This window comes from Primulina eburnea, chromosome 5, assembly GCF_022965805.1.
Source record: "Primulina eburnea isolate SZY01 chromosome 5, ASM2296580v1, whole genome shotgun sequence".
Lineage (NCBI taxonomy): Eukaryota > Viridiplantae > Streptophyta > Magnoliopsida > Lamiales > Gesneriaceae > Primulina > Primulina eburnea.
In genome coordinates this window covers 39,935,503-39,996,450 of record NC_133105.1, presented here as the reverse complement: position 1 = coordinate 39,996,450, position 60,948 = coordinate 39,935,503, and the positions used below count along the sequence as shown (strand labels likewise).

General features: G+C 39.6%; 1 protein-coding gene across 1 annotated transcript; it reads right to left on the bottom strand.

Annotated features, from left to right (window-relative positions):
- Positions 1 to 278: 278 nt before the first annotated feature.
- Positions 279 to 30,888, bottom strand: LOC140831524 (uncharacterized). Its single transcript, XM_073195275.1, has 8 exons — positions 30,253 to 30,888; positions 24,946 to 25,006; positions 4,351 to 4,611; positions 3,938 to 4,233; positions 3,536 to 3,631; positions 2,410 to 2,503; positions 815 to 945; positions 279 to 287 (listed from the first exon to the last, which is right to left on the bottom strand). The coding sequence occupies exons 1-8, from the start codon at positions 30,886 to 30,888 to the stop codon at positions 279 to 281; spliced, it is 1,584 nt and encodes a 527-aa protein (XP_073051376.1).
- Positions 30,889 to 60,948: the final 30,060 nt, after the last annotated feature.

Below are 60,948 nucleotides of genomic sequence, written 5' to 3'. Positions count from 1 at the left end.
GTGTGTAGGTCCGTGTGCAGGTCCGTCCAGACTCGGTCAGCTCCCCCAATGCTTGAATGTACATTCCGTTGGCCTCCAAGCGTACTCCCATGCATCACGACCCCTTCAGGCTTGCTCATGACTCCTAATAGTGCCTCCTTGAATCTCTTTAGTCGACCCCTCGTAATTGGTCCCTCCGGCAACTGCAAAGGATCCCATGCTTTCCTTGGGACGTCCATGTTCGCATCACACTAGGAACGGGCAGTGGTGTATACAAGCCATGTGGTTGTGTTCTAGACTTAGCTTGTCTACAAGTAATGCATTTTTCACAAACACGTTCAACATCATGTTTCATATGTGGCCAATAAAAATGCTCATGCAAACAACTCAAAGTTTTAGCCACACCAAAATGCCCCATTAAACCTCCACCATGTGCCTCCCTCACAAGTAATTCACGAATTGATGACTTAGGGATGCACAATCTATCTTCTCTAAATAAAAACCCATCATGCAAATAAAATTTATCATGTGAACCATGCAAACATGTTTCAAATATCTCCTTAAAATCCTCATCCAACAAATACAACTCTTTCATATGTTCAAATCCCAAGATTTTCGAATCCAAGGTAGAGATTAATACGTACCTCCGTGATAGTGCGTCAGCCACTACATTATCCTTTCCTTGTTTGTATTTGATTATGTAGGGAAATGTACCTATGAATGCCACCCACTTAGCATGCCGCTTGTTCAACTTCTGTTGCCCCTTAAGGTGCTTAAGAGACTCATGATCCGTGTGAATCACAAACTCTTTAGGCCTCAAGTAGTGTTGCCACACCTCCAAGGTCCTCACAAGCGCGTAAAACTCCTTGTCATACGTTGGATAGTTCAGTGCTGCTCCATTGAGCTTCTCACTAAAGTATGCTACCGGCCGTCCTCCTTGCATTAAAACACCACCAATACCTACACCTGAAGCATCACATTCAATTTCAAAAGTATTAGAAAAATCAGGCAAAACAAGTAAAGGCGCATTTATTAATTTTTGTTTAATAATATTAAAAGACTTCTCTTGCTCATCGCCCCAATGCAATGGAACGTGCTTCTTAATCACCGCCGTCATCGTTAATTAAGCGTTAGTTAAGCCAAAAGGCATGACCATCCACTCATATAACCCGTACTTGGTTTTAAAAGCCGTTTTCCACTCATCACCTTCCCTCATTTTAATTTGGTGATAACCACTTTTCAAGTCAATCTTGCTAAAAATACAAGCACCATGCAATTCATCTAACATATCACCTAGTCTAGGTATGGGATGTGATACGAATCCCCGTACGAATGAAAGGCAAGCACGAATATAGAAATCGCACCCTCAATTCAATAACAAACAAGGATCTATTATGTTGTCCCGATCTGATAAGAATCCAAGTATGAATGAATAGCAAACACGATTATCGAAATCGTACCCTCAATTCAATAACAAACAAGGATCTATTATGTTGTCCCGATCTTTTGAAACAAGTAAAGATTTGTGATATTCACCTCTAAGTGATTAACACTTAGCAACAAATATCAACGATGATAACAATTGAATCAAGAACGAAACTTCAAAGAACTTGTTTTGACAATCCGTGCGAGAAACAATCGACAAACGCCACAAAGATGCAATCTTTGATAAGTTTGATTTGATTTTTTCTTCTTGTGAAGAACAAAGCTAAAAGCTTTGGGAATTGAGATAAACTCAAGTTTTTCTTATATCATTCAATAATATTTTCGTTCATAATGTTTACAATGATTAATAGACAAAACAAAACAAGAAAGGTGTGTGAAAAGGCTTAAATAAGATAACTAGAAAATTTGACACGGAAGTGCGCCAAAGGACCGCGGGTGCGCTGCAGACTGGACCGCGGGTGCGGTACAGTCTCTCGGGAAAAAAAATAAATTTTAAAAAAAAAAAAATTTTTTTTTTTTTAGCAAGACCTCGGGTGCGGCCCTGTTTTGAGCGCGGGTGCGCTAGACCTTCGGCAATTTCACTTGAATTACATTCCAAAGACCTCCAATATTATTCCCATGAATCCCAACCTCCTCTAATTTAGACATCCAACTTGTAGGACTTCCTTGATAGCTCATCATGAGTCCTTGAAGTGCATCTTTAAACTTCTTGCTTCTTCCCCTTGTTATAGTTCCTTCAGGCATTCTTTGTCGAACTCCACCACTTGCTTGAATATGCTTGATTCATCATCTTTTATCACAATCAAGCTTGAAAGTCCGAAGCAACAACACATCTTAAATCTTCCCCAAACATTTGCACACGGTGCCTAACCAGAATCATATCATACTCCCCTTCTTCAAAAAGATTTGTCCTCAAATCTTGTCTACCTGCACATAAGCGAAGCAAGTTAGTAATAACAAGAAGTATATTATCAACATGCTTACCTTTAAGCTCAAGATTGTAGACGTTTTCAGGTGCTCGCTCCATCAGCACTCGAAATCCCAAATTCACGGTCGCCTTCCCTATGTATTCATCAACCTCACCAAACATCAAATAACATATGACACCAAATAATAAAATATCACTAAGGATCACAAATATCAGATTCCTCCCCTTCTTAGACCTAGTTAGCAACATAACGAATTCCATACACTTGTTCGACCATATTTTACTAGGAATAAGATGTAATTGATACAACACATAAGAATCAAACTTAGATGCCCTTTCCCCATATCCAATGCACCCTTTACTACACCACTTAACATACTTCTTCATATGCAACCAACACATATAACCATGCATTTTATCAAAGATAAAGACACCACTATATGCATCACAAGTACGTAACTCATGCAATGAATTTAGAATAAAAAATTTATCCTCCTTAAAATTGTATTCATTATGATCATAAAAATCCTTACGTGCAATGCATGTTTCACAATTCCACTCAATATACCTTCTCATATGCAACCATAGTAAAAATTCATGCATCATATCTATGGCTCTAGTTACTTCATGGCTACAAATTAAACACCTGTCATGTGCCTCAATATCAATCAACAACTCATGCAATGGATGTAGGATGAAAAATTTATTTTCTTTAAACAGGTATTCATCATGAACAAAGTAATCATGTTCATCCTTGCACATCTCAAAACCAACAAACAAGCATAAATCATGCAAATAAAACACACTAAATATACGATCCATGTCATCTTCACAACCATCACAAATCAAATATAAATCATGAAAATAGGACACGTCGCATGTACTATCAATGCAATATATTATCTCATCACAAAAATCTATGTCTAATGTATATAAACCCTTGTAGTAAACAAACCCCATCAACTTTGTAAATCGTAAGACATCAAAATTCGTAGTAGGTACATGCAATTCATTCATGGTCTCAAATTCAAAACAATCAAGGAATAAGGATAAATTTACATACGGCCCCTTAACCACCAACTTTGCAACTCGCTCTACACATTCTTGAAAACAAATCAACACAAAATTAAAGTAAGGAAGCAAATCATACCTCCCAATTGTTGCGTTGGCAACTAACCTTACCTCACCTTGATTAATTCTAACATCATATTGATCAACACGTGGCCTTCCTCCACCATCAGTTCTTGCTTGCCTCCTCATCATGACATCTCCATAACCCTGCAAAGACAAAGTAGCAATGCTCGGGATTGAACCGGCTATATCCTCACAATGACAATAAACCACTTTGTACAAAGGTACTTTAAGGGGTTTATTCAAAAATACATAATTCTCAACCTCACTCTTTTTACTCTTTTGGGCCTTAAAATTATATTTCTTTTCTTTTTCTTTTTCTTTGGCCTCTTTTTCTTTTATCTCTTTTTTATTTTCTATGGCCATCTCACTCTTTTGTTCTCTCTTTCTTTCGGCCATTTTAATTTCTTTTTCACTCAATTCAAGGAATTTCAATTGATTCTCAAGAACAACATTTGGATTCAATTGAACACATGAAATATTTTGTTCCTCGACAAATTTATGCAAAACAATTTCTCCTTGCCTATTCTCATTGTCCATAGTGCACAAAATAGACATTTCTCCTCCACCTAATAATTCACTTTCCACTGTACACAATTTAACATCATTCGACTCATCAACTAGTGGAATACTATCATCAACAACTATCTCAACCAAAACCTCAAATTCAGGTTCTTCTACAACATCATCCTCCATTCGGGATTCAAACTCACCCACAACATCACCCTCCATTTGAGAATTAAGCTCAACTGGCGATTTTATTATGGTCACCTCATCACGTGGACAATGACTGATATCATGCCCGACCTCAAAACACCAACAACATATAACATCACAAGTACTAGAAATTGAGTTTTTAAATGTACCTTGATATTCATATTTGCTAGATTCACATCTCCGGCCACCTCCTCTATCCTCCTCACATCGCCTATCATCATCATGATGTAAATGCCATGTTCTACTTCTTTCAACTCCACTACCTCGACTACGCTCATCAACATGCCTATCATGCATCGCCTCTTCTTCACAACCCATATATTTTTTTCGTAGAGGCTTAAACTCCTTCTCCCACATTTTATCCAACCCTCTCAACATTATTTGAAATTGACGATCGTCAACCATTATACCTGCAAGAAAACGTTAGTATAAAACAATAAAAGATAAGTTTCCTCACCACGAATCCTCACTGATCACTCCAATGAAAATTCACTCGTCTATTTTTTTTTCTCACTTCAAAATACTCACCGGTCACTCCAAAGAAATAACACTCGCACTCAAATTTTTTTTTTTCACTCGAATTTGATAGTTCTCTCAAAGGTGTGCTCAATCTTTATAATTTTTTTTTTTATCAAACTAACAAGATTCAACTTGTGAACACTTGCAACTGTCTCACTTGGATTGCACAAAAACAAGAACGATTGTATAACACAGAACAAAATTTTTTCGAGAATTCTGGATTATCAAATAACAAAGGATGATAGAAATAACACAGATCTGGAAATATAACAAAGGATAACACAAATCTGAGAACATAACGAAATTTATATTTTTCTTTTCTTATATAGAAAGATTTGACAATAGAAACGAAAGGATAACACAGATCTGAGAACAAAACGGATTTTAAACAGATCTGAAATAGAAATAAAAGGATAACACAGATCTGATAACAGAACGGATTTTTTTTTAATTTTTAGACAGATCTGAAAATAACAACAACAACAATAACTTACTTGAATTCTGTGGAGACCCGGACGCTAATCATCTTCTTAATCATCGTTGGGATTTAATTATCAGTTCTGATAAACAGGGTCTAAAAAATTTTTCTTTTTAGAATGTAAATGCGGAAGGTAATGAAATCTAAATAATATACATCTCTGTATAACAACTACAATTCAGTAGAAAAGTACAATAATGTACACTCCACGTCTAAAGTTTAGTTACTAAGTTCCAGTAATAAAACAAGTCTACAGTAAGTCCGGAATCACCACGCTAACTCGTCTTTTCTTATCGTCTTCTTGACCCTGATTCAGCCCCACCTGTTGTCATGCACACATACAAAACAAGACAACAGCAGGATAACTCCGGTGAGAATAAATCCCAGTATAAAAGATGGTAACATGCATATAAATAATCAAATCATGAAATATTCTATCATGAAGGAAATTAAAGCAATAGATTTCATTGTCTATGAAATTAAATCAAAATAAGCATGCAACTCAAATCAGCTAAACATGCTATTCAAATCAAATCATATAAGCATGCTATCATAACTGAAAGCAATAAACATGGGTTTCATAGTCTATGAAACCACCTCTATAAACACATGCAGTTCTAGTCAAATCATGTCTAGACTCGACTCAACTATAACTCTAGGGATCCCGTTGTGAATAAGACGTCAATGGCTGTCACCTACCCTCCACTCGGGGTGACTGTACGTCTTATTCCTAGACTTCGGTCTGAGCTGTATCAACGACTTCAATAGGAGTCAGGGCTGCTCCTAAGCTGAGATACACCGAACATCTAGATATTTGACAATGGCTGTCAACGACTCTCCTATCTTAAATGCAATTAATATCAATCTGTAAACAAAGCATGCTCATATCCGCATATAAACAAAGCATATTCATATCAGAATATAACAATAATCTAGTATGTGGTTTTATTGGGAAACTCAGATAGGATCTTATTTGAGTTATATCTTCCCAAATATCACATGAATTATACCTTTGTCGTCCCGGTCTGACGAAGACGATGATCTGTATTCAACTCTGTCCATATCAAATCTGAAATGACAATATCGAATACTCTGTATCAGTGAATAACTCAATATACAATTTGTTCTGATCAATACTCAATTCAGTATACAATCTGATCAATATCTGAACAAGATACAATCTGAGTCATATCAATAATATCACAATCTAATCGAAATCATATCTGAATCTGATCAATCTAACTCAACTGATGTTTCGACGGCATAACAATATAATCTGAATAACCCCGTCAATCTGAACATCACATATATAATACCAGAACTCATAATCTCAATATCGGTATGTTCACAATCAATGATACACAATTCTGATATCAAATATCAATCAATATCTTTCACAATTCATAACAATTGCATACCCAGTCTATTCTGAAATCTGACTTCGATTATACAATATATATGGTAGTAGAAACACCATATCTGAATCATATTCAGTTCTGACAATATCATAATTTCAAATCAAGTCTAATCGTAACCAAACTTACGTCCTTGTGTAGCTCGTGCCAAGAGAAACACGATACTGCGTTCGGATTCGAATTCTGATAGACGGATCTTCCAAAATCGCAAATCAAAAAGGCGTAAGGAAAATTCTCTCAAAGCCTCGACCCTTTTCTGAAATTCTGAAGGATTTATGTGTCATTCCTCTATATATATACTGCATGCAAATCGTAAAACGTGGCTTATTTTGAAATGGGATCGGTTACGGTGACCGGAAAGGCAACGGAAGCACAAAAATTTTCGATTTTAGCATATAAATTTCGGCCACCTTGAGTTTGTGTAGGAAATACAATAAAACACTAAAATGACATTCATAGTGTGTTTAGAAATAGTTACCTATCAACCTCTTAAGGTTGATGATGGCTCCAACTTAGTTGATATACAACTAAGCTCTTGATGGCAAGACAATCTACAAGCTTCACCTTGTTCTTGAATCTTTCCTTCAAAATTAGGCCCACCACTTGCAAACTAGAACCCCTCTTATTTTGCACTAGAAAAATAAAAGGATTTTTCAAGGAGAAGTATTTTTCTTCCTCAACACTTGAAGAGAAAAATTGAGAGAAAACTTGGTAGAATATGAGTGTAAGTTTCGGCCATATACATTCAAAAATGGGAGGAGGGAAGACTAGTCTTGGTTGTGGGAAAAATAGTTGTGAATTCCAATGCCATGCCTTGGACTTTGCACAAGTTGTCTCCCCAACCTTTCATCTCCCATGCATGCATATCTAATTTGATTTTTAACAAATAAAAATCCATGGACTAAATTTAATTATCTCAAACATATTTGAGACTAATTAAATATTACTTGAATTTACTCAAGTCCACTAGTTAAATAATTTATTTAAATTGAGCTCTACAAGACTCAATTTGATTTAATCAATTCAACACTTGAATTAATTTAATTATTTGGACTCTACTAGGTCCACTAGTGTTTAATTAATTCAACACTTGAATTAATTTAATTTAGTCCATAATAATGTTTATGAAAATCACAATTTTCAAATACATTATTTATTTGGCCAACTTTTAATTTAAGAACACATTCATAAATTAAAATTACATTTCTCTCATAGAAGTCATACTTCTATTTTTCCTTACGCTTATAAACTCATTTATAAGCCGTTCAACACATTGAACTATTTTACTTCTCAACGGGATCTAGAAAGCTAGTACTTGTGTGGCCCTCAATGGTTCATTGAACAACTAGCCGTGGGTTCACATCTCCATGTGATTCGGACTAAACATGTCCTTATATGAGCATACCCCAATTGCTCCATTCTTACTTATCAACTCCTTGATAACAAGAACGTCAGAACTTAAGTCTGATAGTACCCAACCAATCATGTTAAACGCCTAGCAGCATCGCTTACATGATTCCCTAGGTATCAAATGATAGTGCCTGCAAGAACCATTCAATTATAGGTTAGCGTACAGTACGGTCCCTTCAACTCATATATCCCGACCGATTCGACAACCATTGGTTTATCGAGAGTTGTCAATGAATCGATACTATGTGTCATGTTGTAGTTGCATCGATGGTGTAATCTATGAAACCCCTTTCATAATTACCACCATACTCTGATCAGAGATTTCAATCTACATACACATGAGAACACATAGGATATCCATACCCGAAGGTAAGCGGTGAATCCCCGACTACAATGCATCGACTCCTATACGTTTCGACAGAACACCCAACCTTGCCACCTGATGACCCCATGAGAGTCGGTAAACAAGCCAAAGTGTAATTCTAGCACATAGAGTCTCAATGTTGTCCCGGGTCATAAGGACTAATGGTGTACAACCATAAACTAGGACTATTCCACTCGATAAGTGAGAACCACTTGGAAAGTCCTTTTATGGAGGGTTGTTCAGTGCACTCTACAAGGAGCACCTATCTGCATGTTCGGACATCACAATGTCCCCTACCAATGAAACATGGTACTCACATCGCAGATACTAGTCTCTAACTCGAGCGGCCTATATCCTTCTTAGTGGCGGCTGAATCGACTAGGAACCGTTTAGAATATACAGTATTCCAAATATGAGTTTCATGATACTCATCATATGAGCATCTCATATTCTTTCTACTATTTGTATATTCAAGGACTTTATCTATGCAACTAGCATGGGTATACAGATAAAGATGCGCCAATATAATAAATTCAAATATTATTAAAATAAAGATTGTTTATACATAGAGTTTCATCGTGAACTCTCGGCCAACACTTGGCTCGACGTGCACCTACTCTAACAATCTCCCACTTGGACTAGAGCCAACTACCCATATACTTCAGACCCATTGATTCGCGATGCTTCTCGAATGATGGTCCTGGTAAAGGCTTAGTTAGTGGATCAGCAACATTATCTGCGGAGTCGACTTTGTCAATCATGACATCTCCTCTTTCCACGATCTCTCTGAGGATGTGGTACTTTCTCAATACGAGTTTGGACTTCTGATGAGACCTCGGCTCCATTGCTTGAGCAATCGCTCCCGTGTTGTCACAAAACACCGGGATAGGAGCAACTCCATTAGGAATGACGCCCAACTCTTGGACGAAATTCCTTATCCAAACTGCCTCCTTTGCTGCAGCTGATGCAGCAATGTATTTTGCCTCAGTGGTGGAATCCGCTGTACTCTCTTGCTTGGAACTCTTCCAAGAGACAGCAGCACCATTGAGCATGAATATGAATCCAGAGGTTGACTTTGAGTCATCAATATCGCTTTGGAAGCTAGAGTCGGTATAAGCCTTCCAATTTTAGTTCTCCACCCCCATAGACCAAGAACAATTTATTGGTCCTCCTCAAGTACTGGAGTATGTCTTTCACAGCTTTCCAATGTGGACGACCAGGGTTCGATTGATATCTACTCACTACACTTAGTGCGAAGGCCACGTCAGGACGTGTAGATATCATCCCATACATGATGCTACCAATTGCAGATGCATATGGAATGCGTGTCATCGCCACTATCTCTTCATCAGTCTTGGGAGACAGGGACTTGGATAGGGACACGCCATGACACATTGGTAGATGTCCTCTCTTGGACTCATCCATCCAGAACCGCTTAAGGATGGTATCAATGTATGTGGACTGGGTGAGACCAAGCAATCTTTTTGATCTATCTCTATAGATCTGTACTCCTAATACAAAAGATGCTTCACCCAAGTCTTGCATCGAGAACTTGCTTGCTAACCATATCTTAGTTGATTGCAACATTCCTACATCATTCCCAATGAGTAGAATGTCATCAACATACAGCACCTTGGAATGTCACAGCACTCCCACTGACCTTCTTGTACACACAGGGTTCCTCAGGATTCTTAGTAAAATCAAAATCTTTGATTGTACTATCGAATCTAAGGTTCCAACTCCTGAATGCCTGTTTTAGACCATAAATAGATCTCTGAAGTTTGCATACCATATGCTTCACTTCCGACAGATGTAAACCCTTCGGGTTGAGACATGTAAATCTCTTCCTTAATATCCCCATTAAGAAAGGCTGTCTTAACATCCATCTGCCATATCTCATAGTCATACCATGCAGCTATGGCTAGCAAAATCCTTATGGACTTGAACATTGCAACTGGAGAAAAGGTTTCCTCGAAGTCAACTCCTTGTCGTTGAGTATATCCTTTTGCCACCAATCGCGCCTTGAAGGTCAATACCTTCCCATCCGCCCCAAGTTTCCTCTTGTAAATCCATTTACACCCTATGGGAACAGTTCCCTCAGGTGGATCCACAAGATTCCACACTTGGTTCGAATGCAAGGAATTCATCTCAGATTCCATTGCTTCAAGACACTTGGATGAATCGGCATCAGATAACGCTTCTTTGAAGGTCCTTGGATCACATCCAAGGTTAGGCTCATCATGGCCCTCTTCAAGAAGCAGACCATACCTTATAGGTGGTCTCGAGACTCTCTCGGATCTTCTAGGAGCTTGTATCTCCTCTCTGGGCTCTTCGGGTGTGGGTTCTCAATTGTGGGTGTCTCTCGAACTTCTTCGATTTCTATCATCTCTCCTTTTCTATCCAATAGAAATTCCTTTTCCAAAAAGGTTGCATTCCTAGAAACAAACACTTTTGTTTCTTGGGGATGATAGAAGTAGTATCCAACCGAATTCTTTGGATATCCCACAAAGTAACATAAAATGGATCGACTATCCAATTTATCTCCCACTACCTGCTTCACATAAGCAGGGCACCCCCATATTCTAAGATAAGAATATTTGGGTGGCTTACCCATCCATATCTCATATGGAGTCTTGTCAACTGCTTTTTAATGGACATTGTTCAACAACAGTGCCGCTGTCTTAAGCGCATATCCCCAAAATGATGGCGGCAACTCCGTGAACCCCATCATAGACCGAACCATGTCCATCAAAGTCCGGTTACGATGCTCCGAAACACCATTCAACTGTGGTGTAGCAGGCGGAGTCCACTGTGAGAGAATCCCATTCTCCCTAAGATACTCTTGGAACTCGGCACTCAAGTACTCACCACCTCGATCCGATCGAAGTGCCTTGATGCTTCGTCCCAATTGCTTCTCTACTTCACTTCTGAATTCTTTGAACCTTTCAAAGGCTTCAGACTTGTATTTCATCAAATACACATACCCATACCTCGAAAAGTTATCGGTAAAGGTGATGAAGTAGGCATGTCCATGCTTAGTAGTGATGCTAAGCGGACCGAACACATCGGTATGGATCAAATCCAATAACCCTTTGGCTCGCTCCACATGGCCCTTAAAGGGAATCTTGGTCATCTTACCTTTCAGACAGGATTCACAAGTCGTGAGAGCATTAATATCGGACATATCAAACATGCCAACTCCCACTAGCTTGTTCATCCTTCTTAAGGAAATATGTCCTAATCCTGCATGCCATAATTGTGCCGAATTAAGAGTATCTTGTTTGCGCTTATTTGTTGTTGTTATTGCTTGGACATTGTTAATTGGAATATCTTTTAATTTTAAGGTGTAGAGATTGTTTTCAAGTTCTCCGGTACCAACTTAAACATTCATTCTTGTAAATATTGCAAACACCTTTGCTAAATAGACAAGAAAATCCATCAATATCAAGCATAGAAATGGAAATAAAGTTTTTCACCAAGTCTGGTACAAACAAAACATCTCTTAAAACAAGCTTAAAATCATTGTTCAAATGCAAGTAAACATCTCCTACAGCCTTGGCAGCAACTCTTGCCCCATTGCCCATCCTCAAGAAGGTCTCACCTTCCCTGAGCTTCCTACTTCTTCCCATCACCTGCAAATCATTACAGAGATGTGAGCCACAGCCGGTATCCAATACCCAAGAAGTAGAGTTAATGGAGATATTTACTTCAATGTAGAACATACCTTTGCAAGAACCATTCTTGGCAAGATATTCCCTGCAGTTACGCCTCCAATGTCCAGGCTTCTTGCAGTGATGACAGATGTCAACAGTCTTCTCAGCCTTCACTGGTGTGGCTGCCACTACGGGACTCGGAGTCTGCCTCTTCGAGGGCACGCTCTTCTTGGGGCGCTGGAAAGAACGTTTCTTTCCCTTCCTAGGTGGACCGGTCTTCGTACCAGATGAAGAGCCCACATAAAGAACCGACTTACTCTTTCTTGATGGTGGACTCAAAAGTCACAAGCATGTTCACCAACTCCTCAAGGGTCGGCTCCATCTTGTTCATATTGAAATTCACCACAAAAGGATCAAATGAGTTAGGCAGCGATAACAGCAACACGTCGGTGGTCAACTCTGAAGGCAACATCAAATCCATGCCAACAAGCTTGTCCACGAGTCCAATCAACTTTAGGCCATGCTCATGGAGCGAGGCCCCATCTCGCATGCGCAAAGTGATTAGCTCCTTGACGGTAGCATGCCTTAGAGGCCGAGTCTGCTCACCAAAGAGCTCCTTGAGGTGCAAATGAATGTCAGCAGCACTTTTTGCACCCTCAAAACGCCTCTGCAGCTCATCATTCATAGAAGCCTGAATATAACACTTGGCCTTCAAGTCATGGTCACACCAATCCTTGTAGGTCTGCAATTCCTCAGGAGTCCAGTCAGTCGGAGCCTTATCAGGGGGCGACTCAGTCAGTGTATATGCAATCTTTTCCGAGTTCAAGACGATCTTTAGATTTCTCAGCCAAGTGATATAGTTAGGTCCGGTTAGAACGTGTTTTTCGAGTATGGCAGAAAGTGGATTGCGAATTGAAGACATTGTCAAATTTTGTACTGAAAAGTAAAACAGATAAATGTTAATGACTATTTTAAAAATATTTAATAAGATATAAAGTATGGACTTTTACTTTATATATATTTACTCCCACTGTTTTGACATCTTTCACTACCCTCTAGTGAAAACAGGAAACTCCTTTCCTCAGTAGGTACGTAAGGCCCAATTAGCGAATTATGATCCCGAATAATATCAGCCAATCACAATTCCTAAAAGGTAGTTTCCAATTGCATCACAATGCAACCCTTAACGTAAACGTTTGTCTCACGTTTGATTAGGACCCAATATTGACGTCGTTCATCTTTACGTGTCAAGCCTTACCCATCGATGTTGAACCTTAATGGACGGTCGCCATGAGTTCCCTCAATTATCTGAGCTGAAGTCATGGGAGTTCCACGTAGTTCACATCACCATGTCAAATGGATGTCACAGCTTTCCGGTACTAAGGGCCCCCCACAATAATATGAGCCGAGCCCCGAGTACGGGTAGCGATTCGTCATGCACCCATTTGTCGATGGAAGACATGGAAATTATAAACAAATTTATAATTCCCCTTTTCAGGCTTGATATTAATTTTGAATCTTATTCAAAATGAGGGTTTTTAATTTTGAAAGGTCTCATCATTAATTTTATTTAAAAGCTCGCCATGTTTGATCGTATGTTTGCCGGATTCATGCAACTTTGTTATTATCATAATAATAACGCACATACTCATTATTTATAACATATCATGCATATATTATAAACACTAAACAAACAAGGATGATCAATCGCCCCAATACTAACGGACCGTGTGAGCTAAACACCGGCCTAGGTCCAATCATAGGGAAATGCATGGGATGCAAATGCAACTATTACATTAGCTTCCAATATTTACATGTCTTCGATCTTCATAATCATCATGGCCACCATCTTCCAATCTTGATCATCCACTATACTAATATTTACAAATAAATATCCATGGCAAATAGGGATACATCTCATGGGGGTGGGAACGGGCCATAAACCAAGCCCACTTTATGAATTGATAATTATTACAATCATTCAACACAAAATATCCTAGCATACACCTAGCAAATTGGGCTTGGGCTTTTGATCATCCTTCATGCATAATATCACATATCATACACCATCAATTAATTATCACAATAATTAATTGATCCAATATTATATATCTTGATCCAATCACTAACCGCCACGATTATAAACTAAATTAACAAAGTATACAAACACCTTTGTCTGCTTTCAAATTAATTTATTTATAACCGAATTTTTGTAAAATACCATTTACTATAAATATTTAAAGTCCAACTTAAAATATTTATTTCATGAGAAAATATTTGCAACTTTTGTAATTTAAACTTAAGGGCCCTAAAAATTATTTTTCACCAAAAACGTTTTGGCCCATTTAAAATTCACAAATATGTTAGCCATCCAACGGCCCAACAACTCAAGGCCCATGACACTTTGATAATCCAAAACACTTTTGGAAAACCCTAGTCGTCATTGCCGTCGCCGGAGCTCCGTCGCCGGATTCCGGAAACAATTTTTTTTTTAATTAAATCATAGGGGTTTCGGGCAGCCCCTATGGCTGCCCTTGCTGCCCGTTTCGGGCAGCCCCTCGAGCAGCCCGAGGTGCTCGAAATGGGCAGCAACTTGCTGCCCAAAAATGAAAAATTTTCTGCCTTGTTTTTGTTGCAAAAATATTTCTCAAGCGGTTCGAAATCAATCTCAATATAATATCTTGTATTTGCTACACAAAATCGTAACCATTGCTCTGATACCACTTGAAAGGGGATCGGTTACGGTGATCGGAAAGGCAACGGAAGCACAAAAATTTTCGATTTTGGCATATAAATTTCGGCCACCTTGAGTTTGTGTAGGAAATACAATAAAACACTAAAATGACATTCATAGGTGTGTTTAGAAATAGTTACCTATCAACCTCTTAAGGTTGATGATGGCTCCAACGTAGTTGATATACAACTAAGCTCTTGATGGCAAGACAATCTACAAGCTTCACCTTGTTCTTGAATCTTTCCTTCAAAATTAGGCCCACCACTTGCAAACTAGAACCCCTCTTATTTTGCACTAGAAAAATAAAAGGATTTTTCAAGGAGATGTATTTTTCTTCCTCAACACTTGAAGAGAAAAATTGAGGGAAAACTTGGTAGAATATGAGTGTAAGTTTCGGCCATATACATTCAAAAATGGGAGGAGGGAAGACTAGTATTGGTTGTGGGAAAAGTAGTTGTGAATTCCAATGCCATTGCCTTGGACTTTGCACAAGTTGTCTCCCCAACCTTTCATCTCCCATGCATGCATATCTAATTTGATTTTTAACAAATAAAAATCCATGGACTAAATTTAATTATCTCAAACATATTTGAGACTAATTAAATATTACTTGAATTTACTCAAGTCCACTAGTTAAATAATTTATTTAAATTGAGCTCTACAAGACTCAATTTGATTTAATCAATTCAACACTTGAATTAATTTAATTATTTGGACTCTACTAGGTCCACTAGTGTTTAATTAATTCAACACTTGAATTAATTTAATTTAGTCCATAATATGTTTATAAAAATCACAATTTTCAAATACATTATTTATTTGGCCAACTTTTAATTTAAGAACACATTCATAAATTAAAATTACATTTCTCTCATAGAAGTCATACTTCTAATTTTCCTTACGCTTATAAACTCATTTATAAGCCGTTCAACACATTGAACTATTTTACTTCTCAACAGGATCTAGAAATCTAGTACTTGTGTGGCCCTCAATGGTTAATTGATACAACTAGCCGTGGGTTCACATCTCCATGTGATTCGGACTAAACATGTCCTTATATGAGCATACCCCAATTGCTCCATTCTTACTTATCAACTCCTTGATAACAAGAACGTTAGAACTTAAGTCTGATAGTACCCAACCAATCATGTTAAACGCCTAGCAGCATCGCTTACATGATTCCCTAGGTATCAAATGATAGTGCCTGCAAGAACCATTCAATTATGGTTAGCGTACAGTACGGTCCCTTCAACTCATATATCCCGACCGATTCGACAACCATTGGTTTATCGAGAGTTGTCAATGAATCGATACTATGTGTCATGTTGTAGTTGCATCGATGGTGTAATCTATGAAACCCCTTTCATAATTACCACCATACTCTGATCAGAGATTTCAATCTACATACACATGAGAACACATAGGATATCCATACCCGAAGGTAAGCGGTGAATCCCCGACTACAATGCATCGACTCCTATACGTTTCGACAGAACACCCAACCTTGCCACCTGATGACCCCATGAGAGTCGGTACACAAGCCAAAGTGTAATTCTAGCACATAGAGTCTCAATGTTGTCCCGCGTCATAAGGACTAATGGTGTACAACCATAAACTAGGACTATTCCACTCGATAAGTGAGAACCACTTGGAAAGTCCTTTTATGGAGGGTTGTTCAGTGCACTCTACAAGGAGCACCTATCTGCATGTTCGGACATCACAATTTCCCCTACCAATGAAACATGGTACTCACATCGCAGATACTAGTCTCTAACTCGAGCGGCCTATATCCTTCTTAGTGGCGGCTGAATCGACTAGGAACCGTTTTAGAATATACTGTATTCCAAATATGAGTTTCATGATACTCATCATATGAGCATCTCATATTATTTCTACTATTTGTATATTCAAGGACTTTATCTATGCAACTAGCATGGGTATACAGATAAAGATGCGCCAATATAATATATTCAAATATTATTAAAATAAAGATTGTTTATACATAGAGTTTCATCGTGAACTCTCGGCCAACACTTGGCTCGACGTGCACCTACTCTAACATATTTTTCAAGCAACACGCATGACTGCGGGTGCGGTCGTGTCATGCACCGCGGGTGCGCTCATGCTTCGGCATGTTTATCATTTTCTGAATTCAGCGACCGCGGGTGCGGTCTGTTCTTACCGGGTACGGTCACACCACCGTGGGTGCGCTCCTGTTAGCACCGCGGGTGCGGTGATGCTACGGAATTTCTTGCCAACTTACTGTCCATGCACCGCGGGTGCGGTGATATCTGGCATCGCGGGTGCGGTCTTGCATTTTCCAGAATTTCTCATTTTTCCATCCTTGCAACACTTTATAATCTTGTCTTATCAATTCTATAATTCTTGGGGCATTACATTTCTCCCCCTCTTAGATCTGAGTTCGTCCTCGAACTCATAAGTAATCGGTTCAGATATACTAGAAGAAATGTATCATAAAATTTAAGTCAAAACTCATCTCAATGAATCCATTCTGAAATCTCAATCTTATATTCTCGATTCGATCTCTCCAAATAGCTTTGAGAAAATCAATTTCGCAACACTGGCTATACAACATCCGTATATACCAAACCACAGCTCATAACAAATCATTATCATCAGCTGCTATCAAGTTTGTTTATCCCATTCAAGGACATATTTAATCTTCCACTCTCAATACCAAGCATCATCGTCCTATGTTGGTTTATTAAATCTGTCATTTCTGAGCTATCTTTATTCCTTTCTGAATCTTCTTGATAAGGACTCTGTAGTACTCACTGTACAATGTGTCGTCTGTAACTATCTCTGTACTCTTTTGATAGCTACCACCACACAATCACCCATAATGTAACAATACCTCATGTCAACTAGTGCTAGCATCCAGCACTACCACTCTCTGGATATCTTCCATATCTGGATAGTACACTCTGGCTATCCGTCAATCGGTGAAAAATCTGTGAAATAACATATGGTATACTCTGCCATATGTGCAAAATAAATCACAATCAGATTGTGCAATCTGACCATTTCTTTGACATCAATCTGTGTCATTTGGTCATGTTTGTACATCATCTTGTACAAACTGATAGATATAGATTGAACAATCTGTCAATCACAATCATATCATATTTCAATTTGGAGAAAATGGCGGTAATTTCATTATGAAAGCCATAGAAATGCACTCCCATTTCTATTCAGAAACATGCACATCTGTAATAATCTTCTGATTTCTGTCTTCATTTGTTGACAATTCGAACAATTCAGTACAATTTCTGCCAAAATTTCAGTACAAATCTGTCACAACTTACTTACTCTGTCTATATCGAAACTGTCTGTTCGAATATCATACATTCTCAGTCACATACATGACAACTGAAGCAACTGCAGTTAGTAACATAATTTAAAGAAGAAATACCTACCTGATATTCGGTTCTGACTATCAATATCAATTCTGTTATACAATACTGAAACATTCTGATATCACAAGCTAGTCAATTTCATACAAAACACCAAATCATATATCTGTTACTTTGATCGATGCTCCATTCTGATTATCAATCAAGCTCTGAACATTCTGATCGCATTTCTGAACAGCTGTACCTCTCGAAAACAACTCTGATACAATTGAACTGTATATATTCTCAACGATTCACAACAATCTGTATCATATACGGATTCAAAACAACAGTAATATCAAATCAGAAACAAAGTATCAATATCCTATACAGATCTAGTGAGTTCAGTGAACTCATAAAACAAGGATTTCTGGTAAATATCTTCATGTCATTCTGATCAACTGTTATATCTTATCTGCAAATAAAATGTGCTTCCAACCAATATAAGATATCATGAATACTGATTTAGAGCAATAGCAATACTCAGCAGATATAACAAAACAGTCAAATAAAATAATCTGCCAAATCAGACAAAATGCATTTCTGACAATTCTGACATTTCTGAAATTTCTGATCTCCATATCTTTCATTCACTGATCATAACCGCAACTTGGGTCAAAGTCAATCTGTATACTAACTTCAGATAACGCATATTCTGAATACAATCTGTTTCAAGCAGGACTCTTAACTGAATAATTTCTGTATACAATCATTATAGTTCTCAGAATATTCAATACAATCTTCAGATATTCTCTTCAATCAATCAAATTCTGCAATTATATCAAAATATCATAGATACAATGAGCATAAAATCATCAGAACATCTCTGAAGATACTGACATATGCCAAAGAGAAACACTAAATCGGATGTAACTCCTGGTCAGTACTCTTCTACTGATCTTTCAATTCTTTCAATTCATTCTGTATCATTCTTGTACATTCAATATCATTCTGTACTGACTTCTAACATACAAACAATACCTGATCTACATTCAATTTCTGAAGTTTATCTTTCTGAGATCACCACAAATCTGAAATCTTATCTAGGCAAACAACGGCCAACTTATATATCCCTGGCAAATCTGCCAATGCTAGGCTCGATTTCAGTAGGTCTACTGAATACATAGGGATGCAATCTGCTCCTTTCTGTATTAATCGAGTCATATACCATACAGATATTAAAGGAATTCTAAATCTAGAATCCTTATCGTGGTATCTCCAATGTCAGTCATCTCTGGTCTGACTCTTACCATTTCTGGAAAAATTCTACAATATGTCTGTACTTGTTCAGCATATACATATCAATAATGCGTTCAAATCAGAAAACACAAGTACATCAGAATCTAACTCAATTTCAGTCTCATCTTACTGTAGTATATAATATATACAGAAATCTCTGATATCAATATTTCCTCCACAAGCAAGGACATCAATACTACAGTACATACAAACCCAACAGATACAACATATCTTCATGCTACTCAGTCAAAGATATTCTTAACAAATGCATTAGTATATATCAATACATATGCAATAGAATCATAAAGAATAGTACCTGTTGTGAATTCTGGATCTGTGATTTCAATGGAACTCTGTTCCCTACGATCTTCGGGAACGCTTTTGGGACAAACTTTAGCAAAGTGTCCCGGCTGTCGACAAATATTGCATCTACCAGTCACTCCCTGGCATTGCTCGGTGGGATGTCTCCCTCCGCAACTCCTGCAATACACTCCAGTATGGCTCGGACTAGAACTACTGGAACTCGAGGAACCACTTCCTAACTTCTTGAATGGCTTCTTTCGAGCTTTCAGCAAATCTTGCTTCCCACTCGTACTGCCGCGATCAATCCTAAGAGGGGATTGCTGTGTCTGGGATTGCTTCACACACAACCTCCCTAGCTGTCTAATCAGACTCGCCTCAGCTCTCTTTGCTCTACTCAGGATGTCAGCAAAATGGTAAGGTCGCTGTAGATTAATAAATTCAACTACCTCCGAATTCAACCCTCTGATGAACTGATTTACTATAGCTTCATCATTTCCAGCTAGCTGAGGAGCAAAATGCAGTAGAGTAGAGAATTTAGCAATATATTCATCAATATTCAACTGACCTTGGCTCAAATTCTCAAACTCTGTTTTCTTGTCCTCTCGGTACGAGACTGAGAAAAATCTTCGATAAAATTCAGTCTTGAAGACTTCCCAAGTGATCACAATACCACATTGTGCTAATACTCCTTTGATTGTAATCCACCAATTTCTGGCAGTCTCTCGTAACTGGTGAAATACCAATTTAACTCTCTGTTCATCTGTACAATCCAGTAGATCAAATAGTATTTCTATGTCATCAACCCAGTTCTGACAATCTTCAGATGTCTCGGTACCACTCAGAATCGGCGGTTGTAGTAACTGAAGTTCTGCCAACTTTACTTCCATCCGAGTTTCTGATGCATCTATCTGTTCAAACGAAGTACTGCCCTTTTCTGAAATTCTTCGCGGCGGTATATCTGAATATCAAACAGATTAGTACATAATCTATACAATCTGTTTCAGCCCTCCTCTGATCATATACCTCTGATCCAGACTCGGTTCTGATTCAGGCTTAACAATTACATGCTGCAATCAACTCAGATAACAAACAACATGTAATAGGGAAAGCAATAACTCATGCTAGCACACATCATATAAATCAACATTGGCATAAATCTCATGCTAGCAATCACATGCAAGGAAGAAAATTCAATCTACCCCGCTCATTCTCTTCTATCTCCATCTAAAAGATCTATTAGTTCTGACTATCTCAATCTAAAGGATCTATGGCTCTGATAATCTAAGTCTAAAGGAACTATCGGCTCTGATACCACCTGTTGTGGGGACCCGGACGCTAATCATCTTCTTAATCATCGTTGGGATTTAATTATCAGTTCTGATAAACAGGGTCTAAAAAATTTTTCTTTTTAGAATGTAAATGCGGAAGGTAATGAAATCTAAATAATATACATCTCTGTATAACAACTACAATTCAGTAGAAAAGTACAATACAGTACACTCCACGTCTAAAGTTTAGTTACTAAGTTCCAGTAATAAAACAAGTCTACAGTAAGTCCGGAATCACCACGCTAACTCGTCTTTTCTTATCGTCTTCTTGACCCTGATTCAGCCCCACCTGTTGTCATGCACACATACAAAACAAGACAACAGCCGGATAACTCCGGTGAGAATAAATCCCAGTATAAAACATGGTAACATGCATATAAATAATCAAATCATGAAATATTCTATCATGAAGGAAATTAAAGCAATAGATTTCATTGTCTATGAAATTAAATCAAAATAAGCATGCAACTCAAATCAGCTAAACATGCTATTCAAATCAAATCATATAAACATGCTATCATAACTGAAAGCAATAAACATGGGTTTCATAGTCTATGAAACCACCTCTATAAACACATGCAGTTCTAGTCAAATCATGTCTAGACTCGACTCAACTATAACTCTAGGGATCCCGTTGTGAATAAGACGTCAATGGCTGTCACCTACCCTCCACTCGGGGTGACTGTACGTCTTATTCCTAGACTTCGGTCTGAGCTGTATCAACGACTGCAATAGGAGTCAGGGCTGCTCCTAAGCTGAGATACACCGAACATCTAGATATTTGACAATGGCTGTCAACGACTCTCCTATCTTAAATGCAATGAATATCAATCTGTAAACAAAGCATGCTCATATCCACATATAAACAAAGCATATTCATATCAGAATATAACAATAATCTATTATGTGATTTTATTGGGAAACTCAAATAGGATCTTATTTGAGTTATATCTTCCCAAATATCACATGAATTATACCTTTGTCGTCCCGGTCTGACGAAGACGATGATCTGTATTCAACTCTGTCCATATCAAATCTGAAATGACAATATCGAATACTCTGTATCAGTGAATAACTCAATATACAATCTGTTCTGATCAATACTCAATTCAGTATACAATCTGATCAATATCTGAACAAGATACAATCTGAGTCATATCAATAATATCACAATCTAATCGAAATCATATTTGAATCTGATCAATCTAACTCAACTGATGTTTCGACGGCATAACAATATAATCTGAATAACCCCGTCAATCTGAACATCACATATATAATACCAGAACTCATAATCTCAATATCGGTATGTTCACAATCAATGATACACAATTCTGATATCAAATATCAATCAATATCTTTCACAATTCATAACAATTGCATACCCAGTCTATTCTGAAATCTGACTTCGATTATACAATATATATGGTAGTAGAAACACCATATCTGAATCATATTCAGTTCTGACAATATCATATTTTCAAATCAAGTCTAATCGTAACCAAACTTACGTCCTTGTGTAGCTCGTGCCAAGAGAAACACGATACTGCGTTCGGATTTGAATTCTGATAGACGGATCTTCCAAAATCGCAAATCAAAAAGGCGTAAGGAAAATTCTCTCAAAGCCTCGACCCTTTTCTGAAATTCTGAAGGATTTACGTGTCATTCCTCTATATATATACTGCATGCAAATCGTAAAACGTGGCTTATTTTTCAAGCAACACGCAGGACCGCGGGTGCGGTCGTGTCATGCACCGCGGGTGCTCTCATGCTTCGGCATGTTTATCATTTTCTGAATTCAGCGACCGCGGGTGCGGTCTTGTTCTTATCGCGGGTACGGTCACACCACCGCGGGTGCGCTCCTGTTAGCACCGCGGGTGCGGTGATGCTACGGAATTTCTTGCCAACTTACTGTCCATGCACCGCGGGTGCGGTGATATCTGGCATCGCGGGTGCGGTCTTGCATTTTCCAGAATTTCTCATTTTTCCATCCTTGCAACACTTTATAATCTTGTCTTATCAATTCTATAATTCTTAGGGCATTACAAATTCAATGAGCCAAAGCTCTGATACCAAATGATGAGAATCCAAGTACGAATGAATAGCAAACACGATTATCGAAATCGCACCCTCAATTCAATAACAAACAAGGATCTATTATGTTGTCCCGATCATTTGAAACAAGTAAAGATTTGTGATATTCACCTCTAAGTGATTAACACTTAGCAACAAATATCAACGATGATAACAATTGAATCAAGAACGAACCTTCAAAGAACTTGTTTTGACAATCCGTGCGAGAAACAATCGACAAACGCCACAAAGATGCAATCTTTGATAAGTTTGATTTGATTTTTTTCTTCTTGTGAAGAACAAAGCTAAAAGTTTTGGGAATTGAGATAAACTCAAGTTTTTCTTATATCATTCAATAATATTTTCGTTCATAATGTTTACAATGATTAAATAGACAAAACAAAACAAGAAAGGTGTGTGAAAAGGCTTAAATAAGATAACTAGCAAATTTGACACGTAAGTGCGCCAAAGGACCGCTGGCGCGGTCCAGTCTCGGGAAAAAAAATAAATTTTTTAAAAAAAAAATTTTTTTTTTTTTTTAGCAAGACCGCGGGTGCGGCCCTGTTTTGAGCGCGGGTGCGCTAGACCTTCGGCAATTTCACTTGAATTACATTCCAAAGACCTCCAATATTATTCCCATGAATCCCAACCTCCTCAAATTTAGACATCCAACTTGTAGGACTTCCTTGATAGCTCATCATGAGTCCTTGAAGTGCATCTTTAAACTTCTTGCTTCTTCCCCTTGTTATAGTTCCTTCAGGCATTCTTTGTTGAACTCCACCACTTGCTTGAATATGCTTGATTCATCATCTTTTATCACAATCAAGCTTGAAAGTCCGAAGCAACAACACATCTTAAATCTTCCCCAAACATTTGCACACGGTGCCTAACCAGAATCATATCACGATCTTTTGAAACAAGTAAAGATTTGTGATATTCACCTCTAAGCGATTAACACTTAGCAACAAATATCAACGATGATAACAATTGAATCAAGAACGAACCTTCAAAGAACTTGTTTTGACAATCCGTGCGAGAAACAATCGACAAACGCCACAAAGATGCAATCTTTGATAAGTTTGATTTGATTTTTTTCTTCTTGTGAAGAACAAAGCTAAAAGCTTTGAAAATTGAGATAAACTCAAGTTTTTCTTATATCATTCAATAATGTCTCGTTCAACAATAATACAATCATTATATAATAATACAATAACAAGAAAGTAGTGTGAAAAGGCTAAACAAAAGTAAATATCAATTTTGACACGGAAGTGCAGACCGCGGGTGCGCTGCAGACTAGACCGCGGGTGCGGTACAGTCTCGGAAAAAAAAATAAATTTTTTTTTTTTTTTAGCAAGACCGCGGGTGCGGCCCTGTTTTGGGCGCGGGTGCGCTAGAACTTCGGCAATTTCACTTGAATAACATTCCTAATTCCTATAATATTATTCCTATGAATCCCAACCTCCTCTAATTTAGACATCCAACTTGTAGGACTTCCTTGATAGCTCATCATGAGTCCTTGAAGTGCATCTTTAAACTTCTTGCTTCGTCCCCTCGTTATAGGTCCTTCGGTATATTCTTTGTTGAACTCCACCACTTGCTTGAATATGCTTGATTCATCATCTTTTATCACAATCAAGCTTGAAAGTCTGAAGCAACAACACATCTTAAATCTTTCCCCAAACGTTTGCACACGGTGCCTAGCCAGATTCATATCATACTCCCCTTCTTCAAAAAGATTTGTCCTCAAATCTTGTTTACCTACAAAAAAGCGAAGCAAGTTAGTAATAACAAGAAGTATATTATCAACATGCTTACATTTAAGCTCAATATTGTAGACATTTTCAGGTGCTCGCTTCATCATGACTTCATCAGATTCCTGCAAAGAAGAATTAACATCGCTCGGAATTGAACCGGCTATATCATCACAATGACAATAAACCACTTTGTACAAAGGTACTTTAAAGGGTTTATTCAAAAATACATAAGTCTCAACCTCACTCTTTTTAATCTTTTGGGCCTTTAATTCATTTTTCTTTTCTTTTTCTTTGGCCTCTTTTTCTTTTATCTCTTTTTTATTTTCTATGGCCATCTCACTCTTTTCATCTCTCTTTCTTTCGGCCATTTTAATTTCTTTTTCACTCAATTCAAGAAAAATTTTCAATTGATCCTCAAGAACACTTGGATTCAATTGAACCAATGAAACATTTGGTTCCTCAACAAATTTGTGTACAATAATTTCTCCTTGCCTACTTTCCTCCTCCATAGTAGGCAAATTAAGCATTTCTTCTCCACTTAATGATTCGTTCTACGTTGTATATCGTTCAACAATATTCACTCACCAACTAGTGGAATAACATAATCTTCAACTATATTCATCACCAACTCAAATTTATGTTCAAGTTCACCAAAAATCTCAACTACAGATACAGATTCAACAACAACCTCAACATCCAATTGAGATTCAATCTCAACAGAAGAATCTAATATTGTTAGCTCCTTACGTTGACATTGGGTAGTATCATGCCCAAATTTTAAACACCAACAACATATAATATCACGAGTACTAGAATTTGAGTTTTTACTTGTACCTTGATAATCATATTTGCTAGCTTCACATCTCGACTCCTCCATTGGCCTAGCGATCATTTTCTCTTTCAATCTCGTCCTACACGTGGATGCCAACGACTCCCGATGCACACCACGTTCACCTCTCCGGCCAACTCCTCTATCCTCCTTACATCGCCTATCATCATCCCGATCCAAATACAATGATCTATTCCCTCCAAATCTTCTACGTCGCATATCCTCATCATATTGCCTATCATGTATTTCCTCTTCTTCACTCCGCCTATACCTCTCACGTTGTGGGGACCCGGGCTCTAACTCAATTCTTTTTGGGATTTACTGGATCTTTGCTCGAAAATGTGGGTCAAAAATTTGCTTAAATCATTAAATCAAATGTATAGTCAAAGCATAACATGTCTTTATAATAATTAAACAACATCAGGCACATACAAGTCTGTTTAGTACAATCATTCACTAGTGTTCAAATCCCAACTATAAACATAATTAGTACAAGTCTAATAGGAAAACACTAGAAATCTTCAACGCCCGAGATCTCCACGCTATCGTCAATCTCTCATCTAGCTCGAGACCCAGATCATGCCCCACCTGTTGCCATGCACACATACAGACACGACAACAGCCGGATAACTCCGGTGAGAACAAATCCCAATATAAAACATGTATGCATGCAATGTAATAATTCATACACCAATGCATAGCATATATCAATGCACATGAATATAAAATCTGCAACATGTAAAGGAATATAAGTCTGTATTCAACCTCTAATTCTTGACTCGATTCATTTCTACTCTAGGGATCCCGGTGTGAATAAGACGGTCTGTCACCTACCCAACCACTCGGGGTGACGGTACGTCTTATTCCTAGACTCCGGTCAACTCTGTATCAAGGGTCTACACATAGAGAAAATCTGCTACTATGCGTCGATACACCGAAACGTCTAGTTTTGGCCGATCTGCCAATATCTCCTATCGCAGGACTCGAATATAAATCAATAAACAAGATATTACATAATCAAGTGTAATAACAATCTAGTATGTGATTTAGGGAAACTCGTATCAAATCTGAATCGAGTTGTGCAATCCCGTGACCACATGAATTATACCTTTCTTGTCGTAGAACTCGGTCAAGATCTCGAAGTAGAATGGCAACTCTGTCAATTCAAAATCTGAAATGACAATGCAACAATATATTCTATCAATACACAACTCAAAGCAACTCACATCAATTCTTGTACCAATCAATAATCAGTCTCGGTACGAATTTGACGGCATAACGACGTGATTTCTCGATACCGATCACTCAATAATATCATACCCAATCACAAGCAACTCATACTATCATCAAAACATCAACATATATTCTGAAATCTGCATATTTTCGGTCTATCACATGCTGGTAATTCTCGAACATCTATACGGTATCCGAAATTCAATCCGATTGCATTTCTACGATACTCAATATACTAAAAACACATATTTCTAACAAAATCATAACTTCTCCAACATATGAATTTCGAAGCATGCTGGAAATGAACAATACTTACATCCTTAGCTAGCTCTTGTTTCAAGGTTCACAAATCTGTACTCGAAATTAAAATCGGATAGCTAGTTGTTGCATAATCTCAATTCTAATATGAAGAAACTTTGAAGAAAACAAAGGGGAACTCTCGGTGCTCTCAGCTGCAGGAATGAAGAATGAAGATTCAGCAATTTCATATATATACATGCCATGTGTCAAGCCAAGAAACAAAGATGGCATTCTCGCATACAGCACCGCGGGTGCGGTCTTCTTGTACTGCGGGTGCGCTCATGCTTCGGCAGCCCTTTCATTTTCTGAAATTCATCGACCGCGGGTGCGGTCTCTGCAAGACCGCGGGTGCGGTGATGCTACGGCCAAACTTCATAATTCTGAATAATACACCGCGGGTGCGGTCTTGTCCGAGGCGCAGGTGCGGTATGGCTTCGGCCATTCTTTCAAAAATTCTCATTTTTATGTCATGCATTCTTACCTCTTCAAATCTAACATCAATGACAACTGATAATTCTCGAGCCTTACACACGTAGAGGCTTAAACTCCTTCTCCCATATTTTATCCAACCCTTTTAACATAGTTTGAAATTGACGATGGTCAATCATTATACCTGCAAGAAAAAGGTTAGTATAAAACAATAAAAGATAAGTTTCCTCACCACGAATCCTCACTGATCACTCCCATGGAAATTCACTCGACTCACCTCTTTTTTTTCTCACTACAAAATACTCACCGGTCACTCCAAAGAAATAACGCTCTCACTCAAGTGTTTTCACTCGAATTTGATAGTTCTATCTAAGATGTGCTCAAGCTTTGTACTTGTATATCAAACCAATCAGACTCAACTCGTGGACACTCGCAACTGTCTCACTTGGACTGCACAAAACAAAGAACGATAAAATAACACAGATTTGAAAACAGAACACAGGATAACAAAGATCTGATAACAGAAACGAAGGAATAACACAGATCTGATAACAGAACGAAATTTATGTTTTTCTTTTCTTATATAGAAATATTTGACAATAGAAACGAAAGGATAACACAGATCTGAGAACAGAACGAAATTTGAGACAGATCTGAAAATAGCAACGAAAGGATAACACAAAACCGAAACAGAACAAATTTTTGCTTTTGTTTTTGATAGATATGACAATAGAAACACAAGGATAACACAGATCCGATAACAGAACGGATATTTATATTTTTATTTGATTTTTAGACAGATCTGAAAATGAAGAACAAGATACTTACTTGATTTCAATGAGCCAAAGCTCTGATACCAAATGACAAGAATCCAAGTAAGAATGAAAGGCAAGCACGATTATCGAAATCGCACCCTCAATTCAATAACAAACAAGGATCTATTATGTTGTCCCGATCTTTTGAAACAAGTAAAGATTTGTGATATTCACCTCTAAGTGATTAACACTTAGCAACAAATATCAACGATGATAACAATCGAATTTCGTACGAACCTTCAAAGAACTTGTTTTGACAATCCGTGCGAAGAACAATAGACAAACGCCACAAAGATGCAATCTTTGATAAGTTTGATTTTTAGTAAACACAAAGCACAAAGCCTTGCAAGATTGAGAGAACTCAATGCAATTTCATATATCTTCAATGAATGTCTCGTTCAACAATAATACAATAACAAGAAAGTAGTGTGAAAAGGCTAAACAAAAGTAAATAGCAATTTTGACACGGAAGTGCAGACCGCGGGTGCGCTGCAGACTGGACCGCGGGTGCGTTACAGTCTCGGAAAAAAAAATTTAAAAAAAAAAAATTCTTTTTTTTTAGCAAGATCGCGGGTGCGGCCCTGTTTTGAGCGCGGGTGCGCTAGACCTTCGGCAATTTCACTTGAATAACATTCCAAATTCCTCCAATATTATTCCCATGAATCCCAACCTCCTCTAATTTAGACATCCAACTTGTAGGACTTCCTTGATAGCTCATCATGAGTCCTTGAAGTGCATCTTTAAACTTCTTGCTTCGTCCCCTCGTTATAGGTCCTTCGGTATATTCTTTGTTGAACTCCACCACTTGCTTGAATATGCTTGATTCATCATCTTTTATCACAATCAAGCTTGAAAGTCTGAAGCAACAACACATCTTAAATCTTTCCCCAAACGTTTGCACACGGTGCCTAGCCAGATTCATATCAGGATGCCTATACTTGATGGTTATATTATTGATTGCCCTACAATCTACACACATACGCCATGAGCCATCTTTCTTAGGAACTAATAAAACAGGTACAGCACAAGGAGACATGGACTCACGCACAAAACCCCTATCTAACAACTCACTTACCTATAGTTGTAGCTCCTTAGTCTCCTCCGGATTGCTTCTGTAAGCTGGACGATTTGGCAATACACTTCCGGGTACCAAATCAATTTGGTTCTCAATCCCCCTCAATGGTGGTAATCCTTGAGGTAGCTCCTCCGGAAATACATCTTCAAATTCCTGCAAAAGTGAAATTACAATGCTCGGAAGGGACCCGGCTATATCACTTGTGTTAAGGAGGATCTCCTTATAAACAATCAACACAAGTGGCTCATGTGTGTGCATCAATTGCTTCAACTCACTCTTTTGGGCCATATATGTTTTCTTTTTGGCCTCTTTCCTCTCATTTTCTTTTTCCTCATTTTTCTTTTGTATGGCTATCTCAATTTTTTTATCACTTTTGTTTTTAGCCATTTCATTTTTCTTTTCAAAGGCCATCTCACTTTTTAATTCACTCTTTCTTTCGGCCTCATCTCTTTTCTTCTTTTTCAATTGGTCCTCCAACACTTGCTTTGGGGACAAAGGAAGTAAAACAATGGGTTCTTTCTTGAGTACAAAAGAATATTTATTTCTAAACCCATCATGTGTCACTTGCCTATCATATTGCCATGGTCTCCCTAACAAAATATGACAAGCATGCATTGGCACCACATCACACAACACCTCATCAATATACTTCCCAATCGAAAACGCAACCAAAACTTGTTTGTTCACCTTCACTTCGGCACAGTCATTCAACCACTGTAGCCTATATGGTTGGGGATGTTTCAAAGTAGGCAAGCTCAATTTTTCCACCATTTCAAGACTAGCAACATTGGTACAACTTCCTCCATCTATAATAATGTTGCAAACTTTGCCACTGACAAAACATCTAGTATGGAACAAGTTTTCCCTCTGATTCGTCTCCTCTTCTTTGACTTGGGCACTCATAATACGCCTAGTCACTAATGCCTCACCCACAACTGCTTTATATCCCTCATCAGGATCCTCTAATACAGGCATCTCCTCTTCATCCTCTCCATCATCTCCCTCACTATGAGATTCATACTCCCCATAATTATTCAACACCATCACCCTTTTATTGGGACATTGGCTAGCAATATGTCCAACTCCTTGACACCTAAAACATTTAATATCTCTAGAACGATTAATAGGGGTTTCAGGTTTACCTTGAATTCCCTGCTTAGGCGCCTCTTGTTTCATGTCAACTTTGGGCTTGACCACTACCTTGCTTTCTTCACGTTTAACAACATTGGAACGCCAACGTGTTGATGTATTCTCAGCTTGTGTGGTACGACCAACTTCTCTCCTCTTGAGTTGTTGCTCCACTTTTATCGCCATCTGCACCATTTCATCTAGATCCAAGTAATGTCTAAGCTCCACTTGATCTTGAATTTCCCTGTTCAAACCACACAGAAAACGAGCCATAGTAGCCTCTCTATCCTCATCTATGTTTGTTCTAATCATGACTACTTCCAATTCTTTATAGTAGTCCTCAACACTCTTCACACCTTGTCTCAAAGTTTGTAACTTCTTAAACATTTCTCTATAGTAGTGATTTGGTACAAACCTTTTCCTCATTACGCTTTTCATCTCCGCCCAAGTTTCTATAGGCCTCTCATTGCATCTCCTCTTAGTGGTCACTAATTGATCCCACCAAATAATTGCATAATCAACAAATTCAACCACGGCCAACCTAACCTTCTTTTGTTCGGAATAATGGTGACAATCAAACACAAATTCAACTCGCTTTTCCCTTTCTAAATAAGCCTCTGGATCCGACTTACCATTGAACGACGGAATTTTCATCTTAATGCTACCTATGTTATTATCTTCCTTATTCCCATCATCGTACCTACCACGTAAGGCTTCTCTTCTTCCCCTACCAAATCCTCTACCTCTTCCGCTTCTACCCCAATTCTCGTTTTGACTCTCCTCTTCTCCTTCCAACTCATAATCATCCTCTTCTTCATCCACTCTACCCAAACCTTTAGGCTTAGATTTATTTTCACTCGTACTAACTTCAAGCCTATCCAATCTCTCATATAAAGGATCCAATTCGGCCCTCAACATTCTACTAAAATGCCCAAATAACGCCTCCATTTGAACCTTAGATAACCCCTGGTTCGAATTCTCTCCTACTTCCCTCTCCATTTTAATTTCATATTTTGTACCTGCAATAAAATGTTAGTAGAAATAAAAGATTTTCCTCACCCAAATTCTCACGATCACTCCAAAGAAATAACACTCGCACTCAAATTTTTTTTCACTCAAATTTGATAATTCTTTCAAAGGTGTGCTCAATCTTTATATATATTTTTTTTATCAAACTAACAAGATTCAACTTGTGAACACTTGCAACTGTCTCACTTGGATTGCACAACAAAAAGAACGATAGAATAACACTAAAACAAATTTTTATTTTTTTTTGATGATTCTGGATTATCAAATGACAAAGGATGATAGAATAACGTAGATCTTAAAATAGAACAAAGGATAACACAAAACTGAAACAGAATGAATTTTTGTTTTTGTTTTTGATAGATATGACGATAGAAAAAAAAATACCACAGATCTCAGAACAGAACAAAGGATAGTCAGATCTGAAAATAACAACAAAGATAACTTACTTTAATTCAATGAGCCAAAGCTCTGATACCAAATGATACGAATCCTCGTACGAATGAAAGGCAAGCACGAATATAGAAATCACACCCTCAATTCAATAACAAACAAGGAACGATTATTGTGTCCCAATCTTTTGAAACAAGTAACGATTTTGTGATATTCACCTCTAAGCGATTATAACTTAGCAACAAATATCAACGAATAAACAATTGAATTTCAAACGAACCTTCAAAAAACTTGTTTTGACAATCCGTGCGAAGAACAATCGACAAACGGCCACAAAGATGCAATCTTTGATAAGTTTGATTTTTAAACACAAAGCACAAGCCTTGCAAATTGAGAGAAATCTCAAGTGTTTGTATATTCCAACTTCAATAATTCGTTCATCAATAATACAATCATTATATAATAATACAACAACAAGAAAGTAGTGTGAAAAGGCTAAACAAAAGTAACTAGCAATTTTGACACGGAAGTGCAGACCGCGGGTGCGCTGCAGACTGGACCACGGTGCGGTACAGTCTCGGGAAAAAAAATGTTTTTTTTTAAAAAAAAATAATTTTTTTTTTTAGCAAGACCGCGGGTGCGCCCTTGTTTTTAGCGCGGGTGCGCTACAGCTTCGGAAATTTGACCGTGGGTGCGGTCCCTGTTTTAGCGCGGGTGCGCTGGACCTTCGGCAATTGCACTTGAATAACATTCCAAAGACCTCCAATATCATTCCCATGATTCCCAACCTCCTCTAATTTAGACATCCAACTTGTAGGACTTCCTTGATACCTCATCATGAGTCCTTGAAGTGCATCTTTAAACTTCTTGCTTCGTCCCCTCGTTATAGGTCCTTCGGGCAACTCCAACGACTCCCATGCTTTCTTTGGTGCTTGATCAACCACGTTTGCATCATCTATTCTCACCATGAGCATAAGAACACATTATCATAATCATATCAGCATTTCCCCAACATGTATATTTCGAAACATGCTGAAACTGCAAGGAACTTACTTCCTTTTGTAGCCAATGATGCAAGGATCAATAATCTCTACTCGGATTCAAAATCGGATGCACAAATCTTTCAAAACCAATGTTCTAATCTACCTTGAAGCTTAAGTATTCTTTGGAGGAGGAGCTCGGTTCTTGTATCTGAATGAAAGGGGAGAGGAAGACAACACATCAATATGCATGGCCAAAGACAAGTGTTATCATTTTTCTCTTGACACGCATGACCGCGGGTGCGGTATCTCGGGACCGCGGGTGCACTATGCTTTCGGCAGCCCTTTCATTTTCTGAGATTCATCGACCGCGGGTGCGGTCTCTGCAAGACCGCGGGTGCGGTGATGTTACGATTAAAATCTGCCAACTTACTGTCCATACACCGCGGGTGCGGTGTTTCCTATCACCGCAGGGGCGGTGTGGCTTCGGCCATGCTTCAATTAAAATTCCATAATTCATGAACTATTTGATACTTTCATCTTATGACATGCATTCTCATATTCTCCAAGTCGTACTTCAATAAAGATTAATAATCTCGAGCCTTACATTTCTCCCCCTCTTAGACAGGAGTTCGTCCTCGAACTCGTAAACAATTAATCATGCAAGTATATACAAGAGCAGTATAACTAAAATTGAAATAGGGACTCACATCATATGAATAGCTCGGGATGTCTCTGTCTCATCTCAGACTCTGTTTCCCAAGTTGCTTCCTCGATGCCATGACGACTCCATTGAACCTTCACAAGCGGAATAGTTTTGGTTCTAAGCTGTTTCTCTTTCCGATCAAGAATCTGTATCGGTCTTTCAACATAGCTCAGAGTCTGATCTAGCTCGGCTTCGTCAGGCTGAATGACATGAGAATCATTTGGCATATATCTGCGCAACATCGATACATGAAATACGTCATGTATCCCAGACAAAGAAGGAGGAAGAGCAAGTCTGTAAGCTCGATCGCCAATCTTCTCAAGGATCTCATACGGACCGACGTATCTAGGAGACAACTTCCCTTTCTTGCCAAATCTGACAACGCCTCTGAAAGGTGAAATCTTAAAAAATACTCTGTCTCCCTGCTCAAATACCAACGGTCTGCGTCTGACATTGGCGTATTTCGCTTGCCTATCCTGTGTCGTCTTCATTCGCTTCTGAATGATCTTCACTTTCTCGGTCATCTCACGAATCATATCAGGCCCCAACTCTGGTACCTCAGAGATATTATCCCAGTACAACGGAGATCTGCACTTCTTTCTGTATAAAGCTTCGAACGGTGCCATCTCAATGCTAGTCTGATAGCTGTTATTGTATGAAAACTCACACAACGGCAATGAATCTTGCCAACTAGTACCAAAGTCTAGTACTACAGCTCTCAGCATGTCCTCTAAAGTCTGGATAGTCCGCTCTGACTGTCCGTCTGTCTGAGGATGATAAGCAGTGCTCAGGTGTAAAGTCGTACCCAACGCCTGCGGTAAACTGTGCCAGAAGTGAGAAGTGAATCGTGGATCACGATCTGATACGATCGACTTCGGCACACCGTGCAATCTGACGACCTCTCTGACATACAACTCTGGCATCTGATCGTGTCGATAGGTCATTTTGTACGGAATAAAGCACGCTGATTTGGTCAGTCTGTCTATTACAACCCAAATCGCGTCACAGCCCCGCGAAGATCGAGGTAACTTCGTCACGAAATCCATGGAAATGTGATCCCATTTCCATTCAGGGATAGACAAACTCTGAAGTAAACCTCCGGGCTTCTTTCTTTCTGCCTTCACCTGCTGGCAATTCAAACATTTAGACACAAATTCTGCAATATCTGTCTTCATTTGCTTCCACCAGAATTGCGTCTTCAAATCACTGTACATCTTCCTGCCACCAGGATGAATGCTGAACCGACTACCGTGTGCCTCTGACATGATCTGTCGTCTCAAATCGGGAACATCTGGTACTACTAGACGGTTATTCACATACAGAACATAATCTCTAACCTGATACTCTGATATAAGACCAGCTCTGACCATATCAATCGATCTCTGAACACTCGGATCAGTTCTCTGCGCTTCTTTGACCCTCAAAATCAGATCTGGCTCAATCTGAATCGCAGCAAGTCGCAACGGTCTACTCTCTGTATCAAATGTCAATCCAGACAAGCAACAATCCTCTACTAAATTCGATACACACACTGTCGACAAGGAAAGAGCACATACCTTTCGACTCAAGGCGTCTGCCGCTGCATTCGACTTCCCTGGATAGTACTTGATCTCGCAATCGAAATCTTTCAGCAGATCAAGCCATCGTCGCTGCCTCATATTCAACTCTGACTGAGAAAAGAGGTACTTCAGGCTGTTATGATCGGAATATGATGCGATCGTGGTAGCCTTGCACGGGAGTATGAGCAAAGAAGATGGATTTACGTGCGAGGAGCAAAATGATGAAGGGGTCGTGATGCGTGGGAGTATGTTGGAAGGCCAAAGGGACATGATTCAAACAATATTCTCATCGGCCGAGTCTGAACGGACCAGTACACGGACCTGCACACGGGGTCTGTGCCCTTTACACTCCGAGATGAGCAACTACAGTGCCTGCACGGACCTGAAGACGGACCCAGGCACGGGGTCCGTGCCCTATGTTATTGGCGAAGACAGTGCCTACACGGACCCGTACACGGAGGTGAGCACGGGGTCCGTGTCCCTTGATCCCGACTGAAGAGTTTTACTGTATGTACACGGACCCGGACACGGAGGTCTGCACGGGGTCCGTGCCTAGTGTTTTCTGCGCGACAAAATTACCTTTTTTAGAGTTTTATTTTGTTAGGAGACTAGATTTCATGGTGTCTTTTGATATCTAGACTATGTTGGACGAAATTCAGAACACAATACACATATTATTTTGAGTTTATCAAATTTGTGAGATTTTTCTCTCAACTTTTCAAAGCCAAGCTTTGTTAAATCAAAAATCAAACTTATCAAAGTTTTTAACTTTGTGGCGTTTGTCGATCGTTGCTTGTGCGGATTGTCGTAGGCAAAGTTCTTCGAAGGTTCGTATAGTTTTTGATTGTTTATCTTCGTGTTTATTTGTTGCTAAACTCTTGCTAGTTTAGAGGTGAATATCACACAATACTTGAATCAAAAGATCGGGAAAACACACGCGTCTTGTTATTGTAATTGAATAGAGGGTGCGATTCACTTTTAATCGTGTTTGCTATTTATTCGTATCAAGATTCACATCATTTGGTATCAGAGCCAGGTTTATTGAATTCAAGTTAGTTATCTTGTTCTTAAATTGCAGATCTGTATTATTTCTTCGTTTATTTTCAGATCTGTTTTGTTCTATCGTTCTTCGTAAATTTTTTCGTGAATCTGTGATTCTCGAAATATGTTGGTGACTTTTTTTTTTTGGGATTTTCGAGTAGTACTCAAGCCAAAAAAAAAAAAAAAAAAAAGATTACAAAAATTCCGAAAATTCACCATTATTTCTTTTTGATATATTGTTCTATTCCCTTTAGAGAGTCATATTTAATTGCTTCTCACAGTCAAAAAAAAAAAAAAAAAATTTCCCTATATTCGAATTTCTTGTCTACACAGTCCAAGTGAGTCGGTCGCATTTGTTCACAAGTTTGAACCTTGATTGTTTGATATACCCACAATACAAAGCTTGAGCACTTCCAAGAGAGCTTTCAAAATTCGAGTGGTACACTTGAGTGCGAGTGACTTTTCTTTGGAGTGAACGGTGAGTATTTGTTGTGAGCAAACAAAATTGTGAGGAAAAAAACGAGTGAATTTCTTTGGAGTGACCGTGAGCATTTGGGTGAGGATCATTTGTTTTATACTAACGTTTTCTTGCAGGTACAACTTTGAAATTAAATGGAGAAGGAGGTAGGAGATAGTTCGAATTCGGGGTTGTCTAAGGCCCAAAGAGATGCGTTGTTTGGGGACCTTAGTAGGATGATGACGACCCACATGGAGACGTTGCATGAGAGGTTAGGAAAACATGAGGTTAGTGTTAGTGGGGGTAAACCTAAGCCTAGGGATTTGGGTCGAGAGGATGAGGAGTATGATCTAGGAGGAGGCGATGAGAGTCAAAATGAGAATTGGGGTAGGAATGGAAGAGATAGAGGATTTGGGAGAGGAAGAAGAGAAGCCATGCGGGGTAGGTATGAGGAGACTAGGGAAGATGGTCACATGGGAAGCATTAAGATGAAAATCCCTTCATTCCATGGGAAATCTGACCCGGAGGCGTACCTAGAATGGGAAAAGAGGGTAAAGTTCGTATTTGCATGTCACCACTACTCCGAACAAAAGAAGGTGAGGTTGGCGGTGGTTGAATTCTTAGACTATGCTCTCATTTGGTGGGATCAATTAGTGACCACTAAAAGAAAGTATAATGAGAGACCCATTGAATCTTGGGATGAGATGAAGAGTGTAATGAGGAAGAGGTTTGTGCCTAACCATTATTATAGGGAGATGTTTAAGAGGTTACAAACTTTGAGGCAAGGGTTGAAGAGTGTTGAGGACTACTATAAGGAGATGGAAGTACTCATGATTAGGGCAAATACTGAGGAAGATAATGAAGCAACTATGGCTCGTTTTCTTTGTGGTTTGAACAGGGAGATTCAAGATCAAGTGGAGCTTCGGCACTACTTAGATCTAGACGAGATGGTGCAAATGGCCATTAAAGTGGAGCAACAACTCAAGAGGCGAGGAGTTGGCCGCACCAATCAAACTGGAGGTTCGTCTTCTTCTTGGCAATCCAATGTTGTGAAGCATGAGGAAAATAAAGTGGTGGCCAAGCCAAGATTTGACACTAAGCAAGAGGCGCCTAAACAACGAGTCCAAGGTAAATCTGAAACTCCTTCTAATCGTTCTAGGGATACTAAATGCTTTAGATGTCAAGGGTTGGGTCACATTGCTAGTGAATGTCCTAATAAAAGAGTGATGGTTTTGAATGGTTATGGTGGGTATGAGTCCCAAAGCGAGGGTAGTGATGATGATATGCCTGCATTGGAGGATCCCGATGAGGGATATGAGGCGGTTGTAGGAGAATCATTGGTGACTAGATGTATCATGATTGGCCAAGTCGAGGAGGAGGAGACCAATCAAAGGGGGAACTTGTTCCATACTAGGTGCTTTGTGAACGAAAAGGTTTGCAACGTTATTATAGATGGGGGAAGTTGCACCAACGTAGCTAGTTGTGAGATGGTGGAGAAGTTGAGTTTGCCTACTCTAAAGCACCCTCAACCATATAGACTTCAATGGTTGAATGATTGGGCGGAGGTGAAAGTAGATAGGCAAGTTCTAGTGTCCTTTTCTATTGGGAAGTATGTGGATGAGGTTTTGTGTGACGTGGTGCCTATGCATGCTTGTCATATCTTGTTGGGTAGACCTTGGCAATTCGATAGGAAGGTAACACATGATGGTTTCAAGAATAGGTACTCATTTGTCCTAAACAAAGAACCAATTGTATTACTACCTTTGTCACCAAAACAAATACTTGAAGATCAATTGAAAAAGAAACAAAGAGATGAGGCCGAAAAAAAGAGTGTCCAAAAGAGTGAGATGGCCTTAGAAAAAGAAAAAGAAAAATATACTGGTCGAAAGAAAGAGTGAACAAAAGAGTGAGATGACCATAGAAAAGAAAAAAGAGAGAGAAAAAGAGGCCAAAGAAAAAGAAAAGAAAAATCATTTGATGGCCCAAAGGAGTGAAAAGAGTGAGTATGAGAGTTGTTTATTATTGCATAAACCATTACATGTACCTTTGTACAAAGTGGTTTACCCATATTGTGATGGAATCGCCGGTTCAATCCCGAGCGTTGCTATTTCTTCTTTGCAGGATTTTGGCGATGTTATGATAGGGAGGCTAGCAAGTGTTGTTGGTGTGAGGATACAATGGGATGAACCATATGGATTCAAGAGCCATAGCAATGAGGTAAGGTTAGTTGTCACCGCAACATCCGAGAGGTATGATTTTCTCCCTTACCTTAATTCATTGTTGTTTTGTTTTCAAGAATTATGGGGACAAGTTGAAAATGTGATGTTTAGAGGATGTGAATGTGGTTTAGTCTTGTTACCTAAGCGTCATACTATTGGGAATGAATATGCATTGCATGAATTAGATTCGAATTTTATTGATTTTGAGTGTTCAAAGTTTGTCCAATTGACACTTTGTCATGACAATGACCTATGTACATTAGAATTAAATTCATGTGGTGAGTTAAATGAATATAATAATTTCTTTGTTCATGATGAATATAATTTTAAGGAGATTAAATTGTTCATGTTATGCTCATTTTATGAAATAATCGTTAGTGAGGCGTATTGTTGTGATTTCATCATTGACAAAATTCATGGATTTCTATGTTGGTTGCATATGAAGAGGTATGTTAAACGGAATAGCAAAGAATGCATTGCCTATAGGGCTAGGGCACCTGAGCTTGATTTCTATAAGTTGCTTGAAGCCATTCTTATTCCTAGTGAGCTATGGTCGTACACGTGTATGGATTTCATTTTTGTGTTGACTAGGTCTAAGAAGGGGAGGAACTTGATTTTTGTGATACTTAATGGTATTCTATCATTTTATGTCATTTATTATTTGGTATATGTTGATGATGGTGAGTTGATAGTGAATGCTGCCATGGAGTTAGGGATCAAGGCGTTGATGGCGCGTGTGGGCAATGGCATCTACAAACTTGCGCTTAAAGGTAAGTATGTCGATAATATCCTCCTTGTTGTTACTAACTTGCTTCGTTTTTGTGCAAGGGGGCAAGATTTGAGGACAAATCCTTTTCAAGAAGGGGAGGATGATGCGATCGTGGTAGCCTTGCACGGGAGTATGAGCAAAGAAGATGGATTTACGTGCGAGGAGCAAAATGATGAAGGGGTCGTGATGCGTGGGAGTATGTTGGAAGGCCAAAGGGACATGATTCAAACAATATTCTCATCGGCCGAGTCTGAACGGACCAGTACACGGACCTGCACACGGGGTCCGTGCCCTCGCTGCATAAGAACACACCCTAGCCCTCTGTGAGATGCATCACAGTATACAACGAACTCACCTGTACCTGAAGGAATCGTCAAGACAGGCGCACTAGTCAGCCTCTTCTTCAACTCTACAAAACTGGCTTCACAATCTTCGGACCACATAAATGGCATGTTCTTCTGTGTCAACTGGGTGATAGGCTTCGCTATACTGGAGAAATCTCGGATAAAACGACGATAATACCCTGCTAGACCCATGAAACTACGTATCTCAGGCACAGAAGTCGGTCTCGGCCAACTGATAACAGCCTCAAATTTACTCGGATCTACTGCAATACCATCTCCAGATATAATGTGACCCAAGAAGACAACCTGTTTCAGCCAGAATTCGCACTTGGACAGTTTGGCATACAACTGCTCATTTCTTAAAGTCTTCAATACAATTCTCAGATGATCTGCATGCTCAGTCAGACTTTTCAAATATACCAAAATATCATCAATGAACACAATTACAAAATCATCTAAATATCTCTGAAAGATGCGGTTCATCAAACTCATAAATACCGCTGGTGCATTCGTTAAACCAAAAGGCATAACAATAAATTCGTAGTTTCCATACCTGGTTCGGAATGCAGTCTTCGGTATATCAATGTCTCTAACTCTGAGCTGATGATACCCTGATCTCAAATCAATCTTCGAGTAAACCGAAGATCCTTGAAGCTGATCAAATAAGTCATCGATGCGAGGCAAAGGATACTTGTTCTTTACTGTTGCCTTGTTCAACTGTCTGTAATCAATACATAACCGCATCGAGCCATCTTTCTTTCGAACAAATAGCACCGGAGCACCCCAAGGAGATACACTGGGTCTGATATATCCCTTGGACAGAAGATCTTCCAACTGTGCTTTCAATTCTTTCAGTTCGATAGGCGCCATCCTATACGGAGCTCTCGAAATAGGAACACTGCCTGTCACAAGATCTATACTAAAATCTACCTCTCGAACTGGAGGCAACTCCGGAATCTCATCAGGGAAAACATCTGCAAACTCGCAAACTACTGGCAGATCTGCCAATGTTGGGCTCGACTTCAGTAGATCTACTGAATATACGAGAAAGCCCTCTGCTCCTCTCTGAAGCAATCTACTCATAGTCAGAGCAGATACTAAGGGAATCCGAGATCTGGAACCCTTTCCATAGAATTTCCACTCATCTGTCATTTCGGGTCTGAATCTGACAATCTTGTGGAAACAATCTACAGTGGCCCTGTACTTCGTTAACATATCTATGCCAACTATACAATCAAAATCAGCTAAACCAAGTACTACACAATCTAGATCAATCTCATGCCCCTCAAACTGCAGCATACAGTGTCTAACAGTAGTCTCAGATATCAAACCACTTCCCAACGGAGATGTGATAGACACTACAGTAGATGTAATAGCCGAGCCCGGTGTACGGTATGGTTTAAGATTTTGTATGATTATTGGCTATTTGGGTAAGTTTAAGTATAGTTTGGATGTTAAGAGTTTCGAGTTATGATTTATAGTATGGTTGGTTATAGATGATGTGCAGTGTTATTGTAGCGGCGTTACGATTAAATTCATGATAAATGGTATATTAATCCAAATGAGGTGAGGCCAATTGGAGTGGTTAGATAATACATAAGGCTATAACTTTCTTATTTTGAGTTTTGTTCAAATCATTGTGGAAGGTAAGCCAAAAGTGTCCCGAAGTATGTTGTGTGTTTCGACGTTCCTCCAGTGACACATGTTGGAGATTTAGCATAACTTTTTACTCAGACCTCCAAATGATCTGAAATTTTGAGGGAGTCAAGATAAGACATAGAGCTACAACTTTGTAGTTTACTACTATTTCTAATTCGGACGGGAAGAGGCGTTTCTGAGGCGATCTTTGAAGAAGCTGTGCGCAGAGTACGCGGTGGCAGGACCGAAGCAGGAGCGCACCCGCGGTCCTTAATGGAGCGCACCTGCGGTCTCAGCCTTCAGATTTTTGGTTGTTTTCCCATAGCACGAGCGCACCCGCGGTAGAGCGCACCTGCGGTGATGAACAGTAGAGGTATGGTCGAGATTTAAAATGCTTTTTGGATGAGTTGACTTCACTTTTCCCCTTTTCTTTCCTCTCCATTCTCGTTTTCTCTCTTGAAGACAAGGGTTTTCCCTCATTTCTTTTGCTTCCTATCTTCGATCCAAGCGTTTAGTTGGCGATTCGACTTGAGATTGAGATTCTCCTTGGTGCTAGGAAGCTAAGGTAAGCTTTTGTTGCTTTTATTTCATGGTTTTGGAGGAGAGATCATTTGGGTTTGTTGTTTATGTTGGATTGATGGATTAATTGACATGGGTTCTTGATTATTGGGTTGATGTTTGTGTTATTTATGTACTATTGTTGTAGGTGGTGAACCAAGAGCTTAGATTGGGGTGTTCTATTGGTTTGTAAGTGGAATTTCATCCTTTGTGCTCACATGATGTTATATGTATTGTGTTTCAAAGGTTTTAATGTGTTAATCCCTTCAATTGATTCATTGTTATGTATTAATTTCATTGATATGCATATTGGAGGCTTTTATGTCTCATTATTGTTCAAAGGGAATACAAGAGAAAAGAAAGAGTTTCAAAGTGTTATTAATGCCACAGAGAGAGTTTAAATGTTTCTATTGGATTGATAAATACATAGCCAGAGAATTGCATGCAATTAGTTGATCAACGACTATAGGCTTATATCCCTCAGAGTTATCGGTTTTTATCGATTTGGGATACGAGCACCCCAGAGCAGAGTTACTATTGATATCAATCCAACCAGAGTAAAGAGAAATACCATCTCATTTCTATGCTATTGTTATGATATTCATTGATTCAGAGTTTACAGTTCAGAGTTGATGGTATTTATGATTTCAAAGCTATGTTTTTACATAGTATGTTATGTCATTGCTATGTAAGAGTTCCACTTGCTGAGATTTATTCTCATTTCAGTTATTTCATGTGATGCAGATCAGAGTGGAGGCCCGGGACGTTGACTGTGGACAGGGGGTCATATGCATACACCGTTGGAAGGATGATTTTGATGGCATGATCATAGGAATGATGTTTTGTATTTTTGTTATATCTTTGGAATGATCATGTATTGCTATTTTGTAAAAAAAAAATGTTTAAAGAAATGTATTTTGAAACTCCTTCCATATTTTAAAGAAAATTATTTTATTTTCGTTGCGTATTTTAATGTAATGGGTCAGAGGTGTCACATTTAGTGGTATCAGAGCCCGGTTCTTCGGACCAATGCATATGACTTCGTCTACTTTCAACTGTCCGGGTATGTTTTCTTGCATCTATCCGTTGTTATATATTGATATGTCTTTTGTGAGCACATTGTAGAGTAGAGGATGCCACCTAAGAGGAAAGCAGTAGTAGGGTGAGGATAGTTCTTCCTCGAGAGTTGTCGACGAGTTCGGCAAGTTACTGAGAGAGCAGGCCAAGGTTCATAGTGAGCAGATCCAGCAGTTGCTCCGATTGCAAGGAGCAGGTCAGGACAGAGATCAAGGTAGAGGGCAGGTTGCTCAGGTTGTTGGCACTGATGCCATATTTTCTGCTTTTAAGAGGATGGATCCACCGGAATTTTCAGGGATCACCGATCCTTTAGTTGCAGTTGAGTGGGTCAAGGCTCTAGAGGCGATCTTCGATCATCTCCACTACGAGGATAGAGACCGTATCAGCTGTGCTGTATTCATGTTGGTTAAAGCTGCTCGCATCTGGTGGAATGCGACCAAAGTTGGAGTTGATGCCTCGACATTGAAGTGGTCAGAGTTTACAGAGTTGTTCTATGACAAGTTTTTCCCCGACGCACTACGAGCGAGGAAGGTTACGGAGTTCTTGGAGCTTAGACAGGGGAGCATGAATGTTGACGAGTATATCTTGAAGTTTGAGGAGGGTTGCTTGTTTGCTCCATATGTTGCATCCAACGACAGAGATAAAGGCGCTCATTTCATTCGAGGCCTTAGAGCAGAGATTCGTAGAGATATCAATATGTCCAAGGCTGTGACTTTCAAGGAGATTGTGTCCAAGGCTTTGTTGGCCGAGCAGGATGAGAAAGACATTGCCCGGGAGAGGCAAGCGAGACATCAGGCTATTGCTCAGAGGAGCCAGAGTTCGAGTCAGCAAGGTGGAGATCGATTCAAAGGGAAAGGCAAGATGGATCTGAGTCCTAGACCACCGACAGTCCCATCTGATCCCGAGAAGCCATTGTGTCCCAAGTGCGGCAGACATCATTGGGGAGAGTGCAGATATGGCACTTATTCTTGTTATCGTTGTGGCACGGCAGGCCACGTTGCCAAAGACTGTCCTAAGGGAGCTAGCCAAGAGAAGGTGCAGGGTCGTATCTTTTCGATGACCAAGGAAGGTATTAATCATGATTCTTCTGTGATCTCTAGTGCTATTTTAATTTCAGACAGAGTAGCTACGACTTTGATTGATACTGGTGCTACTCATTCTTTTATGTCTGAATTGTTTTTGAGATATTTGGGTATAGTTCCTTCTGTTATTCCCCTCCAGTTCAATGTTGTTTTGCCTTCGGGAGATGTGTTGTGCCCGACGTCTATTGTGTTTTCATGCCCTGTTCGTATTGATGAGCGAGAGGTCTTTGCTGATTTGATTGTGATCCCGATGGTTGCTTTTGATGTTATTATTGGCATGGATTGGCTATCGACTTACCGTGCAGTGATTGATTGCGTTGCTAAGACGGTGACTTTTGCAGATGATGGCGATAGGAAAGGTATGCTCGCCAGTGCAGGTACTTCGCTGGTCCTTCCTTTTAGTTCTTGTCTTGAGGCTGAGAGATTGCTGTGTAGAGGTTGTGATGGGTTTTTGGCTTCTATTGTTGATGTGGATAGTATGGTTAAGTTGAATATTGATGTTATGGACGTGGTGAGGGAGTTTGTTGGTGTATTTGAGATTGATGTGCCGGGTTTTCCTCCGGACAGAGATAGGGAGTTTGTGATTGCTTTGATGGTTCCGGGGACCATTGCTCGTTTATCAGCGTTGGTTATTAGGGCTATATTGACGGACATGATCCGTAGAGAGCAGACTGACGAGGTTCAGTTGATAGAGATGAGAGCTAGAGCAGAGGAGAGAGGTACCTTAGAGTTTAGAGTGTATGGTGATGGTTTGGTGACCTTCAGAAGTTGTATTTGTGTTCCTGTGTCGATCGTGTCTGATCGTGACCATAGATTTACTTCAGAGTTTTGGAAGAGTTTGCTTAGAGCTATGGGTTCGTGGTTAGCATTTAGTACAGCTTATCACCCTCAGAGCGACGGTAAATCAGAGAGAGTCATTTAGATTCTACAGGATATGCTCAGAGCTTGAACTATCGATTATCCAGGTAGCTGGGATTCTATGTTTCCTTTGACAGAGTTCACAATGTGTTTCATGTTTCGATGCTCAGGAGAGTATATTGCGAATCTTTCCCATGTTCTTCGCCACGAGCCATTGGACTTGACGCCGAATTTGACATACCAAGAGATTCCGATTCAGATTTTGGATCGCAGAGTTAGAGTTTTGAGGAACAAAGAGATCGGCATTGTTAAAGTCCTTTAGAGGAATCATTTGATAGAAGAGGCTACGTGGGAACCAGAGGTTGAGATGAGAGAGAGGTATCCTGAGTTGTTCGTGTAGTGACGTCAATTTCGCGGACGAAATTCCTCTAAGGAGGGGAGATTGTAATAGCCTGAGCCCGGTGTACGGTATGGTTTAAGATTTTGTATGATTATTGGCTATTTGGGTAAGTTTAAGTATAGTTTGGATGTTAAGAGTTTCGAGTTATGATTTATAGTATGGTTGGTTATAGATGATGTGCAGTGTTATTGTAGCGGCGTTACGATTAAATTCATGATAAATGGTATATTGATCCAAATGAGGTGAGGCCAATTGGAGTGGTTAGATAAGACATAAGGCTATAACTTTCTTATTTTGAGTTTTGTTCAAATCATTGTGGAAGGTAAGCCAAAAGTGTCCCGAAGTGTGTTGTGTGTTTCGACGTTCCTCCAGTGACACATGTTGGGAGATTTAGCATAACGTTTTCCTCATACCTCCAAATGATCTGAAATTTTGGGGGAGTCAAGATAAGACATAGAGCTACAACTTTGTAGTTTACTACTTTTTCTAATTCGAACGGGAAGAGGCGTTTCTGAGGCGATCTTTGAAGAAGCTGTGCGCAGAGTACGCGGTGGCAGGACCGAAGCAGGAGCGCACCCGCGGTCCTTAATGGAGCGCACCCGCGGTCTCAGCCTTCAGATTTTTGGTTGTTTTCCCGTAGCACGAGCGCACCCGCGGTGCTTGGTAGAGCGCACCCGCGGTGATGAACAATAGAGGTATGGTCGAGATTTAAAGTGCTTTTTGGATGAGTTGACTTCACTTTTCCCCTTTTCTTTCCTCTCCATTCTCGTTTTCTCTCTTGAAGACAAGGGTTTTTCCTCATTTCTTTTGCTTCCTATCTTCGATCCAAGCGTTTAGTTGGCGATTCGACTTGAGATTGAGATTCTCCTTGGTGCTAGGAAGCTAAGGTAAGCTTTTGTTGCTTTTATTTCATGGTTTTGGAGGAGAGATCATTTGGGTTTGTTGTTTATGTTGGATTGATGGATTAATTGACATGGGTTCTTGATTATTGGGTTGATGTTTGTGTTATTTATGTACTATTGTTGTAGGTGGTGAACCAAGAGCTTAGATTGTGGTGTTCTATTGGTTTGTAAGTGGAATTTCATCCTTTGTGCTCACATGATGTTATATGTATTGTGTTTCAAAGGTTTTAATGTGTTATTCCCTTCAATTGATTCATTGTTATGTATTAATTTCATTGATATGCATATTGGAGGCTTTTATGTGTCATTATTGTTCAAAGGGAATACAAGAGAAAAGAAAGAGTTTCAAAGTGTTATTAATGCCACAGAGAGACTTTAAATGTTTCTATTGGATTGATAAATACATAGCCAGAGAATTGCATGCAATTAGTTGATCAACGACTATAGGCTTATATCCCTCAGAGTTATCGGTTTTTATCGATTTGAGATACGAGCACCCCAGAGCAGAGTTACTATTGATATCAATCCAACCAGAGTAAAGAGAAATACCATCTCATTTCTATGCTATTGTTATGATATTCATTGATTCAGAGTTTACAGTTCAGAGTTGATGGTATTTATGATTTCAAAGCTATGTTTTTACAGAGTATGTTATGTCATTGCTATGTAAGAGTTTCACTTGCTGAGATTTATTTTCATTTCAGTTATTTCATGTGATGCAGATCAGAGTGGAGGCCCGGGACGTTGACTGTGGACAGGGGGTCATATGCATACACCGTTGGAAGGATGATTTTGATGGCATGATCATAGGAATGATGTTTTGTATTTTTGTTATATCATTTGAATGATCATGTATTGCTATTTTGTAAAAAAAAAATGTTTAAAGAAATGTATTTTGAAACTCCTTCCATATTTTAAAGAAAATTATTTTATTTTCGTTGCGTATTTTAATGTATTGGGTCAGAGGTGTCACAGTAGACATCGACTCGACAGGCAAAGAATGCAATAATGCAAAACGTTCAGAGATGAATGTATGGGATGCACCTGTGTCTATTAATACATATGCAGGATAACCGCAAAGGAAACAGTTACCTGCATTGACATCGTCGAGTGCCTCCTGCGCCTGCTCCTCTGTCAACGCAAACACCCTAGCCTGCTGTCTGGGAGGTTGACTCACTGTCTGACTAACTCCTGGTCTCTGCTGAGTCTGTGTAGATGGTGGCTGGAAGGAGTGTACAGAGGATGCCTGTCTCTCCATCTGTGGCACTGGTGCTGATGACCCTGTACTCTGGAATCGTTGTGCACCTCTCTGGGGACAAACTCTGGCAAAGTGTCCCGGTTGCCTACAGATGTTGCAGCGTCCCATAACTCCTTGACACTGCTCCGTTGCATGTCGCCCTCCGCACGAACTGCAATACGCGCCACTATAATCTGAACCCTGACCTCTTTGTCGAGATCCACTTGAGCTCGATGAACTACTCCCGGCTTTCTTAAACTGCTTGCCCTTAGCCTTCAGAAATTCCTTCTTGCCACTACTACTAGATCCACTATCAAATCGAGGAGGAGGTGGTGGGAACTGAAGGGCAGTAGGCTGTGGCTGTGGCTGTCTCTGCCCCTGAACACCATAAGAAGCTCCTCGCTGCCTGATCAAGCCAGCCTCTTGTGGGGACCCGGGCTCTAACTCTTTTCTTTGGGATTCAATGGATTGTTAATATAAAAAGTGGGTCAAATTTTCGCTTTTCAACATTAATTCTAATGTACATAAACAAGCGTAAATTATTTATTTAAATTACAAACATAAGGTACAGCATATCTTGTTCCATCCATTTTCAACAACTAGTAATTAAATACAGTACATATCAAAGGTACAACTACTAGTTCTTCTGCTATGCCCGAGATCACCACGCTATGTCCATCTCTCATCCTCTGCGTGACCCAGATCCTGCCCCACCTGTTGTTATGCACACATACAGACATAACAACAGCCGGAAACTCCGGTGAGAACAAATCCCAGTATAAACATGTATACATGCATATAATCAATCTAAAACATGCAACATGATATAATGAATGACATCCATATAAACATGCAATGCAATGCGAATCAAACCATGTCTGGACTCGACTCGACTAGAACTCTAGGGATCCCGTGTGAATAAGACGTCAATGGCTGTCACCTACCCTCCCACTCGGGGTGACTGTACGTCTTATTCCTAGACTTCGGTCTGAGCTGTATCAACGACTGCAATAGGAGTCAAGGCTGCTCCTAAGCTGAGATACACCGAACATCTAGATAGTTGACAATGGCTGTCAACGACTCTCCTATCTTAAATGCAATGAATATCAACCTGTAACAAAGCATGCTCATATTCATATCTGAATATCACAATGATCTTACATGCTTGAATACAATTCTATAATCAAAGCATAATCATGTAACAAGATTTGAATATAACTCTATAATCAATTCATAAACATGTTACCATATATACAATAATTCTAGTATGTGATTTTGGTTGGGAAACTCAAATAATATCTTATTTGAGTTGTGGCTTCCCAAACAAACATTGCTTATACCTTCCTTGTTGTGAAATAAATCGAAGTCTCGAAGTCGGGATACCAACTCTGTCACTCCAAATCTGAAATGGCAATTGTTGATAGATACCATATCAACAAACAACTCACAACAAGTCTTATACAATTCTTAATCAATCTTGGTATAAATCGACGGCATAACGACATAATTCTTCGATACCGTTTAATCCAATTCAACATATATCAACATTGTACAATTCTCAACTTATAATCATCATAATATCTATGTCAAGATCTCAAAATCTGCATAATCTCATGTCAATATATGCTAAAACTTATAACAATTGAGTTCGATATCATTTCTTCATTCCGGTTTCAAATCTACAATCCTTATAATCATAAGAACATATTTCTTAACTCAAATCCTAATTCTTCCAACACATATGAATCAAAACATGTTGTAATTGAAGGAAACTTACACCCTTTGCTAGCCTGTGATGCAAGGAGTTCAAAACCGATATCGGAACTAAATTCGGGTAGCTAAATCTTGAGATATCTTACCTCAAACCTTGAAGAAAACTTGAGGATTCTTAGAGAAAGTCTCGGTTCTCTGTGCTGGAAGTGAAGAAAACACGAATCAGCACCATTCCATATATATACCATGCCAGGTGTCACGTTAAGAAGAAGGGGTGGACTTCTCGCATGCAGCACCGCGGGTGCGCTCATGTCTAGACCGCGGGTGCGCTCATGCTTCGGCATGATTTTTATTTTTCAAAAGTGACGACCGCGGGTGCGGTCCCTGCAAGACCGCTGGTGCGGTCTTGTCACCGCAGGTGCGGTCTTGCTGCACCGCGTGTGTGGTGGTGCTACGGAAATTTTGGCCAAGCTACTGTCCATGCACCGCGGGTGCGGTGTCTCCTAGCACCGCAGGTGCGGTGTGGCTTCGATTTTTCTTGCTAAAATCCATAATCTATGAACGCGGGTGCACTCCCGTTTTAAGCGCGGGTGCGGTTTCACACACATGAAATATTTTGTACTTTCATCTTATGACATGCATTCTCATATCCACCGAGTCGTACTTCAATAAAGACTGATAATCTCGAGCCTTACATTTCTCCCCCTCTAAGAAATGATTTCGTCCTCGAAATCGCACATCATTCTATTAATGCAAGCATCAAAAGTAATAACATCAAAGTTAGATCAATACTTACATCATTGAAATAACTCGGGGTGTTTCTGTCGCATGTCGGCTTCTGTCTACCATGTCGCTTCTTCAGCGCCGTGACGACTCCATTGGACTTTTACTAGAGGAATAATCTTCGTTCTGAGCTTCTTTTTCTTCCGATCAAGAATCTGTATCGGTTGTTCAATATAGCTCAATGTCTGATCAAGCTCAGCTTCGTCAGGCTGAATGACATGAGAAATATCTGGCATGTATCTACGCAACATCGATACATGAAAAACGTCATGTATTCCAGATAGAGAAGGAGGAAGAGCAAGTCGATAAGCTCTGTCGCCAATCTTTTCTAGGGATCTCGTAAGGACCAATGTATCTAGGAGACAACTTTCCACGCTTGCCAAATCTGATGTTGGCGTACTCGCTTTGGCTGAATTGGCCAAATCTGATGTTGGCGTACTTAGAAACACCCTGTCTCCTTGCTCAAATACTAACGGTCTACGTCTGATGTTGGCGTACTTCGCTTGCCTATCCTGTGCTGTCTTCATTCTCTTCTGAATGACTTTTACCTTCTCAGTCATGTCACGAATCATATCCGGCCCAAGTTTTGGTATCTCTGAGATGTCATCCCAGTATAGTGGAGATCTGCACTTCTTACCATATAAAGCTTCAAACGGTGCCATCTCAATGCTCGTCTGGTAGCTATTATTGTAAGAGAATTCGCAAAGAGGTAGGGAATCTTGCCAACTAGTGCCAAAATCTAGCACTACGGCTCTCAACATATCCTCTAACGTCTGGATAGTCCGCTCTGACTGTCCGTCTGTCTGAGGATGATAAGCAGTACTCAGGTGTAATGTCGTACCTAAGGCCTGCTGCAAACTGTGCCAGAAGTGAGAAGTAAATCGTGAATCACGATCTGATACGATAGACTTCGGCACACCATGTAATCTGACTACCTCTCGAACATATATCTCCGCCATCTGATCGTGTCTGTAAGTCATTCTGTACGGAATGAAACAAGCTGATTTGGTCAATCTGTCGATAACGACCCAAATCGCATCACAGCCTCGGGAAGATCGGGGTAACTTCGTCACGAAATCCATGGAAATGTGATCCCATTTCCATTCTGGAATAGCTAAACTCTGAAGTAGACCTCCGGGCTTCTTCCTCTCGGCCTTCACCTGTTGGCAATTCAAGCATTTAGACACATATTTTGCGATGTCTGACTTCATCTGCTTCCACCAGAACTGTGTCTTCAAATCATTATACATCTTCCTGCCACCAGGATGAATGCTGAACCGACTGCAGTGTGCTTCGGACATAATCTGATGTCTCAATTCTGAAACATCTGGCACGACAAGGCGATTATTCACATACAGCACATGATCACGTACCTGATATTCTGATAAATTTCCTGCTCTGACCATCTGAATCGATCTTTGCACATTCTGATCGGTTCGTTGAGCTTCTTTGATCCTCATGATCAAGTCCGGCTCAACTTGAATAGCAGCAAGTCGTAGTGGCCTCCTATCTATATCAAATTCTAGTCCAGAGAAACAGCAATTTTCAACTAGCTTTGTAACACCTATCGTTGATAAGGATAAGGAGCAAACCTTTCGACTTAAGGCGTCTGCTGCTGCATTTGACTTCCTTGGATAATATTTGATCTCGCAATCAAAGTCTTTTAATAGATCAAGCCATCTACGCTGCCTCATGTTCAATTCCGACTGAGAAAACAAGTATTTTAGGCTTTTATGGTCTGAGTAGATCTCAAATTTCTCGCCATAAAGATAATGCCGCCAGATTTTTAGCGCAAATACGATAGCCGCCAATTCAAGATCATGAATGGGGTATCGAGTCTCGTGAGTCTTCAACTGTCTTGAGGCATATGCGACCACATGACCTCGCTGCATAAGAACACATCCCAAATCTCTGTGAGAGGCATCACAATATACAACGAAATCACCCGTACCTGAAGGAATCATTAAGACAGGTGCACTGGTCAGCCTCTTCTTCAACTCTAGAAAGCTAGACTCACACTCCTCAGACCATAGGAATGGCGCATTCTTCTGTGTCAATTGTGTGATTGGCTTCGCAATACGGGAGAAATCTTGGATGAATCGTCTATAGTATCCTGCTAGACCCATGAAACTGCGTATCTCTGGCACAGAAGTCGGTCTCGACCAACTGATCACAGCTTCCACTTTACTCGGATCTACAGAAATACCATCTCCAGATATGATATGTCCCAAAAAGACAACTCGATTCAACCAAAATTCACACTTTGACAATTTGGCATACAATCTCTCATTTCTCAGTGTCTGCAACACAATTCTGAGATGTTCTGCATGCTCATTCCTGTTCTTAGAATACACTAGAATGTCATCGATAAAGACAATCACAAAATCATCCAAATACCTCTGAAAGATTTGATTCATCAAGCCCATAAATACCGCCGGAGCATTTGTTAAACCAAAAGGCATAACAATAAATTCGTAATGCCCATACCTAGTTCGAAATGCTGTTTTCGGTATGTCTACATCTCGAACTCGAAGCTGATGATATCCGGATCGCAAATCAATCTTAGAATAAACAGAGGATCCCTGCAACTGATCAAATAAATCATCAATTCTAGGCAAAGGATACTTATTATTTATCGTTGCCTTATTCAGTTGCCTGTAATCGATACACAACCGCATCGATCCATCTTTCTTTCGCACAAATAGCACCGGAGTGCCCCAAGGAGATATACTAGGTCTGATATATCCCTTGGCTAGAAGATCTTCCAACTGTGCCTTCAATTCTTTCAACTCTATCGGTGCCATCCTATACGGAGCTCTCGAAATAGGAGTGGTACCTGGAATCAAATCAATACTAAAATCTACCTCTCGCACTGGAGGTAACCTTGGAATCTCCTCTGGGAATACATCTGCAAATTCCCGTACTACGGGCAAATCTGCCAATGTCGGGCTAGATTTCTGTACATCTACAGCATAAACAAGGAACCCATCTGCTCCTTTCTGCAACAACTTATTCATAGTCAAAGCCGAAATCAAGGGAATCCGAGATCTGGAACCCTTACCGTAGAATTTCCACTCTTCTGCCATTTCTGGTCTGAATCTGACAATCTTGTGGAAACAATCCACGGTGGCTCTGTACTTTGTTAACATGTCAATTCCAACAATGCAATCAAAATCATCTAACCCAAGTACTATGCAATCTAGATCAATTTCATGCCCATCAAATTGTAAGATGCAATGTCTAACCGTAGTCACCGATATCAATCCACTTCCTAACGGAGAAGTAATCGACACGACATCCAACAATGACTCAACAGGCAAGGAATGCAATAATGCAAATCGTTCTGAAATGAATGTATGCGATGCACCCGTATCTATCAATATATAAGCAGGATAACCGCAAAGGAAACAGTGACCTGCAATGACATCATCTGGGGCATCCTGTGCTTGTTCCTCTGTCAACGCGAACACCTGAGCCTGTTGTCGGGTCGGCATGGCTCCCGGTCTGACCCCCTCTGGCTCGAGGCTGGGTCTGTGTAGGTGGCGGCTGAAATGAGTGAACAGATGAAGCTTGCCTCTCAGGCTGAGTCACTGATGCTGATGACCCTGCACCCTGAAATCTCGATGCTCCACTTCTCTGAGGACAGACCTTGGCATAATGCCCCGATTGCTTACATATGTTACACCTGCCCTACTACACCCTGACACTGTTCTGTGGCATGCTTACCTCCACAAGTACTGCAATATCCACTCATCACCTCTAAACTCTGGCCAGGACCTCTCTGTCTTGACCCGCTGGAGCTCGACGAACTGCTCCCTGCCCTCTTAAACTGTTTGCCCTTTGCTTTTAACGGATCCTTCCGCCCGCTGCTACTACCGCCGCTATCAAATCTATGAGGAGGTTGTGCTGGAGGTAGTGGTGGTCTCGGACTCGGAGCAACATACGGGACACTCCGTTGTCTCAACAACCCTGCTTCAGCTCCTTTGGCACGATTCAACGCATCCGCGAAGTTGTTGGGTCTCCCCGTATTCACCAACGTAAAGATATCTGGATTCAGGCCATTTATAAACTGATCTGCTACTGCCTCATCATTACCTGAAACGTGAGGTGCAAAGCGAAGCAAGGAAGAAAATTTAGCAACGTACTCTTCAATATTTAATTGTCCTTGCCTCAGGTTTGCAAATTCAGCGCCTTTATCTTTACGGTAGGATACAGGAAAGAATCGCTGATAAAACTCTGTCTTGAACACTTTCCATGTAATCTCGGTGCCACGCTGTTCTAGTGCTCTCCTTATATTCAACCACCAATACTTAGCCACGTCTTGCAGTTGATGGCCAATGAGTTTCACTCGCTTCTCGTCACTATATTCCAGAGACTCGAATAACATCTCGATATCCTCCAACCAGCTTTCACATTCAATTGCATTTTATGTACCCTTTAAGGTCGGTGGTCGGAATGACTGGAATCGCTTTAATAAAGTCTCCATAGGCGTAGCAGTGACATCCATCGTATCACCAAATGTGCTACCCTGTTCTGGTGCTGGTGGTCGTAAAGGAACGGCTGCTCTTCTAGGAGGCATGTATCTGCTATTTAAACAGTTTAGTATACAATCTATACCAACTGCCTCAGCCCTCCTCTGATCATTTACCTCTAATCCAGAATCGGTTCTGATTCAGTCTTAACCAATACATGCTGCAATCAAATCAGATAACACAACACGTAATAGGGAAAGCAATAAATCATGATATGCTAGCATGATATAAACAAGGAAGATGACTCGATCTACCCCGCTCATTCTATTCTATTTCCATCTACAGAACCTATGGCTCTGATACCACCTGTTGTGGGGACCCGGGCTCTAACTCTTTTCTTTGGGATTCAATAGATCGTTAATATAAAAAGTGGGTCAAATTTTCGCTTTTCAACATTAATTCTAATCTACATAAACAAGCGTAAATTATTTATTTAAATTACAAACATAAGGTACAGCATATCTTGTTCCATCCATTTTCAACAACTAGTAATTAAATACAGTACATATCAAAGGTACAACTACTAGTTCTTCTGCTATGCCCGAGATCACCACGCTATGTCCATCTCTCATCCTCTGCGTGACCCAGATCCTGCCCCACCTGTTGTTATGCACACATACAGACATAACAACAGCCGGAAACTCCGGTGAGAACAAATCCCAGTATAAACATGTATACATGCATATAATCAATCTAAAACATGCAACATGATATAATGAATGACATCCATATAAACATGCAATGCAATGCGAATCAAACCATGTCTGGACTCGACTCGACTAGAACTCTAGGGATCCCGTGTGAATAAGACGTCAATGGCTGTCACCTACCCTCCCACTCGGGGTGACTGTACGTCTTATTCCTAGACTTCGGTCTAAGCTGTATCAACGACTGCAATAGGAGTCAAGGCTGCTCCTAAGCTGAGATACACCGAACATCTAGATAGTTGACAATGGCTGTCAACGACTCTCCTATCTTAAATGCAATGAATATCAACCTGTAACAAAGCATGCTCATATTCATATCTGAATGTCACAATGATCTTACATGCTTGAATACAATTCTATAATCAAAGCATAATCATGTAACAAGATTTGAATATAACTCTATAATCAATTCATAAACATGTTACCATATATACAATAATTCTAGTATGTGATTTTGGTTGGGAAATTCAAATAATATCTTATTTGAGTTGTGGCTTCCCAAACAAACATTGCTTATACCTTCCTTGTTGTGAAATAAATCGAAGTCTCGAAGTCGGGATACCAACTCTGTCACTCCAAATCTGAAATGGCAATTGTTGATAGATACCATATCAACAAACAACTCACAACAAGTCTTATACAATTCTTAATCAATCTTGGTATAAATCGACGGCACAACGACATAGTTCTTCGATACCGTTTAATCCAATTCAACATATATCAACATTGTACAATTCTCAACTTATAATCATCATAATATCTATGTCAAGATCTCAAAATCTGCATAATCGCATGTCAATATATGCTAAAACTTATAACAATTGAGTTCGATATCATTTCTTTGTTCCGATTTCAAATCTACAATCCTTATAATCATAAGAACATATTTCTTAACTCAAATCCTAATTCTCCCAACACATATGAATCAAAACATGTTGTAATTGAAGGAAACTTACACCCTTTGCTAGCCTGTGATGCAAGGAGTTCAAAACCGATATCGGAACTAAATTCGGGTAGCTAAATCTTGAGATATCTTACCTCAAACCTTGAAGAAAACTTGAGGATTCTTAGAGAAAGTCTCGGTTCTCTGTGCTGGAAGTGAAGAAAACACGAATCAGCACCATTCCATATATATACCATGCCATGTGTCACGTTAAGAAGAAGGGGTGGACTTCTCGCATGCAGCACCGCAGGTGCGCTCATGTCTAGACCGCGGGTTCGCTCATGCTTCGGCATGATTTTTATTTTTCAAAAGTGACGACCGCGGGTGCGGTCCCTGCAAGACTGCTGGTGCGGTCTTGTCACCGTAGGTGCGGTCTTGCTGCACCACGGGTGCGGTGGTGCTACGGAAATTTTGGCCAACCTACTGTCCATGCACCGCGGGTGCGGTGTCTCCTAGAACCGCAGGAGCGGTGTGGCTTCGATTTTTCTTGCTAAAATCCATAATCTATGAACGCGGGTGCACTCCCGTTTTAAGCGCGGGTGCGGTTTCACACACATGAAATATTTTGTACTTTCATCTTATGACATGCAATCTCATATCCACCAAGTCGTACTTCAATAAAGACTGATAATCTCGAGCCTTACACCTCTGCTCCTTTTGCTCTGTTCAGTGCCTCTGAAAAAGTATTAGGCCGTCCCGTGTTCACCAAAGTAAAGATATCCGGATTCAACCCGTTGATGAACTGATCGGCTACTGCTTGATCGCTTCGTGCCACATGCGGCGCAAATCTGAGCAAAGCAGAAAATTTAGCAACATACTCCTCGATGTTCCACTGTCCCTGCCTTAAATTCGCAAATTCAGCCCCTTTGTCTTTTCGGTAGGAGACGGGGAAAAAGCGCTGATAAAACTCATCCGTGAAGACTTTCCACGTAATGTCAATGCCTCGGTGCTCCAAGGCTCTCTTCGCAGTCAACCACCAGCTTTTGGCAACCTCTTGCAACTGATGCCCTATCAATTTCACACGTCGCTCATCAGTATTTGCCAAAGACTCAAACAACATCTCGATATCATCAAGCCAGCTCTCGCACTCTACTGCACTCTCTGTGCCCTTCAGCGTAGGAGGATGGAAAGACTGAAACCTCTTTAGTAAAGTCTCCATCGGCGTAGCGGTGACATCCATTTGTGCACCTGATGTGCTACCCTGCTCTGGCTGTGGTATACGTCTAAGCGGCATAAATCTGATTATCAAACTGATTAGTACACAATCAATATTATCTGTCTCAGCCCTCCTCTGATCATATACCTCTGATCGAGAATTGGTTCTGATTCAGGCTTGACAAGTATATGCTGTAAATCAACTCTGATACAATACAACATATAATAGGGAAAGCAATAAATCATGCTAGAACATCAAAAGAAAGGAAGATGACTCGATCTACCCCGCTCATTCTTTTCTATCTCGGTCTACAGAACCTACTGCTCTGATACCACCTGTTGTGGGGACCCGGGCTCTAACTCAATTATTTTGGGATTTATTGGATCTTTGCTCGAAAATGTGGGTCAAAATTTTGCTTTTAATATTAATTCAAATGTATAATTATAACATAATCTGTCTCTATAATAATTAACAACATAGTGTACATACAAATCTGTTTAATACCAACATACACTAATTATTCAAATACCAACTACAACATAAGTAATAAAAGTCTAGTAGGAAAACACTAGAAATCTTCCACGCCCGAGATCTCCACGCTATCACCAATCTCTCATCTAGCTCGAGACCCAGATCCTGTTCCACCTGTTGCCATGCACACATACAGACACGACAACAGCCGGATAACTCCGGTGAGAACAAATCCCAGTATAAAACATGGATGCATGCAATGTAACTAAATCAAGTATGAAAGCATAGCATATATCAATTATCATGAATTAAAATCTAAACATGTAAAGGAATACAAATCTGTATTCAACATTTAGTTCTTGACTCGATTCATTTCTAATCTAGGGATCCCAGTGTGAATAAGACGGTCTATCACCTACCCAACCACTCGGGGTGACGGTACGTCTTATTCCTAGACTTCGGTCAACTCTGTATCGAGGTTCTACACATAGAGAAAATCTACTACTATGCGTCGATACACCGAAACGTCTAGTTTTGGCCGATCTTCCAATATCTCCTATCTCAGGACTTGAATATAAATCAATAAACAAGACATTACATAATCAAATGTAATAACAATCTAGTATGTGATTTAGGGAAACTCGTATCAAATCTTAATCGAGTTGTGCAATCCCGTGACCACATGAATTATACCTTTCTTGTCGAATAGTCGGTATCGTAGTCGAAATCTCGTACTCAAATGGCCAATACAAATCTGAAATGACAATGTATAAATGTGCTATATCAAAACACAACTCAAACAGATCCTGTACAATTCAAAAATTAGTCTCGGTATAAACCGACAGCATAATGACGTACTTCTTCAATACCGTTAACTCAACAACACTAAGCTCAATATCAACAATTCATAATCTCATCAAAACACAGTATCATACTGAAATTATCCCATCTCAACTCAATAAATATGTTGGAAAATCGAAACAGCATCATACGGTGTCTGAAAATCGATCCGGTAGCAATTCTATTCTCACCATGAGCATAAAAACACATTATCATAATCATATCAGCATTTCCCCAACATGTATATTTCGAAACATGCTGAAACTGCAAAAAACTTACTTCCTTTTGTAGCCAATGATGCAAGGATCAATAATCTATACTCGGATTCAAAATCGGATGCACAAATCTTTCAAAACCAATGTTCTAATCTACCTTGAAGCTTAAGGATTCTTTGGAGGAGGAGCTCAGTTCTTGTATCTGAATGAAAGGGGAGAGGAAGACAACACATCAATATGCATGGCCAAAGAAAAGTGTTATCATTTTTCTCTTGACACGCACGACCGCGGGTGCGGTATCTCGGGACCGCGGGTGCACTATGCTTTCGGCAGCCCTTTCATTTTTTGAGATTCATCGACCGCGGGTGCGGTCTCTGCAAGACCGCCAGACCGCGGGTGCGGTGATGTTACGAATAAAATCTGCCAACTTACTGTCCATACACCGCAGGTGCGGTGTTTCCTATCACCCCAGGGGCGGTGTGGCTTCGGCCATGTTTCAATTAAAATTCCATAATTCATGAACTATTTGATACTTTCATCTTATGACATGCATTCTCATATTCTCCAAGTCGTACTTCAATAAAGATTAATAATCTCGAGCCTTACAGATTCTCTAAGATGGCACATTTTATAGCTTGTCATAAAACCGATGATGCTTCAAACATTGCGGATATGTTCTTTAGAGAAGTCGTTAGGTTGCATGGCATTCCTAGGACTATTGTTTCTGGTCGCGATGTTATATTGTTGAGTTACTTTTGAAAGACTTTATGGGCTAAACTTGGCACAAAATTTTTGTTTTCTACTACTTGTCATCCTCAAACGGATGGACAAACTGAAGTTGTCAATAGAACTTTGGGAACACTTTTGCATGCTATTCTTAAAAAGAACTTGGATTGACATTTCTATGGACTTTATTTTGGGGTTACCTAGGATTAAGAAGATGAGGGATTCTATTTTCGTTGTTGTGGATAGATTCTCTTAGATGTCACATTTTATAGCTTGTCATAAAAGCGATGATGCTTCAAACATTGCGGATTTGTTCTTTAGATAAGTCGTTAGGTTGCATGACATGCCTAGGACTATTGTTTTTGGTCGCGATGTTATATTCTTGAGTTACTTTTGGAAGACTTTATGGGCTAAACTTGGCACAAAATTGTTGTATTCTACTACTTGTCATCCTCAAACGGATGGACAAACTGAAGTTGTCAATTGAACTTTGGGAACACTTTTGCGTGCTATTCTTAAAAAGAACTTGGATTGACATTTCTATGGACTTTATTTTGGGGTTGCCTAGGACTAAGAAGGAGAGGGATTCTATTTTTGTTGTTGTGGATCGATTCTCTAAGATGGCACATTTTATAGCTTGTCATAAAACCGATGATGCTTCAAACATTGCGGATTTGTTCTTTAGAGAAGTCGTTAGGTTGCATGGCATGCCTAGGACTATTGTTTCTGGTCGCGATGTTATATTGTTGAGTTACTTTTGGAAGACTTTATGGGCTAAACTTGGCACAAAATTGTTGTTTTCTACTACTTGTCATTCTCAAACGGATGGACAAACTGAAGTTGTCAATTGAACTTTGGGAACACTTTTGCGTGCTATTCTTAAAAAGAACTTGGATTGACATTTCTATGGACTTTATTTTGGG

Coding starts and splice junctions, on each gene's coding strand:
- LOC140831524 (XM_073195275.1), bottom strand. CDS start 30,888: ATGGTGCAGATGGCGATAAAAGTGGAGCAACAACTCAAGAGGAGAGAA. Junction 25,007..30,252: donor ATGACTGTGCCGAAGTGAAG/GTGAACAAACAA, acceptor TCTTCTTTGCAG/GAATCTGATGAAGTCATGAT. Junction 4,234..4,350: donor TAGCAAATATGAATATCAAG/GTACATTTAAAA, acceptor TAAAATCGCCAG/TTGAGCTTAATTCTCAAATG.